The 72089-nt window shown below is 42.2% G+C and overlaps 3 protein-coding genes across 3 annotated transcripts; 2 read left to right on the top strand and 1 right to left on the bottom strand.

The window, feature by feature from the left end:
* Nucleotides 1-7798: 7798 nt before the first annotated feature.
* On the bottom strand, nucleotides 7799-16581 carry hormad1 (HORMA domain containing 1; the record flags this gene model as incomplete). Its single annotated transcript, XM_080741875.1, has 15 exons — nucleotides 7799-7897; nucleotides 8371-8436; nucleotides 10041-10124; nucleotides 10839-10903; nucleotides 11199-11259; nucleotides 11491-11574; nucleotides 12841-12998; nucleotides 13216-13367; nucleotides 14016-14083; nucleotides 14186-14212; nucleotides 14302-14322; nucleotides 14497-14533; nucleotides 15305-15368; nucleotides 16106-16250; nucleotides 16549-16581. 15 exons carry the CDS (start codon nucleotides 16579-16581, stop codon nucleotides 7799-7801), a joined length of 1164 nt encoding a protein of 387 aa, XP_080598001.1.
* Nucleotides 16582-18407: 1826 nt separating this feature from the next.
* ensab (endosulfine alpha b) lies at nucleotides 18408-26386 on the top strand. The gene is made up of 3 exons (XM_080749119.1): nucleotides 18408-18620; nucleotides 21255-21377; nucleotides 23389-26386. The coding sequence occupies exons 1-3, from the start codon at nucleotides 18564-18566 to the stop codon at nucleotides 23557-23559; spliced, it is 351 nt and encodes a 116-aa protein (XP_080605245.1). The 5' UTR covers nucleotides 18408-18563; the 3' UTR covers nucleotides 23560-26386.
* Nucleotides 26387-28307: 1921 nt separating this feature from the next.
* mcl1b (MCL1 apoptosis regulator, BCL2 family member b) lies at nucleotides 28308-30489 on the top strand. Its single transcript, XM_080748844.1, has 3 exons — nucleotides 28308-28965; nucleotides 29656-29906; nucleotides 30047-30489. Exons 1-3 carry the CDS (start codon nucleotides 28458-28460, stop codon nucleotides 30161-30163), a joined length of 876 nt encoding a protein of 291 aa, XP_080604970.1. The 5' UTR covers nucleotides 28308-28457; the 3' UTR covers nucleotides 30164-30489.
* The last annotated feature ends 41600 nt before the right edge of the window (nucleotides 30490-72089 follow it).

Consider the following 72089-nt stretch of genomic DNA (forward strand, 5'->3'; position numbering starts at 1 on the left):
CAACAATTCCATTCATTTCTCAATGCGGCTTATAAATATCAATGATTGATATCACAATGCCAACTGGGAAAAGAGGTAGTTTTGTGTGAAGATAACAGCACAGAGAGTAGTGTAAAAAGCAGGGAACCTGAAGAAATACATTTTTTTCAAAACATGCCAGGTTTTCCCAGATTGTTTAGTCATATTTACAGAAAGGGGGGGGGGGGGACTACTACATATATAGGCTACTGTATATAATATATATGTGTGTGTGTGTGTGTGTGTGTGTGTGTGTGTGTGTGTGTGTGTGTGTGTGTGTGTGTGTGTGTGTGTGTGTGTGTGTGTGTGTGTATAATATACAGTCTCTCCCTCAACACACATGTCAATATGTTTGGTCTTCACTAGGAGGAATGTGCCCTGAGGCTCCCATATGAAATTAGCAGACCATTCCCATGTTGGCTCCCTTTCATGCCCCCACTCGCAATGCGGCCAACACCATTGTATCAATAATTCAGCCACAATTTAGTTGTAGTTGAGCCACATGTTACGGGTCAATTGTAACGGGCACTGTTGCCAATGTGTGCCTGTATGTCTGATCTGTTTGATAGGCTTCCATTCAGTTTGAAACCATTGTGGTTTGTCTAATGCTCACATAGGCCGGCTGAGGTTTGGGAATAGCTTTTCAAATTATGTTTGAAGATGCACACATTATGCTTAATAATTAAAGTTCCCACTGGGTTATGTTAAAATATTACTTAGCGAACAACGCAAAGTAGGCTACTTTGACTGAACAAAAGCTTGTGTCTATGCTTATGGACACACACTATGACGGAGCTAGTGTAAATATGAGGTAATCAACTGGAGAATATTGCGAAGTGACTAATACAGTTGTTGTACGTTGTTCACTGAAAACAACTCATTTTAAGTTACTTTCGGTGAGCGATGTGGTCGTACGACCATGTATACCTTACATATAAGAATTTATCCATAGGATCCAGAGTGGGTTCAAACAAGTCTCAGGAGGCCTTCTCCCCCACATACATCCCACCAACACTGCTGGATATCCGCTATGTCTTAAGCCAGCCTAGGGGTGGTGTAACCGCTAAACTAGCACACTGTAGCAGAAATGGAAATGCTGCTGTGTGTTTATGTGCATGTGGATGGGAGGAAAGGGCTGGGAGAAGTGCAAAGTGTCTGCCCTTGCACCTCAGCGAGATGAAAAGCCCTCGCAGCCTGGAGAGTAGGAAAACACTAACAGGGCAGAAGTCAAACTCCCCAGGCCTTAGAGAGAGAGAGAGAGAGAGAGAGAGAGGGAGAGAATCTATAAAACTTTTTCTTCTCTCCCGCTGGCATCTGGTCAAAGCGTGAACCTGGTGTGAAAACTTTACTTATTGAATATGAACTGTGCATGGCAGTGTGGTGAACTCCCAGGGAACTGGTGAAAGGCCAACCTGACTGATTGACTGACTGACTGACCAACCTGGTTGAAGTGTATTGTACTCTCTGTATGCTCTGTTGTCGAATACCTCTTATTAATCGATCAATTTCATTTATTCCCCCAATTGTAGTGATTCATATTTGTCTGAAATGCCCATCTGCAGACTGTGATCTTTATGCTTTTGAAAGCTTTTTATGGAATGTCAAATATCTTCAAATGGTCAGCAAAGCACAAATTACTTAAATTTCTATATTTGAAGCACTACATACAACATATTATACAGAAAGTGGGTTGTTTTCATAAAGCATTTTAAGTCAATGTCTAACACACAATTAAAGATACTTTGATAGAACATTAATTCCATCACAAATATTTTGTGAAATATTAAAATGAATCACCTTTTACACATAAGCCTATTTTATGGCAATGCTGTAACTGTAACACATATAATTCTACTAGTAGAGCAGAAAATAAAACATTTTTAACACAACAAGTATACACCGTGGTTATGACAGCAGATCCCCCTGGGGAGAACCAAGATAATATCCTCAGTGTTCATTTATAGGTCCACCGTGTGCACTCTCAGAGTTAAATCAACACCCAGGGTTTTACAGTGTGTGTACAGTGTTGTGTGAGGCTACTAAAGTGAAATATATCTTCGAGCACGACAGTGAGCTTGTGCTGGACCCTTGATGAGTTGTCAGTGTGGCTCTGTTAGAAAAACAAGTCTAAGTGATGTGACTAGGGCACCTGACCATCAGCACTTGCGCTGCTGCCTTGCTGTGTGGACCCCCAGGCAGGCTGCTGGGTCGGCATGGCGACGTATGGTATATAGGTATACGGCAGTCAGTAGTTATTCATCATCCATAATGTTAACGATTACAGCATGTCGATAGCAAACCCAGGAGTTAAATGAGTTTGTGCACTCAGCTACGCCTGCGCCTCGCTCGGTTCAAGGTCACTCCCTCTCGTCCCTGACAGGAGGGATGATTCCCGGGCCAGGCTGGAAGCACACACATCTTGCCTCAAGGTCAAGTGTGCCACTATTTAGAACAAATAGATACATAAAACACTCAATCTTGTGGGTAGGTAAAGTATGGGCCAGGACCTTGGGCCCGGGATAAAGTCTGGCCGGCAGCTCGTATATTTCGTCCTGTACTTGTATTTCAGCGTGACACTCTGTCACCCCTCTCCCCCCCCCCAACACACACACACACACGCACACACACACACACACACACACACACACACACACACACACACACACACACACACACACACACACACACACACACACACACGTACGTCCCCCTTCCACCTCGTAATGTTTTTGAAGTCCCTCCTACGTGACTGAATGTAAAAAGTTTGCATTGATTTTTGTCATGTAAGAACACACCGGTAGTGCAGTGTGGACAGATCTAGTGTGTCTCTGGATGACAAACTGTGTTTATCACTTGGCCCGGTGGCCAGCTGAACTTCCACTGTACCGCCACGGTCCCCCCTTAAGCTCCCCTGACAAGCACACCATGACCAAACCTACCATTCACCTATGGACGGTACAAAATGCGGGGCCATTGTGTCTGAGCAAGAGCAGGACAAGGCTTGGGCGCGTGGCGAGAGGATACACTTGATTTGGAGTCAGTTAGTAGCTCATGCCTATCGTAATGGACAATGGAGCGAGGGCAAGTGTCTCCCTCCCCTCGTCCCCTCTCTCTCCATGCTTCCCCCCAGAGACACGAGCCTGGGGGCCGGGCGCTCTGATGGCCAAGCGTGACATTTAAACCCCTGCCCTACGGTGGCTTTAAGGGGCTTTGTCGAGGGGGGGGGGGGGGGGGGGGGGGGGTGCACATAGGTCCATCTGAGCACAGAGAAAGAAAAAAAAGAGGGTACGGTCAGAAGCTCACCCTACTAAAACCCCTACTATGCCTCCTCCTCCCTCCCTACCCCACTCTCCGACCCTGGATGCACATGCACTACCCCCCCCCCCCCCCACATACACACACACCCACCCTTGCAGAAATCCTCAGTGTGTCAGTACTGCGGGGGCCCCATTGTGATCAGGCCTGCCACTGAAGAAAAGGGCCCTTTGGTGGTAAACAATTCAGCTGTCCACTCCGATCACAATGGGGCACATCCCATTGCTTTGAGCATCTGTTTTAACTAGGTATTGGGTCCCCTCGCCACTCAGCAGTGTTGGCCATATAATGTGCCCGGTGAGTGACTAAATCCCTACATTTGCTAGCCCCACTACCACCTGCTCTCGGCCCCTTTTCTTTTAACATTCCTAATTTGGATCAATACTGTGACTCCACGCTGGCGTCGGTCAAAAGACATGCTAAATAGTCTTGTGTTGGCTATTAGTGGAATTGTATGCTTTCTGGAATAGTGTACTCTGTATCGGCCGACTGTACAAACAAAGTAAATATTTGTAAGGGGAAGGGAGATGCCTCTCCATGAGGATATGAAGCAAGCTGAATTATCTAAGACTAGAGAGGGTCTAGTTGAGCAGTCATTCCATGGCCACTTACCACCCCTTTGTGGCTAGTCGAGGTATTTCATCTAAGCAGCAATTCTACTACAAGAATAAGGTTGCTGCTTCTTTGTATTGACCAAGGTAACAACTGTGTTGCTGTTTGGTGCAATTACATTAAACATAGGATTTATTATATGTATCTAAACATTTAGATTAAAAAAAATAAAAAATATGACCAATTTAATGACGTTTTAGATTATTTATATTTGTTCAATTTGAATGACACATCCTTTGGATTTCCTCATCTCTCCTTCATGTTATCTGATTCCAGAGGGTTACCAACAGTGCGCAGCTTCTACGCTGCGGAAACGCTAATCAGCTCTGAAACATTTGCTGCCCTTCTGGCAAGGTCAGAGAGGTCACGGTCCCTGGGCTGGATGTCCACTCCTACCTTCACCCCCCCACCCCCCCTATCGCTGTAAAGCCCTGCCCCCCCTTGGGGCCCATAGGCCCTGCAGGCACAATCACCGCAGCGTGACTATAGGCTCACAGAAGCTGGCTTTAATCTATATAGAGCCTAGGGATGGACTACGGCTGTCTGTCCATCAATCTGTCAGTCTCTCTGTCTGACAGAGGGGCTTGCCCTGATCGAATGTGGTCGGCTCATGGACCCGGGCTATTGACTCGCAGAACCCGGATCTCCGGTTTCTGATTGGCCTGTAGAGGCGTCCGGCGGATCCGGGCCTGGTGTTTGACCAGCTGATTGATCTGTTAACACTGGCGGCTGGACGTGTGTCCCTGAATTTAATTTCAGAATTCATTTCTTGCAGAGACGTGTGTGTGTTCAGAAATGATGTAGAGTCCCAGGACCCAGAGTGAAGGATTGAGGGTAAGGGAGAAATAAAATTGCAATTTAGATTGCCCTTTTCACTGCTATAATGGTAGATATTGGAATGTGCTTGACATAAACTCGGGCATTTTCTCAATTTTTTTTTGCGCTTCAGACCAGAAATATGATTTGAAAGTGGCCTGTATTGGTCGAAATCATTGCCTTGCAGTAGTCGATTTCCACTGGTTAAAATGCTTTGTGTGCTAGAATCTTTTGGAGCGCACAATTTGCAATAACTATGCTGCTCAGTATATGGTTCTTTATTTTCCGTGCCAGTGGATATGTTTTGCCTTTTGGGTGTTCTTTGTCTTTAAATGTCATAAATGTGACTCAAAGATATAGGGTTTCTGTAATGTCTACAGCAGAGAGGCTGATATTAACTACAATGGCGAAGTACATGACTAGGCCTACAAAAGGACCTTTACTGCCATTGCATTTAATCACTTATCAATACTCAGAGAACCCCTGCTGTCAAAATAGCAAAAAAAAAAAACTGTTGAAAAATGCCACCAGAGTCAGGCTATGATGTTAGGTAACCCTTATTCATTTCACAGCTCATAAACATTGCCAACGGGTGTATGTGTGTGTGTGCGTATTGTCCACCACAGGTTTGACTGTTATCAGCAATACCCATAAAAACAGAGACAATGAAATAAATGCAGTTGCCAAGACAATGCCTATGTTAGGATGTGACTGAGGGCTGATTTGATGGAGTCTCTCTCCCCCCTCTGGCCTGCTGCAGACAGAGGGAGAGAGGCCTGCTTGGATATGCATCACAAAGGCTTCCTGCAGTATTGATCGGCAGTGGGTTAAGGCAGTCTATCAGCAAATGTCCCCCTCTCTGGGAAAAACAACAGGAGATTAAAAACACACAGCCTGCCGGGCGGGAGGCTGCTGATGGCCCCTTATCTGGGCCCAAAGGTCACTGTGTACAGATATAATCCACTTTCACTTAACAGCTTCATTTAAGGCACCTCGCATGCAAATGGTTCCGCGTTAGGGCCCCTTTCAGAAAGGAAAGATGTTTTTTTTCCAGAGGAGTCCAAAGCTACATTTCTGTCTGTTGTGAAGCGACAGCAAGCTGTTAGAAGCTTAACTGTTCCAAGCTGTGAGAACATTTTACAATCTCGTTCAAGTATTTTTCTGCTAGTACTTCAAACAGGTGAGAATCTGACAGGTAAAAATAAATAAGCATAATTTTAAAGAACCATTTTAGTGACGCATGCGCAAACAGCCTTCTCTATTAAAAAATCAAACCTCGGTTCGAAGTGGAGCGGTGAATTTGAGCAGCTGTACCCTATGTGAGTGAGTGAGTGAGTGAGTGAGTAAACAGTGCCTGTGAGTGAGTGGTGAGTGTGCCTGGCCTGCACAAAACAGCGCCCCTCCTTTAACTAGTGTGTTGTGTGTGGCCACTCAAGGTATTGCCAGGCTACGGACATGGCCAGCCAGCCACCCACCCAGCCAGCCAGCCAGCCACCCAGCCACCCACATACCCACGGACATACCTGTCTATTGGGAGCGCTTTCACCGCTCCAAAAATCAAACCTCGGTTCGAAGTGGAGCGGTGAATTTGAGCAGCTGTACCCTATGTGAGTGAGTGAGTGAGTGAGTAAACTGTGCCTGTGAGTGAGTGGTGAGTGTGCCTGGCCTGCACAAAACAGCGCCCCTCCTTTAACTAGTGTGTTGTGTGTGGCCACTCAAGGTATTGCCAGGCTACGGACATGGCCAGCCAGCCACCCACCCAGCCAGCCACCCAGCCACCCACATACCCACGGACATACCTGTCTATTGGGAGCGCTTTCACCGCTCCAAAAATCAAACCTCGGTTCGAAGTGGAGCGGTGAATTTAAGCAGCTGTACCCTATGTGAGTGAGTGAGTGAGTGAGTAAACTGTGCCTGTGAGTGAGTGGTGAGTGTGCCTGGCCTGCACAAAACAGCGCCCCTCCTTTAACTAGTGTGTTGTGTGTGGCCACTCAAGGTATTGCCAGGCTACGGACATGGCCAGCCAGCCACCCACCCAGCCAGCCAGCCAGCCACCCAGCCACCCACATACCCACGGACATACCTGTCTATTGGGAGCGCTTTCACCGCTCCAAAAAGTAAGCTACACAGGATGTATCCATGCGCCCCAGATGTAAAATATGCAAAATCACTTTGACCCATATTTTGGGGTTCAGTCCCATGCTTATTTGTCAAAAGTATTTGACTGGAAAGAAAATCTTAGTCTGGATACGGAACATTAACCACATTAACGCTATCATCCTATTTTGTGGCAAATCTTCAAATGTAAAAAAATATCCACCTGTTTCCGCCAGAATTTACTGTAGAATAACAATTACGTGTGGGACACATCCCGATAACAGCAGACATACAAGCTCACGTTGCGTCGCAGATGCAACCACTGTGAGCTTGTAGATCACACTCGGCTGCGACACCGGAAATGCTGCACACCTTCTGCGCAATGCACGATGGGACGTTGGAAACTTGTGGATAGATTATTATATATTTTTTTAAATAGCAAACAGAAGATCACAACTCACACTCACGACACTTTGCAATGCGACACACTGTGAGCTTGTAGATTTTATAGTGAGCTTTTATTTCTATTCCCCAAATGCAATATTAACAAAATTATAATGCAAAGGTTAAGACATGTTAAGAAAGGCAGACAAATCCATGCAAAGTAAAATATCAATATTATTACTTAAACAAGTAAACAATCTCATATGACAGTTAAATCATAGAACAAAAAGAGCCTGAATATCTTTACACTTTCAGAATAATCACGCCAATTGTTGAAATAAAAGTGGCCTAATAATGCATTATAAAAAAACAACGCAACAATGTAACAGTATTGCGGGGTTCGGTGTCATCGAAATCATTGCTCAAACTGAGTCTGAATGTTTTCACACTGAATGTGGCATTCTCTTTACAAATAATCACAACACTTGTTGAAATGAAAGTGGTGTAAAAACGAATATAAACATACATACAGTGTAACACTACCACAGGGTTGGGTTTAATATGGTTCCACGGGCTCACTGATTTTGCGTTTCTTTGGCTTTGAGGAAGGCAGGACCTCCTCCTGGCTGTTGAGAAGCTTGAACTGAGACTTGATCTGAGAGGAGCAGAGGGAATACAGTAGGTGTAAGAGAAATAACAGGTCACAACAAAGGGTTCATCATGGGTGATATGATAAGTGAACATATTTGGTTCAGATGCACTTCCTTCCTGAGCAAATGGATTTGTTTTATAGTCTATGACTACAGCAAATATGAAATGAAGTCCTGCTTAAAGGAGTAGTTCACCCCCCAAAATACTTTTTTTCTATTGATTACTCATGTCATAGAGACTTGCGTTCAATACTATTTTGTTGTATTTCTTGCACACACAAATTTACGCTCATTTATTCTGGATGTATTGGAATCCGGAATCAGTGGGGGTAAATTTATTGTAATCAAATGATTGTCTTATTGTCATTTTGGAGGTGAACTACTCCTTTAAAGTACAGAGAAGACATGGTCATCAATTAGTGATAACAATGTAATAAAATACAAGTATTTCTGGTAAGCGACTAAATGTATTTCTCACCTGTTTGTCCTGGATGGGAGGTAGCTTTCTGGCAGTCTTTTGTACCTCTTTGGTGGTTTTCTTCTCCTGCACACACAACAATGGTAGTCATCAGCTTTGTGTGAGATACTAACATGACATGACACAAAACATAATTGTCTCCACCAGCCGAAGGCTGAGGGAGAGTATGTTTTCCCCTCCGTCCGTCCGTCCGTCCGTCCGTCCGTGCGTCCGTCCGTCCGTCCGTCCGTGCGTGCGTCCTCGCAGTTTGTGAGCAGCTAATCTCAGTCACCGTTGGCCCGATCGCTGCCAAACTGAGCACACACACTCCCTGGATGCCAATCTAGAACCTCTGCCCCACATTTTTCAAATCAGCCTCATGGTGGCGCTATAACAGGCCGATTTGTGTGGCCTGGTTGTTACCAGCTAATCTCCGGCGCCGTTGGCCCGATCGCTGCCAAACTGAGCACACACACTCCCTGGATGCTAATTCAGAACCTCTGCCCCACATTTTTTAAATCAGCCTCATGGTGGCGCTATAACAGGCCGATTTGTGTGGCCTGGTGGAGACCTGTGCTCGGAAGAGCACTGCTTCTAGTTTGTATTTATTTAAACTAGGGCTGCCTATTGTTGGTGCCTGGACATTGTTATCCACCATATGGACCATACTGTGATAGTATTGTATTCCTAATTTATTGACAGGTTTGTTTTGTGAGTTTTTCTTTTTTTATATATCTGTTATATATGACCGTCATCAAAACTCACTTAAACATAAAGTCATACCGTGTACGTGTTTCAATTAAACAAAAACTATTTGAATCTTTCATCGGGATATTGTCACAATAACCATCCCACATAAAAGTGTTTTTCTTTTTACAACTTATCTAAACACAAGTGAGTGGTACTGAATTCTGGGAATCAAAGTTCAGAAAACAGAGATACCAGAGGTGTCGCCAAATGGAAATCAGATAAAAAGAAATCAAATGGATATTACAAGACTTAAAACATTATAACATAGTGTTACTCAAAAAGTATGAAACAATACTCAAAACGTTGACAATAAAATAAAGGGATGAAATCCATAATTATATTTGCCTGTTTCACATTTGTTTACAGTACATCACTTATCAGTGATGTACTAAACAGTGCCCAAATTTGGAATTAACTGACATCACTGATAGCGCCACCTGTACTGCGCATGCGTCGCAACAGCCACATGCTAAAACAATGCACAAATTTGGAGATGACTGACATCACTGATACATCTGGTCCAATGATCCAACATTACTTAGTTCTGAGACTCCTTTATTCAATCCTTCATATACTGTGCACACCCCCGGGCAAGGACAACGCGTTGCATTGCACTTGTAGGTTGGCTATTTTCACTATTTTAAAATGTTCAAAAAATAATAAACTACTAGGACCTTGCCTAGGGGGTGTGCAAAGTATATGAGACAGTATATACAGCATATAAGTATATGAGCACAGTACAGATGGCGGTATCAGTGATGTCAGAAATTTGGGCACTGTTTCGACCGTTTATGCCCATAGATGGTGTTACGTGTCCTATGCCCATATATGGTGTTCTGTGTCCTGGCCAGTTTGTGACGTCAGTACTATGACGTCAGAGACAGACGGCGGACAGACGAACAGACAGATACATATTGTTGAGTACTTAGTGGTTAACAGACCATGGTGGACTTGATGACTCTCCCACTCCTGGTCTTGGTGACGCCCACCTCTATGTCAGAGGTCCTCTTCACCAAAGTATCCATCTGAGAGTAGGCCAGTCACAAATAGTACCGAATTTTGCATAAATGTCAGAATCATTTACATTCATCGATATGAATTCATCTGTTGAGCTTGAAACATTTTCATACACATTCTCAAAAATAGTGGCTGGGAATAGCAGATCTATTCTACATTCTCTCTTTTTTATTGAATACTTTATTATTAAATATGGTCTGTTTTGACTGTAGTACACTATTTAATTTGATTAGATATTGATTCTTTTTTTTTTTTTGTAATGTTCCATTAAAAATCGCAATTATTTGTATGACAATTATCTTCAAGTAACATTTAAAAATTGTGACAGCCCTATCTGAGAGAGGGGACAGATGCTGAGTAATAGCATGCCAACCAGTCTTTGGAGAGGCCCTCATATCAATGCTTACATAAGAGCTGTCTGCCCATTTTCAGGTTGTAACCATTTGTAACGTTTTGGTCAGTCTGTTATCATCAAAACAACAAATTATGACAGCACTTTAAGGTTTACACACTGTGTTTCCATTTGCAAATACAATTTCCAGTCCTTGAATGGACTTTTAGGTTTGACTGTAATATAACTATTAGAGTGGAAATTTCATTGGTAATCACAAATTTCATTGGCTCAATAATAAAACAGACTGAACAATTGTGTGTGTGTGTGTGTGTGTGTGTGTGTGTGTGTGTGTGTGTGTGTGTGTGTGTAAATAAATAATAACACCCACCTGTGAGTTCTCTGTGATTTCTTCACAGAACTGCATCGATTCCTGACAGCTCAGCTGGACTTCTACTGAATGTATAACAGCATTTTTAAGGATTAATATGGCTTCATATCAACTTAAAGTAAAATTAATTATAAAAAAGAAATACCCAGTCTAATTGGGTAGAGTTCTAACTTTTAACACTGCCAGAATAAGCGGTTTGATTCTCCAGGACTCATCCATGATAAAAATTTAAACATTCATAGTATTTTAATATACTTTGATCTAAATAAATAAAAAGTTTAACAAGTATGCTAACCAGTTGGCAAATAATCTCATTAAAGCAAAACCACAGCTTTACAGGTGAAAGGGAAAAATATTTACCTGTGTTGTCCAAGTATGAATTCACTTGGTTGGTGTTCTCCACAGCTTCACTCGTGTGATTCTAAAGATGCAATCATATGTAGGTCAATACAATATGTTAATAAAGCACAGCTCTGATGTAATAGTACAGAATGATACAAATATTTACATTACACTGACACAGCAATAGCTCGTTTTAAATGTAAAGATGATTATAATTTCTCACTATTTGCCCAACAGTCAAAGCAAAATTGGGACCAAACAGAGACCAGTTGCCTCACTGCTATGGAAAGAGAAGCAGAAAAGCAGGCACCTCGTGTGTGGTAATCTGTGTCACAGCGCCATCACCCTCCAGAAGCCACTTGTCCCTCGCGGTCACAGCCTTGTCCTCGTCCACCTGTGAACAGCAGATGCGAATCAATGTCAATCAAAAGTAACGCCCTGGGGTCTTTCTTGCATGATTGCTATTAATCAGAAGTCTCTTGACACCCTGATGAAGCCACATACAGTATATGAAACAAATGGCTGGAGAAAAATAAGGTTTTTAATTGCTGGGAGAGACAGAACGTGTTAAATCTTCCTTTTGTGCCTTCATTTATTTTTGTTATTTTTTTTATCATTTATCATTGTCGGCACACATATATACGTCTCACACCCGCAAACATTAGTTGTAGCGCTTGGCCAAGTCGGATGTAGGAACACGTCAGCTCTTTGCCAGTTGTATTTACAATTGTATTGTAAAGTTGTATTTATGTAGCAAGTGGCTACTTAGCATACCTATAAAATCGCCAACATTTTGGACACAAAGAACGCAAACAATGTTGCTGTCCTTTTCACAGCAGCCATTTTTACAGAAGGACACATCTCAATAATATTGATTAATGTAATTATATTATAATTACATTAATTGTTGTGGGTGAGATTTACTGTAGGTCTTACTGTGAAGCATGGACAGCTCCTGAACAGTTACATTCATACTTGCACACAGAAACACCTACAGATCAATCTAAAAGAATTAGAATATTGTGTAAAAGTTTATTTTCTTCTGTAATATAGTACACATTTTTAAAAGTTCAATGTGCATGCAGTGAAATATTCAAAATCTTTTTTTGTTTTAATTTGATTTTTTATGGCATACAGCTCATGAAAATCTAAAATCCATATCACAAGATATTAGAATATTATACACGACCAAAGATTTATAATAACAGCAATAGAATGCAATGCTGGTTTTGCTCCACACTGTGTTTTATCAAGTTCAGTCAACACAGCCTTCTACCCAGGGATTTTAGAGCACTTCGTGCTTCCGTAGGTTGACAAGCTTTATGGAGATGCTGATTTCCTTTAGCCAGAAGCACTTGGCACCTGCCCACAGAGCCAAAACTACTAGTAATTGGTGTACTGACCATGGTATTACAGGGCTTAACTGACCAGCCAACTGGCCTGACCTGAACCCCACAGAGAATCTGTGGAGAATCTTTTTGGGTATTAAGTTTAAAAAAATGTAATATATTACAGAAGAAAATTAACTTTTACACAATATTATTATTATTATTATTAGATGGATCTCTACATGAAACACCCTCAATTCAAAATAATTACTTTCAGCTGCGTTTACCTGCCAAAATGGCTGCGGTGGAAAGGGTCTGCTTTCTCTGCTCACCTGCTCAACTCTCTGTTTCTCTGTGGTCATATCAACCTTCAGGGTGTGGAATGGGGTGACCACTTCGCCCATGGTCAGCTTGACTGGCTCCCTCTCAAACTCCATGGTGTCACTGTCACCCTCCTTGAAGCCCGGTGGCTGGTAGTCTGGTGGGGTGACTGGAAGAAAAGACAAAACATACGGTACAAATTCTCCCCAGGACAGAAGGATATGTGTGTAATATGTGTAACTTTAACTTCTTTTGATTTAAATGCCTGACAAATTTAACTCAGTGAAACAATTAACTTTTAAGAATCTGCTTTGGGGATTGCAAGAAATGATATAGCAAGAAAGTTGTGTGTATGTGTGCGTAATGTACATGTGTGTGTGTTGTACCGTCATCATAGTAGGTCAGCTTCATATTGAGACAGACGTTGTCTGGCAGGGGACCCAGGTTCTGCATCAAAGTGTACAGCTTTCTCACAAGCAATATGCTGGCCTTCATAGTGTTGGCGCATGGCATTGTCACCGTCTTGTCTTTATTTTGGCTGAGGTTAAGAGGAAGCAGGGTAGTAAATTAACACCATCACCATCACCAACCACTAACTGATACTGGCACATTTCTGGCTTTAGAAGCTATCAAGAAGCTGCAACATTGGTAGGTAAACAACCACAATGGTCCTTTTTGTTACAAAAATGATCTGATTAACAAGGGATATGACCTTTTACAACTGTAATGGTTACTTAGGTTAGGTGCCTCAAGGGAACACAGTGGACTATGGGGCTTTGGGGGATACCGTTCAAAGATATGAGCTCTGAAATGATGTGCAGTGTGTGGGTTATGGGATGTGCACTGTGCACACAGTATATGAGGGATGGAAAGTAACTTTAACTGGTGCTTGCATGATAATATGTAGGAGCATCAATGTAAGAAATACCCGTTTCGTTTAATGGCTACAGAGATACGGTGTACCGATCTGCATGATTTTTGGACAAAATCTGTAACAGGGCCAGACAACAGACCCCCCCCCCCCCTGTACTGTATAAGCAACGTGATTGCTTGAAAAACATTAACCTGGCCACAGACGACTAGTAGTATGATAAAATACTGAACCAGAAGTCTCATTACAGATCTTCAAACATTTGTATTAACTAGCATACCTATTCTCATACCAAAGCATATTGTATAATTGTACCTTTCAAAGTCCAACTTGGGTCCCTTTTCAGTGTATTGTATCTTAAACTGGTAGCATTCTGTCACCACCTGAAAGTCAAAAAGAGACCAATGTAAAGATGAGCACATAAGCTTCTAGGTCTTTGTAACTTGGATGTAAATTTGGTACAAAATATTAATATATACAATAACCTGTGGTTTCTCTGGATCGGTGTATATCTAGAATGATGACAAGACAAAACATTAGCCCACTGTATATTGAATTTCATGATGGCCTAACCCTAACTATTGTTAATCATGATACTCACAGACAGGACAAGTGCTCGCAGCTGGTCAAAAAGCAAGGGAAATGTGTGTTAACGTTTGAAAAAACAAATAATTGAGAACATAATGTATTCCGAATGTTTTGCCAGTTTGAAAACCTCTACAAATGAAATCATCATAATGCAGAATAATAATAAGATTACTTTAAATAAAAAATCTCCGAGATAATATTGACTTACATATTTTTTCTGAAGGGCATCAAAGCTTCCCTGCAACCTGAAGAGATGAAATCCAACCAATCAACACTAAACACGTGCTGACATTCTCATTTCTCACACACAAATATCCCTTTATGATACAGTGATAATAAAGCAAAGTCGTATAGCACCTGTGTGTGTGTGTGTGTGTGTGTGTGTGTGTGTGTGTGTGTGTGTGTGTGTGTCTAAAGGCATGACACCAAGAGAGCCTGGCCTCAACTGGTGAACTTGTTAATTGTGTAAGAATGAAATGAGGGAGCAAAGTTTTGATCCAAAAGTAACCTTTTGAGAAAAGGTACTACAAAGGTAGTACAAAGTTGATTCAACAAAACTAATTACAGCATGGTTTTAATTTTCCCCTTGACCGCCTACATATATGATATATGGCTATGGTAAATCTTTAATGGATGTGTAGTATTTTTAGTGTAGGTTATAACAAAGAATAATAGACAAAGGCTGCCATTTCTTTACTTAAGGGTGATTCAGACATCCTCCAATGCAAAAGGCACTTTTCTGTAATCGAGTTATACATAAAAAAAAACAAAAAAAAACAAGGTCATGGCTCATCATTCCCCAACGACCCACTAATTGTAGAACATGAATAATAACATGAACTAATTAGAAGCTCAGTAGAAATGCTGGGTTAATAACTATTTATATCACTAACAGGGAAATAATTGTATTTTCCTGCCAACATTATTCGCTCCTCAACTGGCTTGTAAAATATAACAAACCACTGGTCATTAGATAATAACTTCCACACTCCTGTGGAACTTTTGGGGGTACTGACCATTGAACAATCTGAGTAGCACCAGGACAGCTTCTCTCCTCCCTGAGAATCATCACTTTCTGTTCTGCATGAGAGGAAAGTGGAAATAAGCAACTTGTTAGAAACTATTTGAAGGATTTAGACCCCCACTGTAGACCGATTTCTCAGAACGGCAACTATATAGCGCTATTCCTACTGGGCACGCAGGGCCGTAGCGTGTCTGATCAGCGCTCTAGGCGAGCTCTTTCGAATGTGCCTCTCTCCACTCACGTGCGCGCGTTTTTTGCGGGTTTTGCCGTGATTTTAGTCGGTTTTGGGCCGGTTTTGGGCTGGTTTGGGTCCACTCCCTCCATTTCGGCGTCCCCTCTACGATGGCGCTCTAGGCGGCCGCCTATACCGCCTATAGCTAAAAACGGCCCTGTGGGCACGATAACTATAGAGATAACTATATCTTTCACCATTGTTGGTGTACACTGCCATCCACTTGGCTTAGAACTATATTTTTAATAGTTACAGTTATAGTGCTCAGTGTGAATGGCCCTTAACTGCGGTGTCAAGTGGCACCTGTGTGACGACAAATTTATGCAGCTACACGGCAGCGCTCAGGAAAAATCGTAGGCCTATTAGATGAAACACTAAAGAGAACCAGCATTCATGTATACTGATATAACTGAGCTAATCATCAGGGCTTGGAACACACATTTTGAAATACCTCAAAATTCAGACATTTTCTAAACTTTCCCGACAACATTACCATATGTTTTATTATAATATAGCATAAACAGAATTTGGCTTGAGGTTGGTCAGTTATAGAGCTTATACCTCCAACATATTTGTTCCCATAAGCTGTCTCTGGGAAGAGCCCCCTGAGGTAGGTGATGCTGGAGATTGCAATGGCCAGAAGTTTCTTCACAAGAACCAAAGATTGCTGTTCTGTGGCAACCACGTTTGGTATTAACTGAGCTTCCTGGAGGAGTATAAATCATTCATGATTAAATGGTAGGCCGAAATCCAGGTCAAAACTGCAAAAATCCATGATCAAACACTAACTTCATTAATCAGTTTAAACATGCTTGCTATTTGGTTGTGGCTGTTGTGCTTGTTATAGGGTAGGAGAGCTAGTTGAAATTTACTCCAGTAAGTCAAATTCCTCAAAAGTGTACTTAAGTGCAGACTGTGCAGTACTTGAGTAAACGTATTTAGTTACTTTACACAACTGGTAATGGTAAATAAAAAGGCCTACAAACCTTTTTCACTGCTTGTACCTGAGCAGGTCTCACTTGCTGCTGTAATGCCATGGTTATGATGAACAGACTTGTCTCAAGTCACACACAGGCACTGCTCAATGAAAAACAGGTCAAGTTTACTACAAGGTACTAGGCATAACATTCACCTAAATAGCAAAAGTTTAAGACGGCAGCATAGTACTAAAACAAGCTGATTTACTTCATATTATACTAATCATATTGATTCAGCATTCAATCTGAATTAGTAAAATAGTTTAACTATAACTAGCCTCGGAAACCCAGGCATTTAAACTATAACTAATTCAAGACACCAATGCTAGCTAATTTCACATTTAGCTAATCAGCAGCTACATTAACTTATACCCACACCAGAGACTAATTTAACTTTAAATGTAGTGATACATGGCAAATGGACGTCAATCCATTCACATGTCTCTTTATTGTTATACTAGCTATGGCAAATTAATCTCATACTTACACGGCGACTTTATAGGATTTTGTTTTATTAAATTAACCGTATTATTTAGCAAGCATTTAAAGTAACCCAGCAGCTGTTGTTAAATGACCGTGGAATCATTCCCGGCTTCCCGCGGTCCATTTGACTGACATGAGTCAACCACATCCCCTCTCAACGAAAAACAGCCAATCAAAAGGCACGAAGCTCCACCTGAACCCGCCCACTGCGCACAAGGTTAGTTCTACGCCGCAAAAACACAGACGATCTACAACAAGCATGACAACAAGATCACGGACTTGACGAGGTGTTTGTAGATCTTGTAGATCTGCTGTTTTCGATGCGCGACACCGACGTACGACGGAGGAGGGGGGGGGGGGGGCGGGGGTCACCAAAGCACAGGAAAATAGCAGATCTACGCACAACGCGATGCGTTGTGATCTTGTAGCTTTACTGAAGAACCATAATGGACCCTTATGGGCCTGTAACAAGATGAGCTTGTACAAATGGAACCAAATGGACTCTGCCTGCAGTTCCATTTGTACAATCTCAGAGTTAAATTAATGTTGATCCCAGAGATAGAAATGCCATTAAATGGGGGTCCGTACTCCGTAGGCTGCCTATAATGCAAGTCAAACTGGGGGTCCTTGAAATTATATTAAATGGTTCAGAATGACAGAATCACTGCTAGTGCTAGCTGAGCCGTACACATCTTCTCTTATGGGGGTCCCTGGCATGTCTTTTCAAATGGGGGTCTGCGGCCCCCAAGTGTCAATTTGGGGGTCCTTGACATGAAAACATTCTAGAACAACTAACTGGTATAAATTCGGTGTGGTTTGTCTCCTCTCCCTCCCTACTCTGAAACCATTGGACGATATTACTGTCAGTGTTTCTGTTCCCTGGTATTTCATTGGCTTGTTTCATGGGCTTCTTCTCTCGTCTCCGTTTTGTGATTGGTTACTGTACATGTCTGTCACAATCGGGGAATCCCTAGTGGTCAGTGGTGGAAAGTAACTTGAGTAGATTTACTTGAGTACTGTACTTAACTACAATTTTGAGGTATTTGTACTTTACTTGAGTATTTCCAATTTCCAATACTTTTACTTCTACTCCACTACACATCTCAGAGGAGAATATTTTACTTTTTACTCCACTACAATTATCTGAAAACTTTAGTCACTAGTTTTGTAGATTTTGATTATTATTGCAAAGCATAGGCCTACATAACACATTCGGCCATTTGAAATTAGCCGATCGTGACTCATTGTGAGCTTGTAGATCTGCTATTTTCAAAAGCAATATTGATACTTTTACTTAGTAAAACATGTGAGTACTTTTTCCTCACCACTGCTAGTGGTGATGTCACAAATCCTTTCGCCATTTTCGTGGAGCAGCAGCAGCCAGCCAGTCAGATACAGAGAGACAGTGGTGTTCATGAAAGCAGGGCTGGTTTTACCACAGGTACAGCTGAGCAGAGCTGAGCACAGCATTTAGCCATCTCCTTGCGGGTTCTTTATTTTTGTATTTTTGTCGCAAACCGGGGGGACATCTACTTGTTGTCCACCACATCAACACAACAATGTCGTCAGAAAACCTGGACGCAGACATGCAAGTCGATTATGAGGACGAAAAACAGGTGGGTTTTGATGCTAGAGCACAGAACTGGCCCCATAGCATGCTAGCTCTAGGGCAGTGTTTCTCAAACTGTCAAATGTCAAGGTCTCCCCATTAACTCTGACAGTGTACAAACGGAACCAAATTGTATGCTGTCAGAGTTACAGACTTGTATTGGTCAATTTAGACTCTCATAAAGGAACCCACAGAGTCCCTGGAATCCACTTTGAGAACCACTGAGCTAGAGGTTGCTAACTAGCTAGCCTAGCACAAGTGGAGTGTTTTTTTGCATTCTGTTGAGTCAGTGCAGTGGCCGGGGGGCTCGCGAACACTTGATAGTCTTGAATTGGCCATTCAATAATCAGAGACAGGGAAGCGTGTGTGTCACGTATATTTACGCATTCAAAGCATTTGTTTTGCCTCTGTGTTGCTTTGTTGTTTCCCCATTGCCTCTTGTGACTGTCATTGGTTTGCTTTTCCACAGCAGGTTGGGCCTCATTGGTTGTTGGTCTATCCTGTCAACACAACAGCTGCATTGTAACTCACGCATGTCAATATATCCAACCAACAACAGCAATGTTGCTAAGATCAAACTTTCTAATTTCAAGGTCTCCCCTTAACTCTGACAGTGTGTACACTGAGTTACAGACTTGTATGGTTCAAATTAGACACCCATTTAAGAAACCCTGGTTTAGATTACCATTTTAAATTAATCAGTACCTCAGCAAACAGTGGCATAAATCACAGTAGGACTATGCATGTCCCCCCATTTTGTTTCTGGCAGTCACTTTTTTAATGTTCTTCATTATCCATCCATTGTCTACTCTACTGTCAAATAATATCGTTAGGTTTTCCCAACAAGGGTGCAGACTGGTTGTTGCACTGTGGGTTGAGAGGTCAGGCTGCTCTTAACCCTGTTGGTCACTATCCATCTACTTTGAACGTTTCACACACCTTGACACAGCACATGAGATACTGTCCCAGCGGAAGGAACAATTACTGAAGCACATAGTTATCCTTTGAAAGTTATCCATAGTTATTATAGTTTAATATCCACCAAAATCTGCGAAATGGGCAACATCACAGCTTGTTAATGCACAGCAATTTAGTACATAGTGTGCTCCACAATGTCTCTGCTAGGGGCTGAACATAGTAGCTCATACATTTCTTCATGGATCCAAGGCAGCCCCTCCCAATGGGAATCTGTCTAGTAGTTCTGTGTCCTGATTAAACAAGCCCCAGCGACCCTTGTATAGTAGTGGAATGTGCGTATGTCTATGCATGCTGAATGGTATTTGGTATGCAGTTTTCACACATTGTATGTGGGAAATAGTTATGACTTTTTAGACTGTGGACAGTGACACAAACAAGGTGTGCCCCATTAACCTACTTTATCTCTGCTTTCCTTTCCTGCTTTCAGATACTACAGTTGCCTGACCAGTTTGGCTATGTTATCAATCATACTGGCAACAATACAAAAACATCTATGTTAGCTATGGAACACACACACACACACACACACACACACACACACACACACACACACACACACACACACACACACACACACACACACACACACACACACAGTTGACATACACGCTCACACTTAGGCTTTTTCCATTTTTGTAATCTGTACACATATTTACAGATAATCAGTAATAATCTTGAGATTTACTGGAAATCTTGAGAACACACACACACACACACACACACACACACACACACACACACACACACACACACACACACACATGTGTACACACACACACACACACACACACACGTGCGCACGCGCGCGCACACACACACACACACACACACACACACACACACACACACACACACACACACACACACACACACACACACACACACACACACACACACACACACAGGCTTCTGCCATTTGTGTAACCTGTACACATATTTACAGATAATCAGTAATAATTTTGAGATTTCCAGTAAATCTTGAGATTTACTGGAAAAAGAGCCATGATGATTTGGTTATGTCTCACACACAGCACACTTATCATATTTAAGCCATTCATATTATTAAGGAGACCACTAGAAGTTTAGAACTAGGCCTATAACCAATAGAAATTCTGAAAGGACCTGAAATAATTGTTTTATACTCCAGTGTGGATATTTGTAACCAAATCTATTTTAATTGTTATTGCTAGTAGGTTGTTGGTGCTTTATACTTTGCAAAAACCTAGTCTGATGTGGGGATTTGAGATCAATAAAGGCAAGCAGACCTCTAGAAAAAGATCTCCCCTTCAAAACGGTCGTTGTCCCTTGTGTTGCTGTTAATCCTACTCGCAGTTGTTAAGAGAAAACTTTCTTACAACATTCAGGCAATGACTCATTCAATCACGAAGAGGCCTCAACTCCCATAAGTAATTTTAGCGGTTTAAATCAACTTCACAAGATTATTCCCAAGTATCAAAAGCAAATGTCTTTGAAGAGTGATACCCCCCAAAGTCTTTGGACTTATAGCTATAAGCATGTGTTTGTTGTTGTTGTGATTACTGGATTTTGAAGGCTGCAGCGATGCTGTTATTTTGTGCTTAAGTTTACAGGGGACAGTCACGAAATGAAATGGTCCAATTTATGAATCATTTATATCTAGGTTGGTTTGCTCTTGTTTCTACAGGACTCTCAAGAGAAAAATGGTAACCCAGTAAAGGCTGAGGAGGCCAAACTCAAGGCCAAGTACCCCAGCTTGGGCCAGAAGCCTGGAGGGTCTGACTTCCTTATGAAGAGACTACAAAAAGGGGTAGGTGACGATGATTTGCAAGGTTACAATTATTGTCACAATTATTACATAACTGCAGAATCACAATTATGAGATGATCGTCATAATTGTCATAGCCATCCCATCCATGTTGAAAAAGTGGTAATACATTTTCAAACAATTACGTAAATGGTGCATTTATATAGCGCCTTTATCCAAGGCGCTTTACAGAGATTGTGCATTACATTCATTCACCCATTCACACACACATTCATACACCAATGGCGGAGGAAACCATGCAAGGCACCAACCTGCTCACCGGGAGCAACTAGGGGTTCAGAGTCTTGCTCAAGGACTCTTCGACTGGGGGGGAGCCGGGATCGAACTGGGAACCATTCTGGAACCCTCTGTGTTCTAAGACGGCAACTCTACCCCTGAGCCACTGCTGCCCCGTAATAGCAGTAAATAGCAGATTTGTGTGTGAGCTTGTAGATTAGCTATTTCTGTTCACATTTTGTTTTAGTATAAAGTTATTAAATTATTCTTCATTAACAAGTTTGTGAACAGTACGATAGTATAGTAAAAAAATCTATTGTAGTCCATAATCGTGATCACCGATAGACCTACCGACTTGACCACATGATGGCCATTTGTCTCTTGGATCATTCAGAACGACGATAGGGTGAGGTTTCCCAACTGAGTATGGTCAGAGCAAAATGGATGCGGCGTGCATAGGGTCAATACTTGTCAATACATCTGGAAATTATTGCACTACTCAAAGTGTTGCTCTTCATTAAATATCCAGGAATCTCTTTGTGTAAAGGCAAATGGTGACATCAAATGTAATAACTGAGGCCCAAGTAAGTGAGATGGGGAAATTGTGAATTAAATGATATCCTAAATGGTAGACTATACACAACAAACAATAAAGTTTGGCATGGCAGGTTTATTTATTTTGTATAGCAAATTTCTACAGCAAAAAGCTGAAAGGTCATCTGTCAGATACCATCCCGGTTGCGTGAATCAGTAGCTGTCAATCACAAGGTCCTGAAAAGTGAATGCAGACACTCTTCCACTTTTTTGTTTCTGCAAAACACCCACCCAGCGCTTGGGGCCAGACCGGTCTGCAGAAGACACATGTTGATATTTAATTCACACGACCAGGACGAGTGGATCATCTATATCAGTGTTTCTCAACCTTTTTACACACTTTGAGTACTTTGATTTGATTTATTAGACGTTATGGTTAAAAGAACAACAATTGTTACATACTTCTCAGGGAAACATCAAGGATATAAAAGTTGTGGGACTTATTTCCTCAAAGATATTTGGCTCCCCAAGTACCACCATTATGACCGATTAGAACACAGTATTGTAGACCGGGAGCGTGTCGATATTTCGACATAACATTTGTTCTACGTCCCGGTATTTCGACGCAGGTGAATGTTAACCTGGTGAAATGCTAACCTACCGACGCTGGTGAGTAGCTAACCTGCTGACACTGGTGAATGTTAAGCTCTATGCCTAAACCTAACCCAAACCCTAACCTCAGTAACCCTGACGCTGGTGAGTAGCTAACCTGCTGACGCCTGTTGTCGAAATAATGGGATGTAAAAATTACGAGATTTATCCGTGTAGAGTCAGACCTACCCCATCCTAATCAGCTATGCACAGGAGGAAAATGTTATTTCTTATAAGAAAGTATTATTCACAGTTGTCAGCCAACTTTACCGGTTTTACAATGCGGAGGCCACAGGTGTAACAGAGGTTTTAATAGGGGACTTGATTCAGTTTGTCTCGTTAAGAAATCAATTGGTTTGTCTTTCAGCACTTTGTGTTTGGTCTAGCACTTAACAGAAGGACACAAAGCAAAGTCTGGGCATGCTTCTATTCAGTGGTTTTACAGAATGCCTTGCAGCTCTCGATAGTAATGCTTGCTGGAAATATAGTTTGTTGCTGAATCTGGTTCTCTCATTTAAAAAGTACCCTCAAAACTAACATACTTCAGGTCTTTTTAAGGACATGCATTTGTCTTGTCTCTCTTCCTATCCAGCAAAAGTACTTTGACTCAGGTGACTACAACATGGCTAAGGCTAAGATGAAGAACAAGCAGCTGCCTGTGGCGGGGCCTGACAAGAACTTGGTGACTGGGGACCACATTCCCACCCCTCAAGATCTGCCTCAGAGGAAGTCATCCTTGGTAACCAGCAAGCTAGCCGGCTAGCCTCAGTCATCTCGTAAACGACTCCCCCACCTCCGGGGCTCCCAGAGAACGTCCCCCCCTTCCCTTTCCTTGTTCATCTTCAGACAACACTTGGCTTTAACATATCAGACAGAGCTGTATACGTTAAACTCCATTTGCTTGTAAATGGGTGAGGTGGGGTGGGAGGGTTGGAGGTCTTGTGGCTCCCATGGCTGCAACGTCCTCCACCTTCTCACCACACACATCTCTGCCCTCCCTTGCACACTCTGTTCTGCCACCTCCTTTATGTCTTGGGTTTTCGATTTTCCAAGATGCGTCCTGGTAGATGTGTGTCATCAGGCAGCGGTTTGGATGGGGTGAGTTAATGCACTTTGTATCACATAAAGTAATGTTTTTTTGCATCCTAAATGACACCAAACTGTGTGTATATGTTAAGGGAGTTAGGAACCACGATCGCACCGTTTCTTTCAGCAGTCGTGTTAAGCCCTCCATTGTTGCTGGTGGTGGGATAGATGTTTGTGAACAATTGCTTGCATACCAAATCTTTAAGGGGTGATTGACTGGAATTGTATCGGATAAATGTGGAAAACTGAATTGAGGCTTCATCTTATCCTGTCTTTCAGTAACTTTGTTGAAAAGATCCTGGGTTGGTCTGCCAGTGCTACAACTAGACCAAAAGGGATTTAAAACTGCAAAAAATGTTTGTTCATGTTGCTTTAATTCTCGACTCCCATTGCTCATTTTCTCTATAAATATGCTGCATGGTTGTAACATATGACAAACAAAACCTTACACATTTTTTAAGGGAGTGGGGTTTGTGCACTAAGTTATAGGATGTAACCACCCAAACCCCTGGAAGGCCCATGGTCACACTTTCTTCCTTCACTCTTGCTGTCTTGACAATCCACATACACGCTCTTCTGTATGTTGACCTGGGCAAGAGTCAGCTGAATATATCCTTGTAACAATTTGGCTGGGAATTATGCCAATCTCTGTGTTAAGTCTTAGTTTAGTGAGTTGCATCACAGGGTGAGTTTACCACAAGCCTAAAAGATTTGTAGGGAGATTCATGCACCATGCATTAAGTTTGTGTAAATATATATTTTTTATGTCTTATGTCTTCGCCGGGCTGTTAAGTTGGCTTCTGGTTAGCCTTAGTACCACTATCAAGATGTATCACAACCAATAAGCCATTTCCATTTTGCAAAACACTAACTAGCAATGGCTCTCATTTGGTTCCCTGTTACACTAGCTAGACTTGTGTCTCTTTGGATCAGGTCGGATGCCTCTAGTGTCCTGCTAAACATCATTCCCCCATAATGACAGGCTAAACAAACACCAATCTATGATCTAACTGGTGTCATAGAGTAAATGGCAGGCAACTTGATAACGTCGGGTGTCAACACAGCTCCTAAGATCATCACTGAGCTTAAATTGGGGCACTGCATGCGTGCGGGATGTGCTTACTCCTAGACTTGGCAAAGGGGAAAGGGATATCATGGCATGAGGAGGGGGAAAAGTGTGAGAGTGTGATCTTAGCTCACTTCACACCTGTTCTTGTGGTTCACCCTCTGAAAGAGGTAGGAAGCACACTTTAGTGAATTTGTGCATTCTGATTAGAGCTGAACTAGAATGCAACGGTAGTGAGAATTATCCTCCTTATATGTTAGTGCTTCAGGGAATGATCAAAAATGCACACTCCACCATGTAGTCTAGATAGGATGCGTGCATCCTCCTGGTTGAAAAATGAAACATATTTTTCTCACGGAGACTGAAATGTGTCAAATTGTCAGAAATTGACATTTGAGTGTGCTTGTGCTGGAGTCGTATGAATGCACTGTTTTTCCCTGTTCTAGCCATTGTAAATATACAAAGGTGAGAGAGATGTGTGTTTCACTTCTTTGTCACCTGCTTTCCACTCATTTCATGGCCTGAGGTATTTCTCTGTGGCTCCTCTTTCCTTTCAGTTGAACACTACTTCTGCTCTATCTATTTGTACTGCAGAAGCTCTGTGAATCTGTATAATATGGATTTATACGTAAATGTAAATGCTGCTGATTCAGTCGATGACAAATCTAAAAAGAGACAAGGATCTGTAAAGAACACCTGTCCTGAATGATGCTAACAATCTGACCCTCTTCTCTGAATATCTCAGTTTCAAAGTTTTAAGTTTCTGTGGCAGGGTCAATACAATTTCATCTCAAGATATTGGAAAACACAAAAGGAAATTCTAATCCATATGCTGAATTCTCACTCTTCAATTTGAATTAATTGTTGAAAAACCTTGACAGCAAGCTCTAAGTAAAAGTTTGAGTGAGAAGAAAATATATCAGTAGATGAAGGGTTATCACAAACAAAAGGACAGGAGTTCTTGAAAAATACTGCACTGGCTTTGTACAGAGCAATTCAATGAGTGGGATATAGCAGGGTATGTTTAAATACCATGACACAGAGTGTCTCCTGTTCAAACATGTGCCAGAATGTATACACATTTAAATTTAAATGACAGGCTGTGCTCTAAAGTACTTTGTGCTGCTTTTACCTTAACTGTTTTCTTGTTGTTTTGCCTATAAAAGTAAAGTGTTTTTGTTTTTTGTTTCTTTTTTCATGTGTTCTCTTATTGCGTAATTACTATATTTTCATCCTAGCCCAAGACACCTGCAGGGATATCAGGGGCACCCTTGCTTCACAAAGGGGGTTTACATGATAGGATGTCTGTGTGGGAGAACACAAGATTGCTTTTTAAGACATCAGAAAGTACAGAGAGTACTTGGAATGTTTTGGTTGTGTGGGAGTAGGTGAGAGGATTTTTGTCAGTATTTGAAATAAACTTTTACATTAATAAGAATTCTTTAGTTGCTGTTTGTTTTTGTTGGTATCAAAGTGTATTTTGTAAATGTCACCCTCCAGCCAGCCATTTCTGTCAATTTGTTGGGTTCAGTCAGTCCAAAATTAGCCTTTGTCTAAGGGGAAAAGGCATGTGGCAGACATAATAGTGGCATACATGGTGCATACTTGTATAATTACCACTAGGGGGTAGCAACGTTATATTGGGGAGATTGGATTCCTGAACTTTGGTGGTGTGGGCCTAGCCTAGCACAGCTAAACAATCCACCCATGTTTACGCAGTTAGTTAGTCTGGCTAGGCCAGGCTAGTGTGGGCCCTCAAATTCCTGTGATCCCACCATTTAAATCGTGACAAATTGTAATTGTACTGGTGTGTAGAGAGTGCCTATGTAATAAAAACAGTTTTGCCCTTTAGGGTGACAATGTTGGTGGTTCTACACTTGTCAATGTTTGTGTACAAGTGTGAAGATGGCTTGTGTGTGTATGATATCAATACAATATAATACACAACTTAAGACTTCCTCTTAGTTTCCTCTTAAGGTCAACTGAATTACACATTATGGACAGTATTTCTGTTTAGGGTATTTATCTTCTGCAGTGTTTTACAATGGGACTGAGACTGCATGGGAGGCAGGCCTATTGTTTGACATCACTAAAGTACAATCTATAAATGGAACAAAAAATAATATTTGGCATTATTGCATGCAGCCAATAACAATGCATTTTACTCTGGGTTCGGACTCGGGTCTTGTTATTAATAACAATAATGTGGTTTGAGGATATACAAATTTGTACAAAGCAATTTAATGAGAGGGATATAGCAGGGTATGTTTAAATAAATTAGTAATTTAAATTAAATTAAACAATAATGTTTATGCCTGGGGCTAAGTCGTATAAATGGCAGTTACAAGTTACACATAAAAACAAAACAAAAACCTAAAAAACTATATAAAAGTCCAGTATTTGTCTAGCAATAATCCAAACATCTTATTAATGGTAACTATCATTAAATGATACAACAAATAAAAAGGAAAATGTCGTTTAACGCTGGATGTAGAGTCCAGCGGATATTTATGTACACACGTCACGTACACACATCAATGAAGCAATTGAGACCATCTCACTTGTGACATTGATTGATTGAATATGTTATGCATAGGAAAAGGTACAGGACAGTAGGCTACAGTTCACTGATACAAGGTCAACTAAAAGGATAAAGACCACAAGAAAGCTGTAAAGGCTTGTTTAAATCGGGGTACATTTTTTCTCAGTTCATATACCCAACCAGTCAAAAGTTTGGACACAGCTTCTCACACACATTGAATGAGAGCTGTGTCCAAACTTTTGACTGGTAGAGTATAACATTAAATTACAGACAAATTAAACATAGTATTATCTTAATATTGCATTCACAAACTAAGGTAAGGTGTCTGCCCTTTCCTTGCCGAGGGGTTTTTATTGGCCAGGGGGTGATTCCTTTTCTCATCTACAGTATAAATCAGTCTTATTTTTTCATTTTATTGTGTATGATGATGTGTTGAGATGTTTTTGTCCCTGTGTTGTTTGTCTTTTTGTTTCTTGCACGTCTTGTTTTGTTCATATTTTGTGTGTTTATTGGAAATGTAAAAATGTAAAACATTCTTTAAAAAAAAGAAAACAGTATTGTGCAAAAGAAACAAAATAATTAATAAAAGATATTTACAGTAAAAGGTCAGGGGGAGGTAGGGATAGGCTTTGTCTTTTTTCTTTCTTGTTTTTTCTCCCCTTAAAAAAAATTCCATTATTTCTCGTTTTATTTTATTTACCAAGTTCAGCGGAAGAGGCACGCCGCTGTCGTAGGAGGCGTTTCATGACGTCAACATTAGGTTCCGCCCACACAACACATATACACTTACGTCAACGGCTTTCACTTCCGTTGTAGTTCTGTCCGCCATGGGATACAAGAGCTCAGCCTACTAGCCTAGCGCTTTTTTTTATTTCCCCCCTTTCTTCATACAAGCTAGCAACAAAGTCCCATTGTACCTTCATAGTTTCACTTTTAGTTCGAGCTAAACCTTTCGTAAGTCGACACCATGATGAATTTTTCGGCGAAGTGGTCGAAACGGGCCTCAATCGTCGAGCACCTCTTCATTCCTGCTCAAAATGGAGTCGTTACCGGAGTGGTAGAAGGGCCCATGCACTATGGCAGCCCAGGAATGATGGCCAGGGGCACCCAGCACGGGACCGTTGTCACCGGCGAGACGACGACGCCGCAGCGGCCCAAGATGTTGTCCATCAATGACTCGCCTAATAAATTATCGCCTCTCAGTGACTTTGTCTCGAAAAACGACCTCGGCGACAACGACGACGACGGCTCTCTGCCGTGCACCCCGGAGCTGGACAGCGAGGTGGACCTGTCTGGTTGTTCTTCCTCGGCGGGGGACGAGGTCCTGGAACACGACACGAGGCATCTTATCGGCGGCTTCCTAACGGACTTCGTATGTTGTGTGTCTCAGCCGCGCAGGAAGCAAAGCGAAGCGCATTCTACCATGAAAAGAGTCGTGGAGGACGTCATTGAAAAACACCGATACTTATATAATGGTAGGTAGTTGTTGACCCAGATGGCAGGCAGAGACACAAAGGCCTTTTGCCAATCCCACAGAGAAGTTGTATGACAACTTGACACTCTGTGCCTTTTTGTGCGTGTTTATTTTTAGTTTTTTTTATATATATATTTAAATGGAAATGTGTTTTAGCATAGTTATGTAGCTAACAGTTAACTGGGTACAGTACAGACTACCAGTGTTGGGCAGTTACTAAATATTGCTGTTAGTTAATATGATTACTTTACCCAGTAAATTAAGTACAAACATTAATATACAATTTTTGGTTAAATATAGTATATATTACGTATTACTTTGTTTTGTCGGCTGTCTTTTGAAAGCCTTTCGTTTAAAAGGTCAAGACAAGAGAGATTGCTGCTATATTTTATATCCATTTTGGCTGATGATTATTATTCCAAAAGATTTGATTCAGTTCAAAAAGGAGCTGGCTAAACAGATTGTGTTGTTGTAAATCTCTCTTTTGCTTGTGGGTGGGACAAAAGTAATATGCAATACATTACTCTTGATTCCAAGTAATAAGTAATATATTACTTTTTAAGTAATATGTAATAAGTAACTTAACTCTCCTGAGTAATATTGCCCAACACTGCAGACTACCGCAGGCGTAGATTAATGGTATGTATGCATATGGGTGATGTCTGACGTGTGTTTGTGATTTTCTTTTAAGGTATGATAAACAAACTTGAGCTGGATGAACGAGGAGATGACATGAGCTTCATGAGTTCGGTAGCAAAGAGCCTCTTCAGTGATGGCACCACAAACTGGGGACGCATCGCCAGCCTGGTGGCCTTCGGGGCAGTAGTGTGTCAGTACCTGAAGAAGAAGGACCGGGAACACTGCGTTCGGTTGGTGGGCCACGAAATCTCCACATATCTGCTTAATGACCAACGGGAATGGCTGGTCAAGAACAATTCATGGGTGAGTCACAAAACTTTTTTTATGTGTCATGGTATAAGCAAGAGAAGGGGTCTGTTGCGTAATCAATCCGTTGTGCAACAAAGTGCATGCTCAGTCCTGTCTGAATCTAACAATGTTTTCCCCCCCTCTAATGCTTTTAGGATGGTTTCGTGGATTTCTTTCGGGTAACAGACCCAGAGTCTACAGTGAGGAACACACTCATGGCAGTTGCTGGATTTGCTGGGATTGGGGCAACCCTGGCCCTGTTAATCAGGTGAAATTGTTGGACTCAAGAGACTGTTTCTATCCTGAACCAAGTAAAATGGGACACATGCTCAAAGATTCCATTGTTTCCTCCATATTGGATCGTTAGAAGATGGCAATGGGTAATGTGAGGAAATAAATGAGAAATTGGAGGAAAGAAAACTTTCCATAGATTGAAAGAGTTTGAATATTTTGATTTTCTTTTTCTACAGCAATTTCCCCTTCATTTGGAAATTGTGTGAGAGGACGTTTAAGTTTTCGCAGTTTGCATCATCCTCAACTTTTATTTAATGTACAAAATACATATTTTATTTTTTCTAATAAATCTATAAAAAATGCACATTCTTTCTATGCACTGTAAATATAAACTCATAGGCCATGTTCTAGGCTTGGTTGGTTCCGTGGTTCCGTGTTGTATGCTACTGTAATTCCGCACAGGCATTAAACCTATTCCCTAAGGTATATCTATTCCCAACGGTTGGATCCTGCACTTAGTATGGACAGTCCACGCATGCCCAGTGAAGGGCTTTAATTTGCATCTGTCTAGCTTAATTTCCTTGTTAGGAAAATGTATGCTTAGGTCTGTACAAGGCCTGAAGAATGAGCACATTGAGGATTACTGGCACGTCTGGCAGAGCAATGATCAGCAAGGCTAGATAATAGTAGGGCATGAAATAAAGATGTAGATGGAAATGGGCTTTGGTACATGTAATGTAGATGAAGAAGAGAGAAAAAGCACGAAGACGAACTCCCAGTCCTCATATGATATGACATACCTTAAGCGCCTCATTGTTATTTTGTGTGCAGTGTATGACTTCCAATACTAAAATAGGTTTAGCACTAGTCAAAGCAGAAGCTGTTCAACTGGTCTGAACTTTGAAACTGTCCTCAGATAATAAAAAAGCAGATGTCAGCAGTTGCTGCAACCACATTATTTGATTGTGCTGAAAACAAACCACCCCCGCTCTAAACTGATATTTCCCTTCTGTATAACTGGGTCTATGTTTATTCACACCTGTAGAGAAAGCTGTGGCTGCTAGTTCCTAGAAATTGCTGTGTCTCGTACGTCACATGCCTCACAGTTGGCCACAGCTTTGTGAGATGTACTGTTTCTAGTTCACATCTCTCTAGTCTCTTCACATAATCTGCAAGAGCGTGTACACAATATATTGGCCAATATAGATGCTGTAGTGAGCTTGTCAAACTGGGGTGAAGACTAGTTCAATTGTGGAGAGATGTATGCATGTTCTAAAATTAAAATGAAGTTGCAGATGGACAACTTGAGAACTATACTATTAATCCAGACAAATCATATGATCTGAGTCTGACATTGCTTGAAACCAATGCAGATCTTGCGGTTGCATATATAACTTTTCATGAGCACTAAAATAAAATGGAAAAATAGGGAACACATTTCTTGAGCAGTATATATCTGGAAGTAATATGCTTGCCCTTTGCAGTGGTACAATGAGTAGGAAATATTTTGTTTTGGTAGTGGGCCATTTTTTAATATAAAATTGGCAGCCTCGATATCTTCTCGTTGAGCTCATAAAGTTACTGATAAAGATTCATCTAACTAACTTGGACTGGTGAGGGGGTGGAAAGTCTGGAAACACTGACACTGGTCAGTCTCTGCAGTCATCTCAGACTCTCATCCAGGGAGGCTTCCCCCAATGTTTATGGGAAGCTCTCTGGAAGATGAGGGATATTGACACTTGACAGAAATTAAGTATGAGCCAGTGATGTGAACTCTAATCTAAGAAAACTAACACTGCCAGTCAGCTATGGAAAACGACCCACTGTCTGATTTGTGACTCTTGTTTTGGTGAAGGAAGTTGAATAGGTCATAAAAGCTGGGAAGTTGAACAAATATTTCAAAACGTTTTGATGAACTAGACAACCCTGTATGTTTTTTTGTAGTCCTGTAAATAGATAAGGATACTCGGTAAATATTTTGATGTGAAACAACCAGGCCATGTTTCCTCATGCCAAATGCTGCCCATCAAAGACTATCACCTTCTAGCAAAAACTAAAATGATGGATAACATTGTCTGGGTAGAGGGTACCAGGCTACCTGATCTTAGAACCTCCTTTCAGTTGAGCTATGCATTTTTTGTATCTACATCTGATCTCATTTATTTAGCTTCAGATCAAAGTTTTTAATGTAAGAAAATGTAAATCTGGACTATTTGTAGGCTATATAAGACGCCCCTCATGACGGGAATCCTTTCCAAAGGTTACTTCTGCTATTAGTACTGAAGGGAGTATCGGCGTCCTTGTTTGTTCAGATCCTCCCCGTTGTCTTGGGTTACAGGACAAACACTCATTGAGGTCTTGGGAGGAAACGGAGATGGCTCTCTATGGAGATTGCTCACACCAGACCTCACCTAATCCTCTCCAGCAGCTACTGACGTTGACTGCCACCGTGGTTACCATTCTACAAATTCATTGTGAGGAACAGGTTGCTCTACAGTGGGGAATTGGAGCTGAGGCAATCTTGTAGAACTGTTTGCGCCATACACCAGTGGATTGGGGGTGTAGAAAACAGGCTTCAATGTAGTGTCTTGGGGCAGATATGCAAAGTGTGCTAATTCTCTAAGCAACCTTGATGTTAGTAGCTGGCTAATTGGACTGATATAATATTCAAGCCCATGCATATATATTTTTTCTCTAGTACCTGGAGTAAATCTTCATGATATGCTAAGCTCAGTAAGCTGTAAACCTGAGGCATGACATAATGGCTGCACACATTTTTCAAATTTGACAAACAAAACCAAGCTACCTTCTAGTAAACTAGCTTACTGTATCTTATCTTCGAGCAAATAATGGCTCAAGCAGGTTAGTTGCATTCTTTTCATGGGTTGGTTGAAGGAGTGGCAGTCTACCAGATGATATATTGGACAAAAGCTCTCTGTTACGCCAACATTCAGTAATCATTGGTGTTTTGAATTGATGAATTCAATTGTCATGCTTAGTCACACAAATAAACCAGAAATAAAATAGTCAAGTAATGAAAAAAATGAAAAAAACAACAATACATCTCTTTGATGCAAACATTCTGGAGCTGATCCATTTTGCAAGAACTTTGCCTTGCCATGAGCAAAAGCTCATTGTTTAGCTTTTCTGACATGAACACCTAAAAGTGTGTCAAACTCCTCACAGCACCTCGATAGAAGTCTCTTCTCAACTGGAGTAACTTGAGCTGGCTGGGCTGACTTCCACTTCCATAGCCGTTTAAAAGCTAAAAGCTCTTCAACTTCCCCATAGCAACAGCCCGCCCCTTCATTTAAAAAAAGCAACAGTTTCTGGGAAGTCAGCTGACTCACAAGTTTATCTCTGACAGAAGGCGTACGGACGTACGCTTAACTCTACACAGTGTTACTTCTACCAACTCAATTACGTACTTGTGAATTCTTGGAATTTAAATACCCTACAGTTAAGGACAAAATGCTCTATAAACAAAATAATTCAAAATATATCAAATTGTTTACAAAGAATAGCAGATCTACAAGCTCACAATGCGACTCATAAGCTTGTAGATGAGCTATTTCTAAATAGACAAAATATAAAATAGGGCTTAAAATGGTTAAACATTTACTGGAAGGCAATAAATGTGTTACTTGGTGGAATTGACGCAGAGACAGCTGCACATACGTATTGGCAACCAGTGCACACAGTTGTACTTCACATTCAGGATTTCACATGCAAGGCCTAACATGGACAGTGGACTTCACTATACTGTAGCTTAGTGTACTAGTGTATACTGTATGTACTCATAGTGTGAGCCATTTTGAGGAGTCCAGCAGCACATTGAAAAGCTGACCTTACAGACTGAGTCTGTTATTTTAAACAGTTAAATATCAATAAAAGAGATTAAGAAAGTATTGCTTGATAATATAAGCTAAAGTCTCCCTATTTATTCTACTTTGAGGGAAAAGTAAGTCATTAGGGAAGCAGACTGTTGAAAAACGACTCAGTTTTATGGGTAAAAGATGTGTGTAGGGAATACTGTAAGGACGGACTGCATTTCATCACTATTGTACCTATCGGGGGACCAATGTCATTGTCTGCAACTGTTTCAGGCATATGGTCATCAACACAGTTCAAATAAAGGTTTAAAAATAGTGCTAGATCTTAGGACTACTTCCATACATATCACTTTAGCCTGGTCACTGAACCATAAGCTCGTGGTGGTATGAGGTTGCAGTTCAGAGATCACACTTAATCCACTGGGTGATGTGTCATGTCCTCTAGTTGGTGTAGTCATCCCCTATGTCTCTTGAAACCTTATTCCTGGACTGATGACCATAGTGCAATATTAATAGACACATCCACACTCAAGATCTTCAAAAGCTTGATAGGCTTACCGACAGAACAGCTCACAATCTCTTCTCTAGACCTTAAGCAAAACATGTTTGGTATTGATTCTACTGTGCCAATAGCAGAAAGCAAAACAATGATGTGCTTTTTACTTTTAAAGTAAACAGTAATGATGTGATGTCACTGTAGTGCTTGATCCCACTGTGTAAGTCCATATCATGAATGTAACACATTTCATTAAGTAGTAGTAGTCTGTTATCAGGCACATGCAGTACTGTTGCACAGGCTACTGTACCAGACTGACGCCACTGTACAATCTTACAAAATGTTGTGGGTTTACGATGAAGACGCTTCAACGTTATACATTTTCTTTTTTGCTCAACCGGCAGCTATTGTAACTGTCTGCTGTCTTTGTACGACACGAACCACAGGACAGTCACCCTGCATGACAACACTGAAGGCTCTCTCTGTTTTCAGCCCGCCAGACTGAGAATAATAACAGTTTAGGCCTTAAACTAGAATGACCCTCAGAGGGGTGGGGGGCTGAATATGTTCCCGGCAAAATTCCCGGCTCATTATAGACCGGAAGGAGGTGGAGGGCGATTTCTAAGAATAAGCACTAGACCAGAACAATGTGTCCATGGTGCTGTCTGTCAGGGACCATGACGTACTGTACTCGGGGCATTGTTCATTTAATGTTATTTTCAGGTTTGTACTGCAGATGACACGCCCCCTATTATGAGAAGCAAGAAACAATCAAACCAGCTGATGTCCGAAAAAAGAAAATCTATATATATAGTAAGACACCCTAAGGGCGTGAAGCGACGAGGTTGTGCACATTGGCGCATGCCATGCACGCATCCCCCTGGGTGACGGCAGACTCCTGGGCGAGCGCTGGCGCTTTGGCATGGGACCAACTTTGACCAAAAAAATACACAGACCTGATTGGTTGTTTAAGTTGGACAAAATGTGGCCATATTTTCCCAAATATAGAGATGACTCATAGATGTCTGACATAGACCACATGAGACTGACACAATATGTCCATATGTGTGCATTCCCAGATATGGGCTTAATATTGATGACATCAGAGATCTCCATATACGGCACAAAAGGGACAAGGGCGTGTATTGATGACATCAGGGATCTTCAATTCTGTCTTGGCCATAAAGTGTTAAGATACAATTAAAGTGGTGAATTATTCTTTCCTCAGTATAATTTCAGAATTCAGATGTTCATGTGTATATAATTGTTCCGAACATCTAATAACATAATGAATTGTAAACATCAAATAGTTCAGTCACCACTTTGGAGGGCCAAATGATGAATTCATGCAGCTAATTCTTAGCTAATGATAATATAAATACTTAATCATTAACATAAATTAATCTAAAATGAAGAACAATTCTGATAACCACTTTATTTCAAGGGCCACAGTCTCATAAATAGTGAATGCTTATCAATGATCATTACAATTTGTAATTCACATGCGGTAGAAGGTTGCGTTTGGTTCAGTAGTCCATTTAGTGCATGGGGACATGGATTAGGCACTGTGAAGTTTGGACTAATGTTAGCTCTGTGATTATTCATTAGGTATTAATGAAGTAGTGCATTTTCAGTCTGCATAGCAATCACACTAATCATTGTACCCTAATTTAAGGTGTTACCTGTATACAATCGGTTTAATGTTTAACAGAATGTTTGAGACCCTGAAACATGGTCATTTGTCAGATATTAGCCAAATGTATGTTTTTTAATTTGTTCCCAAATCTGCAACACTCCAAAATAATATGGACAAAATAACGTGATAATATTATGTAAATCTTTCATACAATAATACATAATACAGGGGCGGCAGTGGCTCAGGGGTAGAGTTGCCATCTCAGAACACGGAGGGTTCCCGAAGGGTTCCCAGTTCGATCCCGGGCTTGTCCAGAGTTAGTGTTGAAGAGTCCTTGAGCAAGATTCTGAACCCCTAGCTGTTCCCGATGAGCAGGTTAATTGGTGCCTTGCATGGTTTCCTCCACCAACGGTGTACTATGAATGTGTGTGTGAATGGGTGAATGAAATGAAAATGCACAATCTCTGCGCCTTGGATGCAGGCGTTATATAAATGCACCATTTACCATTTTACATCATATACAATTTAAAGAAAATTTATTTACTTTTTATGGAATTTTGAAACCGTAAAACTGGCTGAAAAATGTGTCAGTAGAAAAGTAGGTCACCCATTTCTTTTCAAGTGCTTGTCCAAACATGATGAACTCTGTGACAGAAAACATATTTGTAATTTTGCCCCCTAGCTGTGTTGTGTTTACAGAGACATTGTCGCTGTGACCGCACAGGGTTTGCTTTCTCTTTTCCATTGACTTATGGTATCTCTGGGTCAGATTCTAACAGGCCTGGGCTTGTTTGGCCTGAAAGCGCCAAAGGTGTGATGTTGTTATGTCTGGAAAAACCATCAGGTCAGTTGGGTGTGGGAATCAAATGGCCAGAGTCAGTTAACCCCTCACCTATTGTTTGAGAGCAGTGTTTGCGGACCAGTCAAGCATTGTATCCAACCAATGGAGGACTGCTGATGTCTGTGGCCTCCAACATTCTCGGCCACAAACTGTGGATCTTACCAGCCCTAAACCATCCAACACAACTGAATGGAGGGCATTATGGTTCAAAAAACAACAACAGTGCTGTCCATAATCAGCTGTAAATGCGCTCATTTGGGGAAGCTTAGCATGTGGTCGACGCATTATTCATATGGCCACCCTTCTTTTAGCAATGTGGTGTCATATTCTTTGTATCACATGTTTGTTACTGTGACCCAGTATGAATAGCAGAATGTGTTGCAATCCTTTTTCTGACTGCAGGACAAAGGATGATGAGCCAAAATGTCCAAGAGGTGACCTCATTATTGGCTCCACCATCAATGTCACCCGCTCTTAATAGGGGTATCTATCCTGCAGTGTTAGGCAGTGTTAGTGTAATAAAATGTCATATTAAATCTAATCTTTGCAGTGGTCATACAATACAGTAGTTCAGGGCAGAACAGCAGGGACCACCCCCCAAAGATGTTGGTCCACACAAGCCACCCAAAACATTTAGCCTGGGGTCACAGCCCTAAATGCTCTGGCTCAGCCCTGGTCTTTATCAATGCCAAGGCCTGGCCTGACAGAACTAACCTAATCTGATGACTTCATTGGTGAGCAATTTGCTATCCCCACTGCATAGAATGCTGCTGTCCTCAGTAATTGGCTTGGGATTAAGAGGCACATCCCCCTTAAGTAGGAGTGTGAAAAACAGGTATCCAGAAAGTTTGCACAGCAAATATAAGGCTTTACTTTGTTGGATCCCATTTCTCGTGAGAAAGCCTGTGGATATGCCTGTATATCCACAGAACACAGGAAGAAGGTGTTTTCATTCCCCATGTATTGAGCTTGTTATCCTTACACAGCCACACTGAATTCACAACAAGTGCCACAAAATAAATGGTAATCATTATAGTAATCTTAAAATGATTACATTACTACTCGTAGTTTGGCGTTGCATTTGAATAAAATGGCGTTGGAAACTATTTAAAAAACTGGATGGTGTCATAGCAGCGAATCAATATCCCATAGCTCTGTGGTCCAACCAAAGACAAGACAGTGATTTACAGTTACCGCCAACAAAAAAACAACAACAGCTCAATTGGTGTGTTTGAATGCAAAGCTTTGATCCGTCTCTAGTACCACTTGGTGCAGAGGTTGCACGTTTTCAATCCAGCTTCAATAGCAGTAGCATATCCGGTGCTATGGAAGTTTGTTTACTAGCTGTAATCATTCTGTGGCTGTTACATTCAAATGGAACGGGACATGCAGTTGCAGTGCTATACTGTAATAGGGCTATTGGGAGCTTTATTTAGAGCCAATTCAGCAGCTTATATTTCCATACTGTATTCTATACCTCTTCAGCAGTGGCAGTTCACTTAGATGACCTATAGTCAGTCAGAAGGGTTGCGTGCCGACTTATAAATATTTGAAAAGCGTACGAACTGTAGGAATTTGCTTGTCTCAGCATGTGTTCTCCCCTGTTGCGTGTTCTTAAGTGGATCTTACACTCTGAGAAAACATAATTAGGGGCTCCTCTATATGCTTTGCTATTGTTTTGTCTCTCAAGGTCTATATGTGAATTTGGGTCAGGGCTGAAGTCTTTCATCCTCCCCCATAGATGAGACAGGGATTACAACACAGTCAAAATAAGTGCTTTTCTGATAGGGCCTGCACGAAGGGCCCTGCCAGCCCCGGTCTGTCCTTCCCATAAAGGGCTCAGGTGGTATTGCGGAATTGGAAGGTTCCTGGTTCTACGATCTCTGGCTCTCCCTGGGTTAGTGTCAAATTAGTCAGACAACTATTCCACAATCTCTGAATGCTATAGAGAGTCTGGATTGGAACTACACCTCCGAGTAACGGAAGCTGGCATTTCCTTTCACGAAAAATATATTTTAAAATATTATTTCTGATAAGCAGCAATATAAATATGCTAGGAGGATTTTTATTTATATTAGGATAAAAGTGCACAACTGTAAAAACAAAACGGAAGTGAGGAGGAGGCTTCACATCCGCGTTATCGCTTCTCATGCCGGATACTCATGATCAGAGATTCCGTCCCCCAGACTGTATGACGGGAGCAGACAACAGTCTGGTCACACGAGACTAGTGTCAAAGTGACTGTGAGCAAGAAGGACACTTATACCCTAACTGCTTCCGATAAGCAGGTTGGTGCCTGTCATGGTTTCCTCCACCTCCTATGTGTGAACATGTGTGTGAATGGGTTAATCTAATGCACATCGGATAAATACATAATATATATAGCCTTGGATAATGGTGCTATATAAAGGCATCATTTACCATTTAAGCATTTTAGTAATTATAATATACTAATTCATGCCCCAACTATGTACAGATTAAACATCTTAAATCTCTCAAAGCAAATTCTAAATCACTCCCTCGTCTCATCTCAATGCCAATAACCTTTCAAATAAACATTCTCTTAATTTTGGTAGTTTCAAATGTCTACTAAGACCATAGTCACCATTCACCACGTAACACTATCCCTGCCAGCGTGCATTGATCTGTACCAAAGCATGACAAACCCTGATATAATTGCCATTTAATCCCCCCCCCCCCCTTCTCATTTCTGAGATCCTGATTCGTTCCTGATGTCTCCCTGACCAACAACCAATAATACCATGGCATGGCTGTTCATCCAGGGTACCTCCACAACTTTTCCGGGATAGGAAATTTGAGAAAATGTAGCATTTGTCTGTCCCTGCCTTTGCCAATGCTCAATGTCCATGAGAAATGTAAGAATGAGTTTTTAGCCAAGGAATGTTTTTCGTGCAAAACCCATGCTTGCAATGGATTCAGAATCATGAAAAAAAAAACTAGTTTATACCCTCATGTGCCACTTAAAGCAGATTACGTTTTTGCATTTCTTTTCCTGTATAGTAAAGGTATTGGGACACCAACTTTAGCGGCTGATAACACCAATTTAGCTGTGACTCAGGAAGGGTTATCATACCAAAATATTATCTACAGATTGATATAGAGCTTCTCAAAAATGCTAAGTAACCTTTGCCGCCTTACAGAGAGCAGCATCTTGTATGGCCCATGGACTACGTATATAGCAGAGTGTCGTAGCTATTACAGTGGCCATCTCTGTGATCTTTATCTATCACTTATCATTCATGTAGGGTTCAATATACTAGAGGTTCAGGTTACTGGATGCATGGAATACTTTTCATGTGTTCAATATTTATAAGACCAACAGACAAACTGAACCACTTTCAATTTCACAATTTATTTGACAGTTAACCCTTAATTATACGCTGCATGTATCTACTTGTTTGTCTACAGTTTGACCTACAGTAGCATGCCTGATGATGTGGTCTAATCAAAAACAGTTTGTTTCACTCACCCTAAAGCCTTAAAGGCTCAGCTGATCTCCTGCATGTGATGCCAGGTTAAGAAGAATATTAAAATAGATGAATTCACCATGTGAATATGTCACCTGATCTGAATGTGTTTGTGAGGGTTCTCATAATTATGTGTATATTTGCTCATCTTAAACAGTGAGCCACTGTAAGGCATGCTCAAACACATGATATTTAATTTACTGAAGGGCATTCCGTATTTACTGCCCTTAAATCAAGCGTATACCATCTCAAGTGTCTTTCATAATTTTTAACAGAAATGGAAGTCATAAATAAACTGTATTCACGGCAAGTCCTCTATTCAACCCCATCTGCCAAGTCCTATACACACAGGCAGTTTTGTCATCAACATACCCTGTTTTCCCCAGAAGGCACAGAAATAATATGAGGAAAAAGACAAACAACCATCTCATGACTGCATGAGTTCCAGTATCGGAAATAGAAGTGTCACTGACACCCTGTTTAGCCCAAGGACACAGGAAGAGGATCATCCCTCCACTGAGTTGGCCTATTTAAACTTTTATGAACAGATCAAGCATTCAGAGCATGATGACTCCGGAAGCAATAAACCAATAGCTTTTTAGGTGATAATAATTATGGGTTTACAAAGCATAAACTTTAAATACCCTTTGTTGAATATGATACCATATGATTGCTATTTCTCATTTCTTCTTTATTCCTTCTACTGTATTTGCATGACCACCTTTGCAGCTCAAAGAATTAACTTTATTGTCACATCACTGGTTTATAAATGTAAAGAAAGGGTAGTTTTGGCATATGCTCAATAATTTTGTTGTTTTCGAGAAAGGGAGGAAGGGGGGCAGGGAGAAAATAAATCAAACATTAAATATCAATGTCAAAGAGAACCTAAACATGTTCACAACGCAATGCAACATGTTGTGAGATTGGGGGCATGGTAGTGCTGTCACCTTACCGCTAGAAGGTTCCATTCCTGCCGGGGGCGCTGGGGGCGTGTTCTCTCCTCTGCGTCATCATTGCCAATACCCTAGGTGGGGTTGGCAAAAGGGCCTTTCTGTGTGGAGTTTGCATGTTCTCCCTGTGTCTCCTAGGGTAGGTAGTGGTACCTCACAAAAAACATGCAGTAATCCTGGTCTCTATACTGCCTCCCCCTGGTCAGCCTGGGCACCTGATGGAGGGGAAAGGAACTGGTTGGAATAACGTGTTCCTTCCACGCGTTTCCTCATGTCCAACCGGAGAAACTCCCCCCTGTCAGGTGAAAAGAAGTAACTTAGACTCCTCATGCATAGAGGTCAGTCCGTTAGCATGAGGTCAGTCCGTTGTCTCCCCAGGTTGGCAGAGGGAGTGTAGCGCCCAGGATTACATTAGATAATTGACACCGGGTGGAAAATGGGTTACAAAATCATGGGTTCAAAATGTTTAAAGAAACTGAAAAAATATAAAATGGTTGTGAGATTTTCCATTTTCGAAATATTTTAATACATTTAATAAATAATGATACCTTGTAAAACAGGACATTCTGCATAATGAGTAGTTTTACTTTTGGTACTTTAAGTATATTTTGATGCGAATACTTTTGTATTTTTACTCAAGTAAATGTTGATTAAGAGACTTGCAACAGAGTATTTATACATTTATTTAAGTAATTATAATATATATATACGTTTCCACCACTGGTCCTGTGGCCTGTGCTGTCCTATATGCACATTTTGCAGCGGAGTTCCGGTGCAGTCAGTCATCAATATGGTCATTAGCCACGTGAACTGGACTTACAAACATGATGATAACATCTTGATGACATTATCCCACAGCCTTCTTTTGATAACAGTACCATGCAGCAACGTGTCAGCAGATGTGTTGTAGCCTCTGGAGCCACATCATTAGACTAGAGTCAATGATTTCCCTGGAGCAATCAGGCCAACTGATGTGTGTGTGTGTGTGTGTGTGTGTGTGTGTGTGTGTGTGTGTGTGTGTGTGTGTGTGTGTGTGTGTGTGTGTGTGTGTGTGTGCAGAGTCCATGCTTCAAGGCATGTACTAATTTAACCCATGCCTGTTAAAGCTCCAGTCCAAGACCCATTTTAATCAATAACATTTTATTTTAAACAATCTGTATGGCAGAGCAGTGGTTCACAAACTTTTTCATGTCAAGCCGGACTCCCACATTGTATGTATGTAAGTATTTGAAAAGGTATTGTGCCGCAGGGACCCCCCAGAAGAGAAGATTCATGTTTAAAGTATGTTAATATCAGTAACTACCTAGCCTCGGAAACCCAGGCTTCTTTTAGCGATAGGAAGAAAAAGAAGCCTGGGCGATCGCGTTATGATCACTGTTGGAGGAAGTGTAGAATTCCCTAACCAATCAGAGTGCAGAGAGCGTCGCACCGAATGTGTTGACGTCATGACGCAGCAGCGTTCTCTGAGCAGAGCAGAGGAGCAGAGGGGGGTGGGGGGAGGAGAACACATGCTATTGGCCAGAGACTTGCGGAGAGATTCGCCGCGCCCGCCCATCTGCCTACCTACACAAACTGGTGGTAACTACCAGACAATTGTACGAGTCCCTCTGATCCGAGTCCCAAGCAAGTAGCAAGTCATTTGGTCCAAGTCTCAAGCAAGTCTCAAGTATTTCTGTTGTGGGCAAGTCAAGTCGAGTCGAGTCGAGTCACAAGGTTATGTCAAGTCAAGTCGAGTCGAGTCACAAGGTTGTCAAGTCGAGTCAAGTCACAAGGTTGTCAAGTCGAGTGTGTGAGTGTTTGGCTGCTTCCGTGCTTGTGCTCTCGCTTACATGCCTGTCTCCAATCAATCAATCAATAAAATCAATCAATCAATAAAAGTGTGAACCTATAGCGTGGCGTTCACGACTGCTTTGGTGAGTGGCGTAGCGTTGACGTTAACGACCGCCCTGCCGGTCATATTAGAATGATATCTGCATGAAAAGAAAACAGCCTACAATGAAAAAATCACACCCGTGTGAACTGAGCGGTGGTCGCGGAGGCTGCGCATCATCCATCCGTGTGTGTGTGTGTGTGTGTGTGTGTGTGTGTGTGTGTGTGTGTGTGTGTGTGTGTGTGTGTGTGTCTGGCCTGACCTGGCCTGAACAACAGCGCCCCTCCCTTAACATGTGTGGTCACAAAAGGTACTGTAGGCTACATACAGACACGCACACACACACGCACGAACGCATACACACACGGCCACGTATAGGAGACGGTGTAACCACCGCTCAAAAACAACAACATGCTACAAGTCGTCCAAGACTCGAGTCTGGTAACTACTGTATAGCAGCTCTTCATCTTGACCCTGGTGTCAGACAGGGCTGATTGAAATAGGTATAAATGCAATAAAATGATAACAAATCAAACAAACAAACACAATAAAGCTGAAGGCTTTTCATTGTGATTCTGACTGGTTCACATTGTCATTTGTCAATAAAGACATTTTGAAGTAGACCGCGCACCGGATTGGGCAGTACATGCACCGCTGTTGTGGAGAGAGAGACAACAGACATAAAACTTACGGATTGTAGATTTTCATCAACACACCAGGTACTTTAGGCGAGCGATTCGTCGTGCTACAAAGTATAAATACATAAAAATGGCTTCCTAATTAAGGGAAGAGTAAAGCCTACTTTACTCTTTCCCTTAATTAGGAAGCCATTGAGATACAGCTGGAAATAACAGCACCACCTAAACCATATCAGATTCCCTTGTGGATACTGTAGAAAACACTCACACGTGGCGATGACAGAGAACAACATGCACTCATTAATAATGGAGATGGAATCCCTAGACCAATAGCCTCAAAGCCACACGTTCAAGGTCAAGTAGGAACACTGGCAGCGATCTGGTGGCTCAACCAGTTATCGAGTTTACCAACACATAATCTTCTCTTCAACATCCTGGGTTAGGAAACAACGCAGGAATTCCTGTATAGACATTACAAAATCAAGGTCCTTTATGCAGCTCAAGGACTGATGATGATAACTGGTTTGATAACACATTGCTTGCCTTTCTTTTCATCCTGATGTACATTCATTATCTCCGCGACTATAGGCTGGAAGGTGGGAGATTATATTTCCACCTGTGTGTGTGTGTGTGTGTGTGTGTGTGTGTGTGTGTGTGTGTGTGTGTGTGTGTGTGTGTGTGTGTGTGTGTGTGTGTGTGTGTGTGTGTGTGTGTGCGTGCGTGTGCGTGTGTGCGCATGCATGCGTGCGTGTGTCTGTGTGTTTGTCAGTAAGCAGCTAATATTGCAAACTGCTCGACCAATCAGTGTGAATCTTTGCATGCATGCCTCCAGTTGGCCAAGGAAGACACTCCTCCCCAAATCTTCAAATTGGCCTCATGGTGGTGCTACACCAAACAAGCCCCCAAGGCTTTTTTGAGTTGTTCTTTTAGCTAAATTCAGTTAAGGGAGCGCTTGTTTTCGAGGGAGATGACGGAGGCGCGACATGCAACGCTCGACACGGCGACTCGCTCACTACCGCTCGCTCGCCGGTGTCTCGCGTGGCTCAAGGTCGCATGAGCCGACATCTTCGTCCCCCTGACTTTCGGCACCTCCACTCGGCCCAAGTGAACACAACAAAGCGATCCTACCTCCGGTTCAGCCAATCACAAGCTTCCGCGGGCGGGTCTTAACTGAAGTTAGACAGTGTTTTGATACACGCGTTAATAAAGTATTCAGTCAATCAGAAACCAGGCAGGCCACTTTACATTGTGGCCTATAACTCTACTGTACTATAATATTTCCCCTGCCTTGGATCATGATGCAACTCTGCATGTAGGCCACGCCCATTTCCACCAAACTATTGTAAAAAATAATGATCTTATCTTATCGTACATGGATCCTGACATGTTAGTCTTTGTTTTATGACCATGGCACTCATTGAAAGTAATGTATTTTCAGCGAGCAACACAGACATACAACAAAGTACAAAATAGGTTTCAGACTTCAGTACAGCCTTGTTTCAATGTGTGTGTAAAAACAAGAGCGTTAGCCAGAAGGAATGCAGAGAGCCCTTCACCAGCCCCTCAATGGGCTCCACAGCTCAAATAAAATGCCTTGAATAAGACCAGGCTTGAGCGATGTGGTTCACAATGACAGGAAAAACACTGAAGCAAAGGGAATGTTATATAGCATGTCCTGCTTGCCTTTTTTTGTCTGAAAGTAGATCTTTCTCTCCCTTGTATTGGACTGTGTTTTGTCTTTCAGGTGACGTTTGCCAGGAGTTGAACTCACTGCAACACAAGTCTGCCATGCCAGCAATAATAAATGCTTATGTAGAGTTGAATTGTAGTTTCGAATATATTCAGTGTCTCCTATCAGCATTTGCTGATCATGTTTATGATCTGGTTCTCCAGAAATGAGAAATATGTTTTTCTTCCAGCCCACATCAAAAATGTCCCTAGTTCACCTGTTTGAAAACCCTCTGTGTATTTCTGCATGACTTTTTTCTTCCTCCCACACACATGTTCTTTGATTAAAGGCCACAGTACTGGAGTCTGTGGACGGGGAAATACATGTCTGCGTTTACAGAAATCCGACGCTGGCTGGCTCACTCTCCACATTCTTTGAGCGCCCACGCACCATCTCTTAAGGAAACAGTGCCTGAATTTCAAAACTTCAATGCTTCAGATAAAGCACTCAACTCCTACGCTGGTTTCAGCTATCCCACTGATTAGTCAGACACTGTATGTTAAGGACACCCTTGTGTGATTCACTCTTTAATTCTATCAGGGTTTAGGACCAGTCATGATGTGTCTCGTGGTGGCAGACTGCGATCTTTGTCCTTTTATATGCCCCTATGTGGCACTTCCACAGTAAAAATGCATGAATCATTTGCCGTGTTGGAGCTTTTCTACCATAAAATAAAGACAAACCCAACTGAACCAAACAAGTTGAATGTTTCTTTTGCATTTGTAGCACACCCTGTTAAAATGCAGCTGACCCCTTTGACTGATTGATTGAATATTTAATTGACAATTTGCAAAGACAAGCTCAGGGAGGCAAAGTACAATACAGTCTACTAAAAGGACTTCTCCAAGAAAGCCTATATGACGTTGTTTTCATTGGGGTCCTCAATTCGTAAATACATTTAATGACAGACAAATATACTATAGGCCTACTATGCCAAAACATCATATAAAAAACGAACAAAATAAAAATAAATGTACTTTTTACAGGGGCCCTCCGTTGAGTCAGGCTCTATTTAATCCCTTTCCCATCTTCTTGTGCAAGGTTGAACTGAATGAGAAATCCTCCCATTATTCTCCCTGTATCAATGTAATTACTTCCTGTTTACTAACCTCTGCTCTAAAATGTGACCATCTGCATTCCCATGACTCAACAGACCAGTGACTGCCAGTTTTGTGAACGTTATTGACCCCCCCTTCTTTCTGTCTTTCTGCCCCCTCGCTTTACTGCTTCACTGCTTCACTGCTCTTTGCCTTGTCACTGTTCCCTCTCCTCTCTCTGTTATCCTGTAAATTCTATCATTTTTGGACTTCTTGATGTGTCTCTGTCTCTGTATGTATGTGTTTCTCTCTCTCTGTCTCAGGTATCCTGTAAATTCTATATTTTTGATGTCTCTCTCTTTTACTCAGTGTCTGTTTCTCTCTCTCTCAACCTCTCTCTCTCTAATGGGTGTCCTCTTGTTTATTCTGTCTCCGTTTCTTTCTCAGCACTCCTATCAGCTGACTGTTTGCTACCTCCTAAAGCAAATTTACTCTGCTGCATTTACCAGCCACAACTCACAAGAGTAGGCTTGTCTCCAGCAAAGCCATATACCTGTAAACGTGTGTTAGCACACAACTTCCTCTCTCCCACATACTGTATGTCCAGCCAGCGTACAAGTTATACAAGCCATGAGACAACAGTATCTTTCTTTTCGTTGACTTAAAAATAGCATGTTAACTCTGACTAAAAACAAAGTATAGACCTTGGTGCTGTTGGGATAACTTTGTTTGCTCGGTCTGAGTCATGCCTGGAATGGCAGAAATTAGCTACATCCTTCTAACCCAGGCATTTGTCCTCGCAGTCGCAGCCAGGAAAAGACTCTGGGAACATTTCGTTCTGAACATGATGTTTACTTATTTGTCAATGGGCTACTGTATCCGTCTGGTTGCTTTATCAAGTCATAAAAGTCAAATGAGTGGGTCAGTATGGTTGCTTAATGTACTCAGCAAAATGCGAGTGTCAACTCTGAGTGTGATAATGTACCCAAATCGACCTTTATAAGGACACCCTCAGATCTTTTCAACCTTGGCCTTTCTCTTTCTTTTGAAGTGACAGCCAGCAGAGGGGATTGTAATCTGTCCAGCAGCTGGCAATGCATCACCGTTGTTGGATCTGTCAAGATCCAGCATGCTCTGCTCATTGTAATTACCTGTATTTTGGTTTTTCCAGTTTCCTTTTTGTTTTGGGTACAGAGGAAAGGAGGAGGTGCATTCAGAACAGTATTCCCCACAGGCAGGTAGCAGCTTGAGTGCAATGTGAAGCAAATATGAGGTCACCACAAGCCGGTTACAGCTGCCCCTCCACCAATAATGTTCCCACGCATTTTCCAGGTAATCTAGCCTTGTAAGCACTGCAGTCAGCACTGCAAAGAAAAACAGGATCAGCTGACAATGCGGGTAAACAGAGTGGAGCCATGAGTAAAATATCTGAGCCTGTGCGTGCACCATGCATGCACAACACTTAACATATTTGAGAGCTGTTGACAGGAAACTGAACTGAACTTAACGTTGGAATAAACAAAGTGCTTAAAGTGTGGATGCATGCATAGTATACATGTATATCAATATCTATAATTGTTTTTGTGCATACTGTTTACTGTACATGTTTGTGCATGCAGGAGCGTAAATAAGGACTTGTTTACCAAACACATTCTATGGTGAGAACCAGTAGAATGGAATGTTCCCTGCATTTCCCTATGCAGTTTGTTTCCCACAGCCATCTCATTATCTATGACAGTATCAAATAACTGATCAAGTTTCAGGAGGCGGCTCCCAAAACTCACCTTCTGATTTACAAGCAGAGACAGCTGAGCTTATTTGTAAATTGAATTTTAATTTGGGCTCTATCGCATTAATGTATCAAAACAATAACATGTGAGATTAGGAATTTACAAACAGCGGGTATGTTAATATGCAAAATGGATGTACAGGTACATAATTATTGTTCACAAAATAGGACAGTTAAAAGTCTCAAAATTACTAAAAAAAAAACTCTTACAGAATAACTGAAAGTTAAAATAACAATAATAGTAATCACAACTTAGACAAGGTCACAATCACAAACTGGGACTCAAATCTAAAGAATCCACAAATATGTTTCAGACAGATTGTCAATAAAGTAGATGAGCACTGGGAAAGAGTATAGTATAGTTTCAATTGCTTTTTGCAGTTTCGCACACAAAAAACGAAACACAAAACCCCTGTACAACATATTGAGGTGGAGTACACGTGCAAGCCAGTGACCCATATCAAATAGTGAAGAGGAAAGTACCTAGATATTGCCAGCGGTTAAAAACCTAATACACTGAAGACCAGCTGCCACAAAACAAACTTTGTTGAAAATGGATGAACACAGACAGTAATGCAAAACTTGCACATGCAGCAAGAAAATTATACTTTAAAGCAGGGGTAGGCAACCTTAGGCACAGCGCCAAAATTGGCACAGGGGAGGGTGATCACTGGCACACTGGTATTAGTGTGAGAGAGAGAGGATCTTTGGTTTAAAATAAAATATTTTAAAAAATGTAGTCAATTCTATTAAAAGTCCCCTCACACCTGTATGCAAATTACCTCCTGCACATACATCTACTCTGAACTGTGGAGGGAAGATAGATGGGTTATTACTCTGAGTCTAATGATCATTATATCCTGATGCGAAAGAAACTAATAAGGTTGTTATGTATGTGGACAACTAGTAAGACTCCTCAGGGCGACATGCAACCTCGCCCTAAAGGGCGAGGTCGCGCCAATTCTTGGCCATCTGGCCAGTGATGTATATCGGACCAGTTACCCATATATGGAGACCCCTGCATGATAGTCAACAATGTGTTATGTCAAAACATGCCCATATAAATATAGGCAAACTTTATTTGGCTTTACTCATCAACCGTTTGTCGTACAAACTTGTGGGTGGTGTCAATTGACTTCATTAGGAGTCCTTCACCTTAATTGGTTTAACTTAGCCCTGCCCCCTCCTCTGATTGGCCCAAACTTTATTTGGCTTTACTCATTAACTGTTTGTCGTACACTTGTGGGTGGTGTCAATTAACTTCATTGTCTCCACCAGCCGAAGGCTGAGTGGAGAGTATGTTTTCCCCTCCGTCCGTCCCGCAATATGATGTCATATTGCGTCATATTGCGTCATATTGCGTCATATTGGAGAGTATGTTTTCCCCTCCGTCTGTCCCGCAATATGATGTCATATTGCGTCATATTGCGTCATATTGCGTCATATTGCGTCGCTTGAGGATTGGTCGAGCTTCACATGACATTTTGGCTTTTGGCTTCAATGTTGTTTCCCCCTCTGTTTATACTCACAATTGAGTATAAACTACTTTTTCAGAACGAGATTAAGATAAGATCTAGAATAGATAAGATCACATCGGAATAAACTATCCCACTATAAACAAGATCTCCAGCCTTATCTTTCTCTAAGTAAGAGAAAAGAGCGCTGTAATCCAAGAAAGACCTGGAAGAAGCCGCTCCCGACCAAAGAAGCACCACAGGCTACCTCCCCCACAGAATCCAGCAGCCCCCTGGCGAGCCCTCAACCTTCTTAGCTTTCCCTGCCACAGAGCTCGCTGCCGGCCCCGCCAGCCACCGCCGCCGGTGTGCAGAGTCGAGCAAGGCATGGGTCGAGGAGTTGGAGAGGCTGAAGCAAGAGCAGCGGGAGTGGGAGAAGAAACTAGCGGCGGTGGACACCCTCAGCAGGGACGGATTCAGCATTATTCCAACTGCAGGGGTCAATGCCACGGCAGGTCCGGCATTTACAACCCCTGTAGAGTTGAGTAGTTCCACACTATGGTCTAACTCCGATACCATGGAGGACCAGCCGGCAGAGGCCTGCTGGCTGAAGCAAGAGCAGCGGGAGTGGGAGAAGAAACTAGCGGCGCAGGGCGTGACCACCAAAGAAAAAGTACGGGCTACCAACACTTACAATAAGAGGAAAAAGAGATCCCAGCAAAGCACTGACGAGAAGAAACAAGAACGGGCTACCAACACTACAAACAAAAGACACTGTAGATCATTGGAGAGAAACCCCGACCACATCATGAACACATTCAGCGTGTCGCCCTCACCCAAGGTGTCCGACATGGTAGTGGAGCCCTACAACGCCACGCTGTCCGTGCACCAACTGGTGGAGAACACAGACAAGACCTTCTACATGGACAACGAGGCGCTCTACAACATCTGCTTCCGCACACTCAAGCTCACCACACCCACCTACAGCAAGATCCACGAGGAGTACCCCGACCACATCATGAACAACTTCAGCGTGTCGCCCTCGCCCAAGGTGTCCGACATGGTGGTGGAGCCCTACAATGCCACGCTGTCCGTGCACCAACTGGTGGAGAACCTCAAATACCTAGTGTCGGCCAACATGAGCGGTGTCACCATGCACCAACTGGTGGAGAACACGGACGAGACCTTTTGCATGGACAACAAGGCGCTCTACAACATCTGCTCCCCCCGCCTGCACTTTTTCCTGCTGAGCTTCGCGCCGCTCACCAGCCGCGGGAGCCAGCAGTACATACAGCTCACCGTACCACAGGTGATCCATCAGATATTCGACAGGAAGATGTCCGTGTGCGACGTCCCGCCATGCAGCCTCAAGATGGCCTCTACCTTCATCGGCAACAGCACATCCATCCAGGAGCTGGACGAGATGGAGTTCACGGAGGCCGAGAGCAACATGAACGACCTTATGTCAAACTCGGACCATCCTTCCAATGAGGCTTTAAGACAGAAATGGTCACCTATTTCAGTTGCAAAAGCAAATGTAAAATCATTAGCACAAATGAAAAACGGACCAACAACACAGAATATAGAGATCTATTCTTGTGTTGCAGAAGTGATGAAGATTAAGCAAGACACATACATTTATAAATGTTGTCCTTCTCTCGAATGTAATATGAACGTTTCTCCATTAGTTAATGGTAATTATCTTTGTACTGAATGTAATAAGGAGTATTATTATTTTAGAACAGCACTTTTACTTTCAGTTTTAATAAAGCAATCTGACATATGTTTATGGGTGACTTGCTTTGAGGACACAGCTCAAATCCTATTAGGTTGTACTACTGAATACATAATAGATTGTACTGAGACGTATCCAGATATAATTGACCTTATATTTCAAAGAGCATGTCAGACCTATATATTTAGTAATTTGGTCAAGAAAACCACATATAAGAATACAGAACATTTCACTACCACAGTCTTACATATCCAAAAACATGAAAGTCTATAATATTAATTATAGATTTAAATAAACTACACTTACAATTTATTTATTATGAACTCATAAAAAAGAAAGTATGTTTTGTATTTATTTTTTATTCTATTTTATTTTCTTCTCCATATTCTATTTATATTTTATTTATTTTTCTTTCTCCATATTTGGTCACAATGATGTCACAATCAATGATGACATGTGGGAGGAACAGACAGCCTATAAAGGGACAGACAGATCTGGATCGTGAATTACTTTTCATATGGTGTTTGTTGCCACCGATAAACACTATATACGAACATAACAACCTCGGAAGCTGACGCGATAGCAGCTTTACTAGCATCATGTCCAGAATAGACTACAGCGTGTGGGACCACATCGAGGTTTCGGACGACGAAGACGACACACATCCCAACGTCGACACGGCCAGCCTTTTCAGATGGAGACACCAGGCGCGCGTGAAGCGAAGGGAAGAACTCCAGAAGACGGGTGAGGAGTTGCAGAAGGCACTCACCGAGTCCAAGCGTAAGCTGGCAGACGCACAGGAGCTCGCTGCCGGCCCCGCCAGCCGCCGCCACCGGGGTACAAAGTCAAGCAAGGCACAGGTCGAGGAATTGGAGAGGCTGAAGCAAGAGCATCAGGAGTGGGAGAAGAAACTAGCAGCGCACCAGCTGGAGGAGAAGATGACGCCGTGGAACGTGGACACTCTCAGCTGTGATGGATTCAGCAGGAGCATGATCAACGTCAACAAGACGGAAAATGGCAACATTGTGAATGGGTAGATCATGTTGAGATAGTCATTTTAAAAGTAGATCTCACGTCAACAAAGTGTGGGCACCCCTGATCTAGAACCTCTGCCCCACATTTTTCAAATCAGCCTCATGGTGGCGCTATAACAGGCCAATTTGTATGGCCTGGTGGAGACCTGTGCTCGGAAGAGCACTGCTTCTAGTTAACAGTCCTTCACCTTAATTGGTTTAACTTTGCCCCGCCCCCCTCCTCTGATTGGCCGAAACTTTATTTGGCTTTACTCATCAACCGTTTGTCGTACAAACTTGTGGGTGGAACCAATGCCACTTACAGGCCTCTTTGTGTATACTGTGACCTGACGGACGCTTATCTCCCGATTAGGGAGTCTTACATATCAATGACATCAGGGATCTTCATATATGGCATAAAAGAATAGGGGAATACCTATATATGGACTTTTACATAGTGACGTCACCTGTGATATCACCTGTGATGTCACAGTGAGAAGGGAACCAACCAATAGACTGTAAAAATGTGTACTGACTGTGTATAAAAGGTTCACACTGGACAGTCCCTCCCTCTGGCCTATTCCCCATGATCAGATCAGCTCCACCCCTCACCTGTTCCATTCATTCTTCACACCTGCGCCCACTCACAGCCCAATCAGTCCCTCTATATATACTGCCTGTGCCCTCAGTCCTAGTTCAGCAACCAAAGAGTAAACACCTACCTGAGAGAGCCCTGGCCTGAGTCAAGCATGTTATGTGTCACTGACGTGAGTTGTTTGTAATGCTGGAATGTATTGGTTCATGAGCGTTCATGATATTGTATGTTGTATTTTATTCTTGTGATTGCTATCTACCTGTTTGTTGCGACCGTCAGGTCGCATTTACTATCAAAACCTCCACCGCCTGTCTGTCTGTCCGTCAGTCCGTCAGTCAGTCTGTCTGTCACGTCACGTCACACTTTTGCCCTACTCATATCTCCGCCATCGTTGCCCCTATCCATGTGAAATTCTCCACACACACTCCTTGCCTGCCAAACCACAACCTTCAGGACCCCCCGACCTCCACGGACCCCCAGCGACCCCCTGCCACCGCCGCCAAATAGTGCAAAAATGACCAAATCAACACCCCAACTGGGCTGCTCACAGGGAATTCCCGGGGACCACCGACTCCTGCTGCTCCAACTCCTGCTGCTCCAAATTACTGCGCGAAGGGCGAGGTTGCATGTCACCCTGAGGAGTCTTACTAGTTGTCCACGTACATAACAACCTTATTAGTTTTTCTTCTTTTTAAATCTTTTCTTTCGCATCAGGATATAATGATCATTAGACTCAGAGTAATAACCCATCTATCTTCCCTCCGCAGTTCAGAGTAGATGTATGTGCAGGAGGTAATTTGGGGGGGGGCTCTGAGTGTCTGGCCCTGTTACAGCGCCACCAGGAGGCGGGTTTGAGTAAAATATTTGCACAGAACTCCTACAGATTTTGTCCTAAAATCATGCAGATTGGTACACAGTATCACTATAGCCATTAAACGAAACAGGTATTTCTTCCATTGATGCTCCTACATATTATCATGCAAGCACCAGTTAAAGTTACTTTCCATCCCTCATATACTGCGTGCACAGTGCACACCCCATAACCCACACACAGCACATCATTTCGGAGCTCATATCTTCGAACGGGTAAGGGCTAGTTATTATTAATAAAGGATAAAATAAAATAAAAAGTCCATATATGGACATTCCCAGAAACAAAATCCGTTTTATGCCCATATATGGAGATTTCTGATGACATGAATTCCAGGCCCTAACTGGCCCAAGAGCCTGCTTTACTCTGATTTACACCCTACCTTCCCCGAAAACGTTAATATTAAGTCCATATATATGTATATATGGATATATATATATTAATAAAGATAAATAAAATGTCCATATACAGTATGGGCATTCCCAGATGATGCCTTGTTAGGGTACCCCCTTATGCCCATATACAGTATGGAGATCCCCAGGCATCAAACCCAGCTATAAGCTAGGCCTTAACTCGCCAATGCCCTGCTTGGCTATACTAATTAACATACGTATTATGCGCATATATGGAGATCCCCTCCCAATGTCATCAATATTAAGGACTTATCTGGGAATGCCTATATTTGGTAATGCCCCTATATGGGCATGTTTTGACATAACACATTGTTGACTATCATGCAGGGGTCTCTATATAATGTATGGGTAACTGGTCCGATATACATCACTGGCCAGATGGCCAAGAATTGGCGCGACCTCGCCCTATATGTCGGCCTGAGGCGTATATGTTTTGTAGTAGCTAGGCCTAATATTGAAAATGCACAAAGTAGGCCTAAATAGTAACTCAAATAAGTGTTTAAATAATTGTAATGGAGTAAAAGTACAATATCTGGATCTGAGATGTAGTGAAGTAAAAGTATTGGAAATTGGAAATACTCAAGTAAAGTACAAATATCTCACAATTGTACTTAAGTACAGTACTTAAGTAAAGGTACTCAGTTACTTTACACCATGATAAAAACAGGCACTTTCACATTTCAAAAAGGTTGACGACCCCTGCTCTAAAGTGAATGACAATACTGGATCCCAAGCTGGTCAGAACACGCCATGTGGGGACGCTGTAATCGCCCGACGTGTTACTTTTAAACTGCTGTTTCAATAGGTTATCTTGAGTATGACAATTAATATGATATGAAGAAGACATTAAGAGGTTCATTATAGAATAGAACAAGGAAGCCTGACAAAATATTCTTGTTTGACGGTGCTGACGGGCCATTTATAGACCTAATACAATTTAGGAATGAAGCCGTGGGCTGTGTATATAAATTGTCCTCGGGACGCATTTGGCATCCTCTCTGTGTATATCCATCGACATCGAAGTGTTTTTGTTTCTGTGACTCTCATCCTTTTCAATTTCAAGGACTTCCAATTTGATAAGAGACTCCATGTTAAAAACTACTGAAGTATTTCATATCTCACACATTCTTAGTCATGATTATACAAAATAGCCTCGGAAACCCGGACTTTTATTTTAGCGATAGGAAGAATACTAAAGTAAAAGCTGACCCTGACCCTGAGCAATTCCAATTAGAGCAGTACTGCCTTGGCATGTCAGCCACTGTAGATGAAGGAAGAAAGAGCAAAACTCATACACTTTTCTTACCTCGATTTTCACAGTTGTGGATTCAAACTACCACATCACTAAGGTTATCATAGCTGAGTTTAATATCTATATATTTTTTTTAGTTTTTGTTTTTTTTCCTCAGACCTTTTCTCAGCATGTCAGTTGGATTCCATGGTTTAAGGTAGGACTTCAGATTTTGTTTAATATGAGCTACCGGTATAACAGTATAGGCCTACAGAATGTATAAGCTTAAAAAGGAATATTCAAAGATAAATGTTAACCATTGTGTCTACTCAAAGACCTTCACAGTTTTAGGCTGTACTGCTGTGCTGATATGTATCTACTCCCCCCAAATCAATTCAAATTCACATAATATTGTTTCACATGGACTCTTCTCCTGCCTATGTAAACTAAACAGGTGCACTCAGTAGAGCACAAATCTCTGCCAGGAGGCATGCCCTGATAATAAAAGTGACAGTGAAATTTCTACCTACCGCCATGAAGGTGTGGCATGTGATTACCAGATTTACATAGTCTCTGTTTGCCTCACTGTCTCACAATACAGTCATTGTCTACCTCTCTTCATCTTAAAGTTTCTCTAAGATTTCTGTCATTCAAATGTCTCTTTACTGTTTTTATCACTTGCAGACATTGAAAAGGTCATTCATGCTTCTATATACCCAGTGGCACAAAGAAAAATCTGCGTCTATGCTAGAGAGATTTAGATTAGATATGCTGGTCCCGTATGAGCCTGTGCACAGCCTTAGATCCTATCCTCAGGTAGGGCTCTATTGGTTGTTCCCAAAACTTGCCTCGCGACCTTAGGTGATCTGGCTTTTCCAGCAGAGTCATCGCTTGCCCATTCTTTTCCAGATTTGCAAGATATTCGCTGACATATATGATAAATGTAAATTTTGATGCTTTCGCCTTGTGCTGGTGAATTTGCATGTCTTGGCTAGTAGGCCTACTGGTATATCCCATAGCCTGGAGGGACATGAGCATTGTAATTGGCTAGTTAGTAGTAAATCCCACAGATATAAAGAGCTAGATGCCTCGTTCGCCTCTGCAGTTCATTGGAGCGACTTGCAACAGTTGTAGTCCGGACATCCTGGAAAAACTAAGGGAACGCTGTCAGTCAAAGTGACTACTGGCCAATCACAGCGCGACTTTTCCGGGACTTATCCAAGGACTACAATTCAATTCAACAGAGCCAGTTCCGATGTTGCGCGGCTCAGCTGTTCTTACAGGCTGCGTACGTAAAGACCCGCCCCCACCTACCTCTGATTGGCTTAGCAACTTCCCTATGTGTGACGCACGTGGAAGCAATGCACAAGTGATTCCCTTAGTCCCTCGATGCACATGCATCAGAGTCGAAGGAGGCGTCTACCTTTCTATGTCTATGGTAGAACCCATAAACTGGACGAACAGGCACCCGATTAGCTAGTCCCGGTCCATAACCACACGTATCCCATAGCCTAGAGGGATGATTGCGCTGTGATTACTAATTCACAAATGTCATATAGTTGTCCATGACCGCTTTGAACAATATTAATGAATTGAGGTCCTCTGTTGGCATGCACAAGAAATATGGCCGGCCTAATAGTATGTGATATTAGCTCCGGACAGACAGACAGACAGACACAAACAGGGGCAAATGCATGATCTCCTACTACAAACCTACTGTGTCAGGTGAGGTAGGCAGAGAGAGTCGCTTCTACAAAGTGCATGTGTGTGTACAATACACAGTTTCCTTTGCATGTCTTCTTTTGGGTGCGTTGTGGACTTAAGCTTGCACTCCACCCTGCTGTGTTCTTTACTGGATACACAGTGTTAACAGAGCTACACAAAGTCACCTCTGCTCTGTGCACTCCCCTCAAGGTGAAGCTAAAGAAGTGTGTTTCATCTCCGCAAACATCAGTTACATCTTGGCTGCAGATGGATTAAACAGAGTAGTATAACCTACTATACTGTATGTACACTTACAGTCATGTGGCTACAGCTCGCCCATTGCTCGAATGCCAAGTTCCTTCATGTACAAAAGCACATGACATTAGATGGTTGTTACCATTGCTTCATACCCGGATGTTTACCAGGTTTCTAAAGGCAGAGTCAAACCTGACAATGTTTTGGGATTTAGTGTTTAGGCCTATTCCGTTGGCTGGCACCTCACAATGACCGGTGTGCTGTGCACCTTTTGATAACTGTTTTGTAAGTAACAGCCTTGGCTTTCAATCAGAAAAAACTAAAAAAAGAAAAAAAAACATTAATAATCAAGCTCTTGGTGGTGAATGGAGCATCGGCAACATGCATCTTGGATTCTTTCACTCGGTTGACAGAACATGACACAAATGCACCAATACATATGCAAATGAATGTGATTCTTATTATGTTTTGATAGCTTCCCTGTTGTGCATCTTACAAGACAATCACTGCTTTAAATCCCTGCGGTACATCCCACATCCATGGTCATGCAAGCAGACGTGTTACCAAAAAGCACAAGATATTGCCTCAAATGGTTTCAATGGAGCCAAAAGGCTGTGGGCGGAGATCCTTTTACTGCACAGTTGTTGAATGGTCTGTGGGGCGTCTGGTGGATTATGAGGGGATTTCTGTAGGATTTTGGTGAAATAAAGACAGCTGTTTTCTTTTTGCCATGGAGAGAATGTGCTGCCTTTGGGTTGCATCAACCAGTCCCAAAGCCTTTGGGTCATTGCGACCGTCAGGTCGCAGTTACAATCAAAACCTCCACCGGCTGTCAGTCAGTCTGTCTGTCAGTCTGTCAGTCAGTCTGTCCGTCACACATCACGTCACACTTTTGTCCTACTCATATCTCCGCCAAATCGTCCATGCCAAATTTTGCACACACGCACCTTGGCTGCCAAACCACAACCTCCACCCCTCATTTCTCACATGGACCTCTTCTAGCGCCACCATTAGGCAGATTCTTCCAAAACACATTTTTGGACACTGCTCCTACAGATTTTGCCCTAAAATCACGCTAAGCGGTACACAGTATCTCTAAAGTCATGTCATCAACATGGATCTGTCCCCTTTTCTATATTCCCTCCTGATTGGCTACCATTGCCTTCTAAAGTTTGTGTTTGCGACCTGACGGTTGCTTATCTCCCGATTTAGGGAGCTTACTGGTATAGGTGTTTATTTACTGTTTTTAACAGCATCATTGTACATTATGGCTTAGGCTACTGTACATTATGGCTTAGGTTACATTATGGCTACTGCAGGACTTGGATATTGTTTATTGCATCAGTGAAATGGAACCAGAATGTCTAGAAGTAAAATATAAATTGAAATAACTATATATGACCCACTTTCTTATCTAAATGAGTAATGATGTTAAACAAGTTACACTGATACTCTTCCCTGTGCCCTCATTGGCATCAATAACGTCTCATGACTGTGCAAGCATGAGAAAACATAACGGAACTAGAAAAAGTGCTCCTCGGAGCACAGGTCTCCGCCAGGTCTGGTAGGTTATTGTGGGACAGCAATGTTTGGAACGCGTTGGCCTCCTGGTGATGCTAAAACAGACATTATGTGAACTTTCACTGCATTCGGACGCTGCGGTTATGAGTTGAGGCATTTTGTTCAAAGCAAGCCACTCCTGCAAACGTTAGATGCATATCTTAGCCAATCAGGATGGAATATGAAAAATTGGACAGATATGTCTTGATTTTTGATTGATTGATTGAATACTTTATTAGTCAGAAATGTAAAGAGTGTGAGTTACAGTCAGACATTAAGACTAAAAGGATAACACAAAATTGTTTGGACAAAATCTGTAGGAGTAATATAAATTAAAGCTGCAAGCAGTGATGACCGGGCCCGCGCAGCTCTACCCATGTCACAAGGGGCAGCAGCCAATCAGAAGAGGAGCAGGGTTAAGTTACACCAATGAAGGACAAGGACTGAAACAAGTCCTTTGACACCACCCACAAGAATGAGCGAAAAACCGTTGAAAAGTTATAGGAACTATCGAATATCGACCAATCAGAAGAAGGGTCAGGGCTTAGTTACACCAATGAAGAACAAGAACAATAAAACGAGTCAAATGACACCACCCACAAGTTTGTACGAGAAACGGTTGATGAGTTATAGCCAAAAATAGGAACAATCAAGTTTCGGCCAATGAGAAGAGGGGGCGGGGCTAAGTTAAACCAATTAAGAACAAGGACTTTTGTGAGGGTACCTACTCTAGGAGACACAGGGAGAACTCCACACTGATGACACGGAAGAGAGAGCACGCCCCCAGCGCCCACAGCGTACCCGGCGGGAATCGAACCCAGGACCTTCTGCTGTGAGGCGACAGCACTAGCGACTGCGCCACCTGTCCCCCTATTATACCAATTTAAACCAATTTTAAACAAGGGGAATCATTTTGGAGGTGCACGGCACCGGTGGTTCCGGCCACTTGATGACCACAACAAACTATGACAGAAAGTTATTTACGCTCCTTATCGGATCAGAACCCCGAAAATGATATTGATCCCAGGCTATGGACACACTGACAGACAGGGGGCAAAACAGTCTTGGCCACACCTTAGGCCTGCGTGTTATTCCAACACGCATTACTCCTACATTGCGTTCGTCCGACTCTCCCCATTACTAACCCTACCTCTAACCCTAAGGGCTGATGCATACTCTTTCCGAGCCGGTTCGGCTCTGTCCAAACTTTATATGACGCCATTCAGAGGTTCAGGGGGCGGGTACCATCATAAAGTTGTCTGTTTTGTGCTGCCGATATGTTGTGTCTCCCCGAACCGAATCGAATTAAACTCTGCTCTAAAAGTGGAGTATGCATTGGCCCTAACCCTAACTGCATGCATAAATCCTATTTGAACTCTGATATCATAAGCAAAATATATGGAACAACAAGTTTCAAAATATAAGCAAATGCAGCCGGGAAAGAACAGGTACTAACCAAAATCATAAAAGCCTGTCTATAAAATCTGTTCAAAGTGATTTCAAAGACTTCACAGGCTACTATCAGCCATGCCATTTTAGTGTCAAAGGGCACTGAATGTAAATGTCACACTGTAGAGTATAAAGACTGGACTACTTGGCATGGAGATGTCTGTTTTTTAAGTTGTCATGACATTGTCCTACTGGAAAACTGCTGCATCATTTGGTTTAGGACATTATTTGTTGTGAACAGTTTGTTAGGAATCTTGCACTGGACTGGGAGTTGTTATAGAAGCATGTCTGGACCTGTTCTGGAAAACCTTACATAAGAAGAAGATGTAATCTCTCCTCAGACAGAGTATTAAGACTGGACTACTTGGCATGGAGATGTCTGGTTTTTAAGTTGGCATGACATTGTCCTACTGGAAGACTGCTGCATCAGTTGGTTTAGAACATTGTGTGTTGTGAACTGAGGTTTGTTAGGAATCTTGCACTGGACTGGGAGTTGTTATAGAAGCATGTCTGGACCTGTTCTGGAAAACCTTACATAAGAAGAAGATGTAATCTCTCCTCAGACATGACCGAATGTGCCTTACAATAACATGGGTGTTTCATCTGGCTGTAAAGCAGCATGACTCCTGTCCAAGGCTTCTGATGGGTGTAGACGGATGACATACCACAGAAACAGAACACTATTAACGACACTACAAGTCTTATAACACCCACTGCTTCGAACCAATCCAATGCACTGTTTTTCAAACACAAAAAAGGATGTGTCCTATCAAGTACAGCATATCCATAGATTTGAAAAATAAACATTCTGCTTGACAATGCAGTTGTCCCTGAGCAAATGATCAAGTGGTCACTAGTGTTCCAATTAGTAGGTCATGTAAATGGGAAGAACATCTCGTTCCTGATTAAGGATGATGTAGGCCCTACATCATCCTTTGTCACACAGATACATATGTGACTGATAAGATGACAGAGCAACGACACATCGAAAGAGAATTAGGTCATGAGAACTGGTGGGAGGGGACGGCACCCTTTATTTTGATGACGTTATTTGTCTCTATGAGCCATTAGCATTCGCTAAACACCAGCTCATTCAAGGGTCCCATTTGCTCTCTGTTATCAGTACTTATAATATTACAGTACCAGTGTTTATCTTGTATGCTGTTGACTTCTTTTGTCATGTGATATTATCTCTTTTTCTAAAAGTAGGCTATGTGTCAACCGCTTATGTCGCCAGTCTTTAGACAACAGGATTTCCATGGTGCCAATTTCTTTCTGAATCTCTCATTCTCTCTCTTCCTCTCTCTCTCTCTCTCTCTCTCTCTCTCTCGATCTCTCTCTCTCTGTCTGTCTCTCTCTCTGACACACCCAAAAACAGCTTCATATTTTGCTTTCACCAATCCTCTGGGCTCTCCTGGACTATTTGGTGCTTTACTTGATAAGACTTTTGATCAAAACTCCAATCTCCCTTTAGAGTGCTGGGTTTTCCCTGTTGGCCCGATAGTCACAATAACTATGCTTTCATTTCACTTATATCCTCTGTTTCTCTTTGCTTTCCAATCATTCAGATTCATTCTGTTTTCCTTCCTCTTTGGCATCAATTGAATTGCCTATATTTCCCCTCAAACTACTTCAAGTTTCCAGTAAAAGCCTCCCGGCTCTGCCAAACTGTGTGTGTGTGTGTGTGTGTGTGTGTGTGTGTGTGTGTGTGTGTGTGTGTGTGTGTGTGTGTGTGTGTGTGTGTGTGTGTGTGTGTGTGTGTGTGTGTGTGTGTGTGTGTGTGTGTGTGTGTGTGTGTGTGTGTGTGTGTGTGTGTGTGTGTGTGTGTGTGTGTGTGTGTGTGTGTGTGTGTGTGTGTGTGTGTGTGTGTGTGTGTGTGTGTGTGGCATGTGGTTTGGATTCCAGCCCAAGAACTATTCACTCGGGGAGAACAAGGCCCCCCAATCCTCTCTGTTTTCTGCATTCCACAGCCCTGACATCAGCCTGGCTGGAGGAAGGACGCTGGTTGGGAGTAGCGTGGAGGGTGGGCTCTTGTTGTGTTCCTCAATACTGGGGCTGTGTGCGGGAAGAGGCCCCGTGACCCCAGCAGTCTGGCTGGCGGACCGTCGCGGAGAGGGGGCCCCCACCAGCGCCGACAGCAGAAGCCCCCTCAACAATAGAATCAAAGGGATGCTTTACATACCACATGTTGTGTTGCGGTATAAATTAGAATGGAGATGCTGTGCTGATCGTTAAGATGGATTATCCTCATAGATGAGCCATATGGAAATTTAGGTCACATGTTGAACGTAAATATTATGCTGTGCAAAATTGCCAAAAAAAGAAAAAGGGAGCCACAAGTAAACACAAAAGACAAGTAATTGATTTGGGCACCAAGTGTCCCGAAAATATTGGCACTAAAGAAAAACTATGGGGATACTTAAAACCAGTTTCACCCGAAAAGAATCGCAACATTTCCCCTCATCAGCTTCTGAGAAGCGATGGTTTCTCTTTGGTTTGGGCCTAGCTGTACATTTATCTCTGGGTTGACTTCTCCTTGTGGGTTCCTATGATGGAGCCCACACCTCTAGTTAAGGATTTAGACCTCCAGCAGATGCAGTCCTATATCGAGTTTCCTTCGACAGAGGGCAAAGCCGAGAGGGGGCGCGAGGGGGTGGAGAGAGGAGGGGTGGAGCGTGGGAGGAGGAGACATCAAACGCGGAGGGGAAATCGGATCCCCCTCTCAGAGACAAAGCAGCCTGTTGGGTTCAGGGACAAAGGAAACGCGATCGGCCATGTGACCGTGGACGTTGCAGCTTCACTCACACATATAGCACATGCTTCCCTGTCTGGCTCCATTCAGCTTTTACCCCCATTCATCTTTATCTAGCATAGGGGGAAACACAAGGATTTTGAGTTTTATTTACTAATGTTTGATTGTTTTTCTTTTTTTTTCGTTCACATTTGTTCTATTGTTGATTAACACGTTAAGTATGGATGTCTAAATTGGATTTGTTTTTGGTTGCTTGTGTGTATAATATCCAAGACAATTCAAAATAGCTTGAGAATCCAGTTTGGCTGTTGTTGACATGTAACCCATACATAAAACTAGAAGCAGTGCTCTTCCGAGCACAGGTCTCCACCAGGCCATGCGTCCTGGTGGTGCTACTGTATAATAGGCCAATGTAAAAAGGCTGGAATATGTTCTTCACCTTAGAGCTTAGACCTTTCATGGCAATCGGACACTGCATGCATGATTTGAGGCATTGTGTTCCAAAAATGTGTTTTACTAAAGTCTACCTGCTGGTGGCGCTATAAAAGGCCAACATGAAAAGGGTAGCATTTGTTCCTTGACATAGTGGGAACATGTGTGGCAAATTTCACGGTAATCGCAAGCTGCGTTGATTTGAAGCATTTTGTTCAAAAACTGAGCAATCCCACAAACTTTGGAAGCCAATATTAGCCAATTAGGATGGAATATGAAATATCAGACGGATCGGACTTGATCACATGACTATGGAGATACTGTGTACCGATTTGCATGATTTTTGGATCAAATCTCAAGGAATAATAGGAAAAATTGTGTTTTACATAAGTCGGCCTCCTGGTGGCGCTATAAAAGGCTGATGTGAAAAATGCAGGGAAAGGGTTTTTCCTTGGCCTCTAGGGAGTGCGCTTACAAAGTTTGAAACTGATCGGTGGAGTTATAGATAAAACCACAAATCGGCCTGTTATAGCGCCACCATGAGGCTGCTTTCAAAAATTTGAAGTGGCATTTCTTCTTCAACCTAGTGGGAACGTTTGTGCGCGATTTCATGATAATTGCACTTTGCGTTTGGGATTTGAGGCATTTTGTTCCAAACGGCTCAATCCTACAAACTTTGGAAGCCAATCTTAGCCAATCAGGATGGAATATGAAAAATCGGACAGATCCGTGTCGATCACATGACTGTCGAGATACTGCCTACCGATTTGTAGGATTTTTGGACAAAATCTGTAAGAGTAGTGCACAGAAATGTGTCTTGCAAACATCGGCCACTAGGTGGCGCTAGAAAAGGCCCATTTGAAAAATTTAGGGCAGAGGTTCTAGATTGGCATCCAGGGAATGTGTGTGCTCACTTTGGCAGCGACCGGGCCAACGGCGACTGAGATTAGGTGCACACAAACTGCGAGGACGCACGGACGCACGCACGGACGGACGCACGCACGGACGGACGGAGGGGAAAACATACTCTCCCTCAGCCTTCGGCTGGTGGAGACAATGAGTCCACTCAATTGATGTTGAAGTATCATGGCAACAGTGCCCTGTCAACATAATGTTCCATCATCCTTCTACCAGGTGTTGCTTTCAAGTGCAGGTATCCAATAGACAGTAGACACTCAGTTAAAAATGTATGGGAGAGGTTTGAAATGAATGGACATATTCCACATGTTTGAAAGATGAAATATTCACACTCATTCATTCTTATTCAGGGAGTGGCCCGTTCAAAGGTCTATGATCCTGTCATTTAAAAACCTTTGACTCAGCTCAAGCCACACCTAGATTTGATACCGTTTTTTGATAACGCTTGAAAATGCTTTTTTAGCCTTGCCAAGTTTAATCTTTTTCATATCAACAATTCAAGTCTCGGCTATTAACCGTTTGTAGATAAGTCATGATGGAGTAGTTGCCCTACTCTGACATTTTCACAAGTTAGTAAAACTAATTGTGGTTTCCTGAGTCCCTGGATTTCTCTAGAAGAGCTGTGTTATGTGCTGGGGGGAATATTTCTGTACAACAGTGACTGTGACCTATGTATACAATCTCGCCATGAGTTGTTTTCTTTTTGATAAACAGAGAGCCGAACTGTCGCCTTTAGACGTTGTAATCATACCACAGAGTACATACTTTAAAAGACGTGTCAGATAGGTTTGGGCTGACTTTGTGTCTGCTTGACTGGAATGTTCTGGTGGTAGTAAGCTAAGGACAGAGCTTGTGTTTGCTGTAAACACTCCCTCATGTACAGTACTCCTATTCTGGTAATAATCCTCGCACTGTCTGTACACAGGCCAGATCCAGGAGAATGGACTTCATTCTTTTCTCAACAAAGGCCTTTTGTCTCTAGCTTTAAAACCCTACAATGGGCGCCCCTAGTGGCCTGGCAGAGGAAGACGCCAAGAATGCCACAAATGTACATTTCTCACAAAAAGTAGCCTACACCATCCGTCTCCCATATCACAAATGAGGAAGCAGGAGGTACGTTCTATAGCCTTTATAACTTCTCTATTTTATTGAAGTCTGTGCAAAGAAGTGAGGTGAACTTGCGTGGGTGCTAGGAATTTTACACACACGCACAGTCTCTCTCTCTCTCTCTCTGTGTGTGTGTGTGTGTGTGTGTGTGTGTGTGTGTGTGTGTGTGTGTGTGTGTGTGTGTGTGTGTGTGTGTGTGTGTGTGTGTGTGTGTGTGTGTGTGTGTGTGTGTGTGTGTGTGTGTGTGTGTGTGTGTGTGTGTGTGTGTGTGTGTGTGTGTGTGTGTGTGTGTGTGTGTGTGTGTGTGTGTGTGGGGTTGTGTTGTGTGTGTGGTTGTGTTGTGTTGTGTGTGTTGTGTGGTCTACGTGTGCGTGCACCACGCCACGGGCAGGAGAATGGCCACTTCCTCAATCCTCCCCCACTCCTTATTTGGACACGGAATCACTAGATCACATATCAGCTGGATCACTTATGCAGCACAAATGTTTCCATTGCAACATTCCAAGGCCTCACATCACGTGAGTTTGGTTATATTATAGGCTATAAAAATGAATGACCAAAATTCAAGGAACGTGCGAGAAAATTAACAGAATGCAGCCAGGCTGCTGCATGGTTTTTCCTGTGTATGAACAATATGGAATGTATTGTAGTAGGCCTACTATGCAACCTTTCCGAGGTGGGATTTATTTAACTCAAGTCAAAAGTTGGCCATATCAAGCGCATTAATACATATTGTTTGTACAAGGCGACGGCGTCTTATAATTCTATTGCACACAATGAACCAATAACTGTGACAAATGTGCTGTAAATATAATAGGCCTAGGCTAGACTAGACCTAGGCTGCGCGCGCGCGCGTGCGCGAGCACACACACACACACACACACACACACACACATACGTAGTGTGTGCGTGTGTGTGTGAGACTACTGACTAACCCATTGAGCGGTGGTCACAACGCTCCTATACGTGGCCGTGTGTGTGGGTCTGTCTGTCTCCGTCCGTGTTTGTCTCCGTCCGTGTCTGTCTGTATGTAGCCTACAGTACCTTTTATGACCACACATGTTAAGGGAGGGGCGCTGTTGTTCAGGCCAGGCCAGAACAGGCAAGGCACACTCACACTCACACACACGCACGCACGCACACACACACACACACACACACACACACACACACACACACACACACTCACACACACACGCGCGCGCACAGACTCCACCGCTCAGTTCACACAAGTGTGATTTTTTGGACACAGAATCACTAGATCACATCAGCTGTATGGACACAATATGTATTAGGGGACTGAAGTATTGACAGTGTCTGTGTCTGTGCCATATTGAAACTGAAAGAGAGCGGAGCTGACCTTGGGATAAACAACCTCAGTCATATAGGTCTATCACTTTAGTGTCAGACTGAAACAGCCTGCCTTCTAAAGTGACAACAAGTTAACTGATCTCTCAGTTTAAAAAGTTAGAAGCAATGAAATATTGCAGCAGTCACAGACATGAACAGGTTGAGTATGCATTCATAGGTGTATCTAGGCTACATTCGAGGAACACAGAGCTAGAAAATGAACAGAATGCAGTCAGGCTGCATGGTTTCTTCTGTGTATGAACAATATGCAAGCAAGGTATGCAACCTTGCCCAGGTGGGGTTTATTGCACTCAAGTCAAAAGTTTGCCATATGAAGCGCATTAAAAGGGCAAATGTAAATAAAAGATACATATTTTACTTAGACAAGTATGTTGGCTAATAGCCTAATTACATATTGTTTGCACAAGTCATATTTTTATTGCACACAATGAAACCAATAACTGTGATGAATGTGCTGTAAATCTATAATAGGCCTGGACTAGACATCATTTTCACGTGTGTGCGCACACACACACACACACACACACACACACACACACACACACACACACACACACACACACACACACACACACACACACACACACACACACACACACACTTGTTGATGATGTACTGTACGTTGTTTTCCTCTACCATGCAGCCTGTTTAGCTCATCTTTGCCTTGGGTGCCAATTTCTGGAGGGCATACAAAACACACAATTGCCTATTACTGAGCAATGATTTCATGTGCAGTAGGCTTCCCTGTATTCATGCAAGTTTGCTGCCATCATGTGGTAGCAAATGTCTATTATCAAACTCAACATTCTCCTCACTTCCCTACAAACAGAGCACATTTCACTTATTCAACTTAAAGGCCCACTGACACGCCCCAAAATTATAATAGTATGATACAGTAGGTCACGTGGTCTCTCAGAAACAGTCTGAAACTCATGTCACAGTGTAATCTGCCCCTCGCCCCCCAACAACAGCTGAACAGTACAGTAAGTAGTCTAAGTACAATCAATTAATTTGATGGGCTTATAATTGCGCATCCCACAATTACATCATAAAAATATTAACTCATATTTTAAGATGACTTTTTAAAGTGACAGTACCCCTTTAGTTGACAGTACCCCTTTAAGCATAAGCTTGGCATGTACAGTGGAATGCTTCTCAAAATGGCAACTTCATGAAGATCGGCATGTGATGTTACAATGTTAAAGCCTAAAGTCCTATTGATAGTCCACTGAAAGTCCAGACAGTGGCTAACTACTAGGTGGAGCCTGCTGGTGATTGGCTCCTGTGTAGGTGGACTCCACAATAAATCTGTCTTCATCTTCACAGATAGCTTCCTCTTGGCCAGCCTCCAACCACACCAGTCCATTGAATCTTTATTTTTGCTGGTGTGGATTTAGATTTGTTTAGGTTTTAACATGGTTTCATTTACTGTACAGCCTTGGTAATGTAGGGGTGAGTAGGTAAGATCTATGTACTTCGCCAACTTTTTCACATCTCCCCCTTCTCTGCTCCCTCCATTGGCTCAGTAACTGCCCACACAGACCACAAAACACTGATGTTGGCCTACAAATCAACCAAGGTATGACACCCCCATATCTTCAAAGCCTGATCCAACCCTACAACCTACAGTGCCATGGCATTGGTCCGACATCCCATTAGTCCGACACTGGTGAATGCTAACATGGTGAATTCTAACCCTAACCAATGTAGGACTTATGGGCAGTCCCCCAACCTACAACTCCTCCTGCTCACTCAGACCAGCTAACAGAAGCTGTCAGAACTCAGAACCTTAAACATCCAGGACAACTCTCCACGTCCCAGATTCTTCTTCCTTCCGGGTCCCAAAATGGAACTCACTCCCAATCTTCTGCCGTAATCTGAAGACTCACCTCTGCAGACACCACCTTGGATCGTAGCACTGACCCTAGCCTTGACGACCTTGCAGGCTTATGCAAAGGCTAAAATGAAATTTAGATGGCATGTTATGTAGACAGATGCCAGGTCACTTGTAGACCTGGCATCCTATAGTGTGTGTAGTTTCAATGCACAGAGCATTGATCTTTTTTATATTGTTTAGACTGAGAGGTTCTTGGTTTACCATGATCCTAGATTACTATACATTTTATGTCCAGGGGCCCACCCTAACGTAATTTACGTTTAAGTTTAACTTAAGTTTAACTTAAGTTTTAACAAACAAGATAAGGTGCCAAAATAACAAGTACAGGGATGGGGAGTGGTGGAGAAAGTACATTAAAAACCCACAATCTAAATAAATTAAACAACCTACCTGTCAAAATGAGAAACAAATCTTCCTACTGTAAATAAAGGAAATTACACGTGTCGCACTCACCTCTATTCTTAGTCAGTGGATATTAATAAAACGTGGGAATAAATTCCTTACCAAACAATTTCTTCACCAATGTGTTCGTAAAGGTGTCTAGTATAAGTAACATATCTAACAAAGTTTGAAATTCAAAATCCCTAGGAGAATCTGTGACAGCTAGGGTAACTTTGGGTCTCATTCACGTACGATACACAATACTATTAAGGTAAAAATGACTCCCAAAAAATCTGCTTTAAGTGGGATGTGAGGGGTCTAACTAGGTGTTTTTTATTATTCTGAATCCATTGCAATGGTTTAGTGACAGGTCATCACTTTTCACAGTTTCGTGGGGTCCATACTTAGCCCAAGGAATGTTTTCCGTGCAAAACAAATGCTTGCAATGGATTCAGAATGATTAAAAACACCTAGGTAGACCCCTCACATCCCACTTAAAGCAGATTTTTTGGGAGTCATTTTTTCCTTTATTGCGACCGTAAGGTCGCAGTTTAGTATCAAAACCTCCACCGGCCGTCCGTCCCTGAGTCACACGTCACACGTCACACGTCACACCTTTGCCCTGCTCATATCTCCGCATCAGTATGACATCACACTGCTGACATCAGTATGACATCACACCGTACACAAATGACCCCTATATAAGACCGGCATTGTCTGTCGTACATTTCGGTCAATTCCAGTGGGGATGCCATTGAAAAGTTAATCTAGTTGTACAAAGTAATCAAAGAATGGGTTGACTGGTAGGCTGGTTGACTGCTTTATCTGTGGAGAGTGTATGTCACTGAGAGTCCTTTTATAGCGATTGAAATCATGATGAGGTCACGATGAGTCATCTATGCCCAAATATAGATTTCTAGGTCAGATGGCCCATGGAGTTTGTGATGTCAAACCTAGCAACCCAATATAAACAAACCTGATGTCAGACCTGAATTATCCTTTTATACCCATATATGGAGATACAGAGATCTCCATATATGGGCATATTAGAAAGCCCATATATGGGCATATACGGATGACATCAGGGATATCCATATATGGGCATAAAAGGGACAAGGGCTTACAGTTAAGAGATCTCCATATATGGGCATATCAGAAAGCCCATATATGTTCATATACTGATGACATCAGGAATATCCATATATGGGCATAAAAGGGACAAGGACTTACAGTTAAGAGATCTCCATCTTAATACAGTATCTGACTTAAAGTCCTGTTCGCAATTTGGTGTTAGGGGAGTTTCTCACCTGAACTGAGTCAGTGGGTCCCTAGACATGAATAATCACAGAGGTGCTCGTCCGCCATAGTGCCAGGAATGGCGCAATGGCCAAATCAAATATGGCCACCAATCGGCTATGATGAAAATCTAACTTTTCTGTTTCTGGGTGTATATGCACGTGTAATACCTCCATTTGGACTAATTGGGGTGTGAGGAATTCATTTCTGATATTGTTTTGACCATTTTGGGTGATTTGGACCTCAAAAGGTCATGGTCAAGGTCATTTTGCTATTCCGAAGACCGTGGGCCATAACTTGGCCATTGTTAGGAGTAAAAACAGGTGCAGTAGGTCTAAATCAACTAATGCTGACATGTATAATTCATTTCTGACATTGTTTTGACCATTAAGGATCATCTTGTCTTTGAAATATCAATTTCAATGCCATTTTTCAAAAACGATTGTGTTCATTACTTGCACTTTTATAGTATTTTTTGTAAGTTTGTTACTATTTTATATTACGTTTGTTTTGTTTATAACAAAAGACATACTAGTGAGAAATACAACAAGTAAACATCCACATTTAACTTTAAAGGGGGGTTTTAAATGGGTGTTTAAATGAGCAAATAAGACTATTTATGAATAAAAGTGACAAATAAAATCACACAACAAAAGCACACACAAAATTAAATAACAATTTCCCTCAAAGTGCACCATATTGTGATTGTGTGCATCCAAGTTAGTATGATGTGTTTTTACAGGATGTATTTGCCATTGTTCCATGGCAAAATATGATGCACCGATATCCATCAGCAAGGTAGCCATATCCTCGAGAGTCGAAGTGTTCCTTGCATCCATCCATGTTCCATTGGTTCTAGTCTTTCCTCAGGTTCCTTGGCTGTTGCAAGCAGGTGGCAAGACATGCACTAGAAAGGTGCCTTGTTGGTCTCAGCAGTTGTACTTCTCTGCTACCAATGCTGTGTCTTGTTCTGTCAAGGTCTTTGCCTCTCCAAAGTTTGTTAGATATTGTATTCGGTCAGAAGCCATAGCTGCATGCTTAGTCCCCCACCTGGCCCATGCAGTCATCTCCAGTTTCCAAGGCATATGTCCCCTGATCACTGTCTTGGCTAGTGGTGCTCCAAGATGAGAGACTGCTTGATGCTGTAGAAGCATGTGCCGCTGCACACCTAGTGCCATACTGCTACCAGATCTACTTAATCCCCAGTGCTTGGAAGTATCACT

This window comes from Nannobrachium achirus (assembly GCF_963921795.1).
Source record: "Nannobrachium achirus genome assembly, chromosome: 2".
NCBI classification, from domain to species: domain Eukaryota; kingdom Metazoa; phylum Chordata; class Actinopteri; order Myctophiformes; family Myctophidae; genus Nannobrachium; species Nannobrachium achirus.

Excerpts from the sequence above, each read along its gene's own strand:
- ensab (XM_080749119.1), top strand. The coding sequence starts at position 18,564 with ATGTCGTCAGAAAACCTGGACGCAGACATGCAAGTCGATTATGAGGAC. Across the intron at positions 18,621-21,254 it reads ATTATGAGGACGAAAAACAG|GACTCTCAAGAGAAAAATGG; the intron begins GTGGGTTTTGAT and ends TTGTTTCTACAG. Across the intron at positions 21,378-23,388 it reads TGAAGAGACTACAAAAAGGG|CAAAAGTACTTTGACTCAGG; the intron begins GTAGGTGACGAT and ends CTTCCTATCCAG.
- mcl1b (XM_080748844.1), top strand. The coding sequence starts at position 28,458 with ATGATGAATTTTTCGGCGAAGTGGTCGAAACGGGCCTCAATCGTCGAG. Across the intron at positions 28,966-29,655 it reads ACACCGATACTTATATAATG|GTATGATAAACAAACTTGAG; the intron begins GTAGGTAGTTGT and ends TTTTCTTTTAAG. Across the intron at positions 29,907-30,046 it reads TGGTCAAGAACAATTCATGG|GATGGTTTCGTGGATTTCTT; the intron begins GTGAGTCACAAA and ends TAATGCTTTTAG.